The sequence below is a fragment of the Rutidosis leptorrhynchoides genome, chromosome 7 (assembly GCF_046630445.1).
Source record: "Rutidosis leptorrhynchoides isolate AG116_Rl617_1_P2 chromosome 7, CSIRO_AGI_Rlap_v1, whole genome shotgun sequence".
Lineage (NCBI taxonomy): Eukaryota > Viridiplantae > Streptophyta > Magnoliopsida > Asterales > Asteraceae > Rutidosis > Rutidosis leptorrhynchoides.
The window spans coordinates 16,309,552-16,381,640 of NC_092339.1; the positions used below are offsets into that span (position 1 = coordinate 16,309,552).

General features: G+C 33.8%; 1 protein-coding gene, 1 long non-coding RNA gene and 1 pseudogene across 4 annotated transcripts; 2 read left to right on the forward strand and 1 right to left on the reverse strand.

Moving 5' to 3' along the window:
- Positions 1-39,627: 39,627 nt before the first annotated feature.
- On the forward strand, positions 39,628-46,138 carry LOC139858112 (uncharacterized). Its single transcript, XR_011762812.1, has 6 exons — positions 39,628-40,021; positions 40,144-40,358; positions 40,815-40,963; positions 41,177-41,238; positions 44,191-44,265; positions 44,364-46,138. It is a non-coding gene; the product is annotated as an uncharacterized lncRNA (long non-coding RNA).
- A 266-nt stretch (positions 46,139-46,404) lies between these two features.
- On the forward strand, positions 46,405-47,791 carry LOC139858610 (putative F-box protein At3g23950; annotated as a pseudogene).
- Positions 47,792-48,850: 1,059 nt separating this feature from the next.
- LOC139857780 (26S proteasome non-ATPase regulatory subunit 4 homolog) lies at positions 48,851-56,123 on the reverse strand. 3 transcript variants are annotated; one of them, XM_071846617.1, is made up of 7 exons: positions 56,008-56,123; positions 54,902-55,499; positions 54,678-54,785; positions 53,895-54,003; positions 53,670-53,787; positions 53,319-53,573; positions 48,851-49,154 (listed from the first exon to the last, which is right to left on the reverse strand). In XM_071846617.1, the coding sequence occupies exons 2-7, from the start codon at positions 54,911-54,913 to the stop codon at positions 49,076-49,078; spliced, it is 681 nt and encodes a 226-aa protein (XP_071702718.1). In that variant the 5' UTR covers positions 54,914-55,499; positions 56,008-56,123; the 3' UTR covers positions 48,851-49,075. The 3 variants fall into 3 exon arrangements, with proteins under 3 accessions (XP_071702718.1, XP_071702720.1, XP_071702719.1); XM_071846619.1 differs by having other exon boundaries at positions 48,851-49,378; XM_071846618.1 differs by having other exon boundaries at positions 48,851-49,386.
- Positions 56,124-72,089: the final 15,966 nt, after the last annotated feature.

The following is a 72,089-nucleotide window of genomic DNA, read 5'->3' on the forward strand; positions in this document are numbered from 1 at the left end:
GTCCTTTGTCCTGGATTATTTAATATGTCCGTCTGGTTTTTGTCCATAACAGTCCATCAGTTATAAATATAAATTGCAAGTGTCCTTGTCAAATTATTATTATACCCGAAGTTAAATATTGCAACTAATTGGGGATTCGAATTGTAACAAGGTTTTAATACTTTGTTTAATGAATACACCAGGTTATCGACTGCGTGTAAACCAAGGTTTTACTACTTTGTTAACAATTACACCAATTACCCTTGAATGTAATTTCACCCCTGTTTTAATTATTCTAGTGGCTATTAATCCATTCCCGTGTCCGGTTAAATGAACGATTATTCGTACATATAAATACCCCGCCCATCGTGTCCGATCGAGTGTATATGGTAATTTATAGGGACGCCCAATTGTAAATCTTTATATTAACATTAACAAACTTTCATTTAGTTAAACAAATATAAAGCCCATTAATAGCCCATAGTCTAATTTCCACAAGTGTCGTTCATTTGTCCAAACCCCAATTATGGTACAAAGCCCAATTACCCAATTTTAGTAATTAGCCCAACATCATGATTACTTCGTTTTAAATAAGCATAATAATAACTTAGCTACGAGACATTAATATAAAAAGGTTGAACATAACTTACAATGATTTAAAAATAGCGTAGCGTTACACGGACAGAATTTCGACTTACACCCTTACAATATTCGCTAACATACCCTTATTATTAGAATTATAATTAAAATTAAAATTAAAATATAAATTATATATATATATATTTCGTATATATGAGAGAAGAGAGATTATAGAATATGAAATTTTGATCAGAATTCGGTTTGCTTTATAGGGATTTGTGATTTTTGGGGCTCCGCGACTCGCGGTGAATTTTGCCTTCAAACCCCGCGAGTCGCGGAGATAGAAATTACAGCTCACTCCCTCTGCCGACGGTTTTTATTATATATATAATATATATATAATTAATATAATTAATTATATATTATATTATATTTATATACATAGTTAACTTGTAATTTTTAGTCCGTTGCGTCGAGCGTTAAGAGTTGACTCTGGTCCCGGTTCCGGATTTTCGAACGTCCTCGCGTACAATTTAATATCTTGTACTTTGCGTTTTGAATCTTGTACTTTTGTAATTTCGAGACGTTTCTTATCAATAATTGGAACCTTTTTGATTGTCTTTTGTACTTTTGAGCTTTTTGGTCGTTTGCGTCTTCAATTCGTCGAATCTGTCTTTTGTCTTCACCTTTTATTATACAAACGAATATCACTTGTAAATAGAACAATTGCAACTAAAAGCTTGTCTTTCTTGAGGAATAATGCTATGAAATATATGTTCGTTTTTAGCATTATCAAATATTCCCACACTTGAGCGTTGCTTGTCCTCAAGCAATATTGTCTTGAAATACTAGAATCACTTCTTTATTCTTTACACTTTGTACATCAGTGATTTCTATACGGCGGTATAAACAATGGTAGTAATGATATGGTTTACAGTCCCACATGACTATAAAAATTTAGATCCATTAAGGAAATTGGATCTTTATGAAAACATTTGATCTTTTGAAAATTAAATCTAGTTTTTACCCTAGATAAGTTTTCCGGAATAACCCTTTACCGGTGTTTGCAAAATATTTTTGTGGGTTTGGTGGGTTTCAGATTTGAAAATTTTAGCTCAAAACTTGCGGTTTTGTGTCACCCACTTGCTAACCTTGTATTTGGAAAGCAACACGTCCAGTTTACTTGTCCCGTATATTACCTTTCGGTAAACTACCGTCCAGTTGTAAAGGAAAGCGTTGAACAAGCAACTGTTAAGGCAATGTCCCGTGACATGCTTTTGATTATGGTCTATAACGTGTCGGACGCAATTACTATCCTTGGTAGGAGCAATAGTAAAGCTCACCCTTATAATTTTTCGGTATGGCACAAGGTCCTGTCTTTGACCACTATGCAACCACCGTTCTTACGGTTGACACCCGATTTAGTTCAGGTGACCTAATGAATTCCAGGTGAATTCCTAGGATTTTACGTTCAATGGTAATGAATGCATTGAAAATAGGGTTTTCAGAAAACAAATCGGTTTGTAATTTTTGATCAAAATATTTTCTCGTTTAAGCTCGAGTTTAGATATCATCGAATTCCATGAGTTTGTAATTCTCAATCTTTAAGGTCAATCTCTAGGATTGAGTAATATCAGTCTTAAAAGCTGATTTTTAATCTTTAAGGAGATTATCCTTTCTGGGGATCTGATTCATTAGTCTTATCCAGCTAATTTGCATGGTGCCCCCCCATTGTACGAGATAAATCCTTCTCATGGTTAGGATAAATCTGACCACATGGCGACCCTGTTTAATGCTGAGGTCCGTGGATTTCCTGCTGATTTTAATGATGACTTTTCTAGATTTTTCGTCAACCTACAGCTGGTCTGGAAGACAACTTCATGACCTAAATCAAGAAGCGCGTGTCTTTTTCGGAAGACTTTACTTCCTTTTAGTGATGGAATTGATTCATCGTGTAGATCCATCTTTTCTTTTCTTTCATCGGGTAAAACAGTTTAGTTTAGTCCAAAGCAAAAGTATTTTCAGTTATTTGTTACAGATATATGTGACATATGTTTAAGATAACTTGGTAAATTTTCCCACACTTGGCTTTTATTTTCCTTTTTATCGTCCTCTATTCCATTTTAAATGAATTTTAACATTTTAGTTTGTTTCTCAATTTATGTCCTTTCCGAGGTAACAATAATTTCGGTGTTAAAACCTAGTTTTATCGTTCATAAATATGTATAAACATGATTTTGAATTCATTTAATTGAAAATTTTGAAAAATTTTACTAGAATTGGGTAGTCAGTATATAAGACTAGGGCTGTTCTTTTTTATCAGAGAGCACTAGATTCTAATACAACTACTGCTTTACTAGTATTTTTAATGGTAACCAAGTGTTTAATATAAAAATTTTAAAATCCGAAAGAATTTAACCCCTTCCCACACTTAAGATCTTGCAATGCCCTCATTTGCAAGAAATCAGTAACAATTTAAATTATTGAGGGTGATTTGTGTGAAAATGATTAAACTTTTACCAAAGTTTCCAAATATATTGGCGTTTGTTTGCTGAATGATAAATGGTGCACATCATTTGTTCATTCCGTCTTGTTGTTATTTCACATATATTTTGCATCTTGTCGTCAAAATTAGTTGCTTTTGCTGAACTTAATGCCAGTCTTTGAAAATGCGTTGTTTTACCCTGTTGTGTACATAAGATAAACTGCAAACATATATACATATTTTTGAAGTTTGGTATATTACCCCACATTCAAAAATTATTAAAGTTTAAGAATAAAAGTTAGATAATTATAAAAATGATTACAATATTAACAAAAGTATTAAACGTATCAATAATTACAAATTACAAAATAATAAAAAAATAATAAGTAAACTAAGGATGATATTGGTACCAATAGGGGTTCCAGGCATAACCATAAGTGCTATAGAATGCTTCGGCAGGGTCATACGTAGGATATGGTGGCTGCATCTCTATAGACCAAGGAGGGAAGACGGGTTTCGGTGTAGGAATATAGTTTCTACCTATATGTTGGCAATGAGCTATGATCTGGTTCTGATGAACTTGCCAATCTTCAAATGCTCTCTGTCTAGCATTTTCGTATTCCTGAGAAGCTATAAACCTATGCATTTCTTGCATCTCATTCCCCCCTCCTACATTACCTTGCTGCTGGTTTCTCTCCACCTGTGGATGTCTACCATGGTATCGTACTGCGGCGTTATTTCGCCTCTTCAAAACTTTCGCACCATGGTATACATTTAAACCTATAGTATCGCGGGGTTCTGGTTCTTCTACTAATAATCCCCCCCGACTTATATCCACACCGAGATATTCACCAATCAAAGTAATAAAAATACCACCTCCTATTATGCTATGTGGTCGCATCCCCCGAACCATAGCTGATAAATAATAACCCACACAATATGGTATACTTACAGCGCTTTGTGGGTCTCGAATACACATATGGTAAAACAAATCTTGTTCATTTATTTTTTCTTTGTTCTTACCCCTTTGTGTAATCGAATTAGCTAAAAACCTATGTATCACTCTTAATTCGGCTCTATCTATATCCAAATAAGAGTAGTTCCCCCCTTTGAAACGGTGATGGCTTGTCATTTGACTCCACACACCGTGTGTATCAAAATTCTCATCTATCTTTCTACCGTTTAGTATCAATCCTCTACAATCGGCAGACGCTAACTCCTCAGGCGTATATATACGTAAAGCCTGAGCCATGTCCAGTAAAGACATGTGGCGCATCGAACCGCCTAACAAAAATCTAATAAAAGAACGATCGGTTAAACTAGCTACCCGATCATTCAACTCTATACTACATAACAATTCTTCACACCATACTTTATATACAGGTCTGCGTATGGTGAATAAACATATCCAGTCATTAAAAGAAGAATTACCATACCTCTGTACAAGTAATTCCCTAATTGGCCCGGCCAATTCTACAGCTTCTAAGGGTCCCCATTCTATGACCCTCGGTACCTCAACAACCTTAGAGTGAAGAGTATGCAAACCCCGTTGATATTTTGGATAATCTATCCAAAGTCTGTCAAATCTCAGGTTCGGGTGCAATTCTTCCAAATGCATATCGGAAAAGGTCATGACTGGATGAGGTACATCCTGCTTGTAGTAGTTATCCACCTCCTGTTGTTCCAAATTCTCAGCAGGAGCATTGCGGGCTTGGGATGAAGATTCACCCCTTTCATTCTGCAAAACACATCAAACACAAATTTTGTGCATCCAAATATGCATTAGTGTCAGCAAAATCATCAATCAAAATAATTACAATGACATTATCAATTTATATCAAACTTAAGCTTATTTTCACATTTTTATCAAATCTACACTTTTTCAAATAAGCATATATTTTCGCCAAGTTCATAAGCATTCAACTCAAATAACATGTCAAAATAATCATTACTAGCAATTAAACAAGTCTCAAATGGCATTATCTTTTAAAAATCAAGTTCATGAATTTTAGACTTGAAAAAGTCCACTTTAATTCTCAAAATCATGTTTAGGCTCAAAGTTTGGATCATTTAACTACCTAGACATGTTACACTACTCAATTTAGCAACAATTCATGACAAAAATCGGCCATAACCTGTTTATATCAAAAAGCCCCAAATTGCTCAAGAACACAAACCCTAGATTACTCAAAATTTGAAGTTTAAGGCTTTTAATCATGTTAAACAGCATCAATCTAGGTTATACAAGCATAATACATAAACAATTTAAGCTTAATTACACTAAAAAGCATCAAAATCAAATTGGGGAAAAAAATAGCTCAAGAACACCAAATTTCGAATTAAATGGTGTTTAGGTGTAGAAATTTACCGTTTTTCTTGAGTAATTCTTAGATAGCATCCTTCTCAACATGATTTTAGCAAAAAATTTGGTGATTAACGGTTAAAAATTGGGATTTTTGGGGTGTTTTTGGGTGTATTTTCGGGGTTTTTTCGCAGTGAAATTCGCAGTGTTTTTGTGTGGGGGAGTGAACTGATCGTGCAGTTCTTTATATTTTTTTTCTGATTTTCGGTCCCTCCGCGAGTCGCGGAGGTTTTGCACTTCAAACTCCGCGAGTCGCGGAGTTTTTTTTTTTTTTTTTTTTTTTTTTTTTTTTATAATCATTAACTTTTGAAACAATTAAGTACTTAATTTTAAAATTTTGTTTCCCTTGTTATTTAGGACGAGGTCGTTTCGGATCGATGTCCTAGTCCGTCCTTCGACAAAATTTTAAAATTTGTCTTTTTGTAGCGATTGTTTTAAAAGCTAAGATTTTTGGGTTTTTTTAATGTTTTTGGCATATTTTAAATCAATAAGATTAAAAATAATGATAATAAAAGTTCTCGTCCCTCCCCCGGGTAAAGCAATTTCGGTTCAAAGACCTAGTCTTCAACTTACGACGAATTTTAAAAATCATATTCTTAACTTAATGAGATAAAGTAAATTTTTGTTTTTAAATTCACATAACTTAAATATGAAATTCAAAATTAATATTAAAAATTCACACCAAACTTAAAATTTGAAATGCATAAAATTAAAAATTAATATTTTAAAAATTAAAAATTCATACCAAACTTAATTTAAAAATTTATAAATTCATATCAAACTTATATTAATTTTTCAAATATTTACAATTTTAAATATATTGTTTTTACAAAGTTTACAATATTAATTTAAGATTTAAATATTAATTTTAAAAACATGGTAAAAATAAAATTAAAAATCTTTTTGTCTTTTTATCCCACTTTAATCAATCAAATATTATCAAAAATATGCGCCCCTCTTTTCGGTAAAGTAATTTCGGTTCCAAGACCTAATTTAACTCATGACGAATTTTTGAAATATTTTGGGTTGATTGATTAAAGATATTTATACCTTAAGAATAAACGTTAAATTTCGCAGTGATGTAATAAATTTTTGAATGATATCAATAATTTCGGTCGCCAAACCTAATTTTATTTAATACCAATTTAATACTTTTTAGCGAACAAATTAGCGTTTATTATCAAAAGGTTAAAAATAAAAATAAAAACTAAAAACTGTACAGACATACCTGTGAAATAGATTTCTTAGTTATATGATCTATTCCATTCATAAGATAGTCGGTTTAATTGGTTTTCCATGGCAACATAGGCATAACCTCGAGCATTCAGTGTCTTTTCTTCTAAACATATGAACGGTCCGTCTCTGCATAAAGTAACAAATTCGGTATTTGAATAGGTTTGATTATTTGAACATTTACCTCCATGTGACCATTTTCCGCATTTGTGACATCGTTCTAGGTGTCGTGCTCTTCTTTTTGCTGCGGATTTTGATTTTCCTTTACCAAATTGTAACTTATTATCTTCGCATCTGGATTCTTTTCTAACTCCGTCCATTCTTTCTCTGATTACTGATACTAATTCGCTCGGTAGTATGTCATTATTACGTTTAGTGATCAAAGCGTGTAGCATTAGACCATGGTTTAGTTCACAGGCAGTCTTTATTTCGTAGAAACCTAAAAAAATAAAAATTCAGAATGGGAGGAGAAGACTAGTTCTTTAGGGTCTGCTAGGGAAAGACCATACGTGTTCCATTTTCGAGAACTACACGAAAACAGACAATCTAACTCTAACAGAAATACATATTATCCTTTAAAGACTTGATTCTCCCCACACTTAGTTAGCTGTGGTGTCGAAATTGTGATTAACTTCGTTGTCGACTTCCATCGGACCATGTATGTAATGTTTAACTCTGTGACCATTAACTTTAAATTCCATCCCATTTGAATTTATTAATTCTATCGTTCCGTATGGGAAAACTCTTTTGACTATGAATGGTCCAGACCATCTTGATTTCAATTTTCCAGGAAATAGCTTGAATCGTGAATTGAAAAAAGAAGAACTCCGTCTCCTTCTTTAAATTCTTTTGAACTTCTGATTCTTTTATCATGCCATTTCTTCGTTCTTTCTTTATAGATTAATGAATTTTCATATGCTTCATGCCTTAATTCTTCTAATTCGTTTAGTTGACTTAATCGTAGACGTCCGGCTTCATGTAAATCAAGATTACATGTCTTCAAAGCCCAAAATGCTTTGTGTTCAATTTCTACTGGAAGATGACATGCTTTTCCATAAACAAGTCTAAAAGGTGTGGTTCCAATTGGAGTTTTGTAGGCTGTTCTAAAAGCCCAGAGTGCATCCTCCAATTTAATGGACCATTCCTTCGGATTTGATCCTACGGTTTTCTCTAGAATACGTTTTAAAGCTCGGTTGGTATTTTCAACTTGTCCACTTGTTTGTGGATGATATGCGGTGGAGATTTTATGAGTTACTCCATATCTTTTAAGAACTTTCTCAAGTTGATTATTACAGAAATGAGTACCCCGATCACTTATTAAAGCTTTCGGTGTTCCAAACCTTGCAAAAAGACGTTTTAAAAAGTTGACTACAACTCGTGCATCGTTAGTTGGGAGAGCTTGTGCTTCCACCCATTTAGATACATAATCAATGGCTACGAGTATATATAGATTATTATGAGATTTTGGAAATGGACCCATAAAGTCAATACCCCAAATGTCAAATACTTCACATACTTGGATGATATTTTGTGGCATTTCATCACGTTGACTTATTTTGCAAAGAAGGTGTGCGTCTTTGTAAATTGTTGGCCAATAGAATCCAGCTTCATAAACTTTTCTTGCTATTAGTTGAGGCCCATAATGCCCTCCTGTTGGTCCTGTGTGACAATGGTTTAAAATTTTACTAGCTTCATCTCCAAATACACATCGGCGTATTATTCCATCGGGACAACTTTTAAACAGATGTGGATCTTCCCAGAAATAGTGTTTTATATTGAAATGTCCCGTTCTTATTGATTAAAAACGTTCCATATTAATTGATTTCGTTGCGAGGTTTTGACCTCTATATGAGACGTTTTTCAAAGACTGCATTCATTTTTAAACAAACCATAACCTTTATTTCATCAATAAAGGTTTAAAAAGCTTTACGTAGATTATCAAATAATGATAATCTAAAATATCCTGTTTACACACGACCATTACATAATGGTTTACAATACAAATATGTTACAACAAAATAAGTTTCTTGAATGCAGTTTTTACACAATATCATACAAGCATGGACTCCAAATCTTGTCCTTATTTAAGTATGCGACAGCGGAAGCTCTTAATAATCACCTGAGAATAAACATGCTTAAAACGTCAACAAAAATGTTGGTGAGTTATAGGTTTAACCTATATATATCAAATCGTAACAATAGACCACAAGATTTCATATTTCAATACACATCCCATACATAGAGATAAAAATCATTCATATGGTGAACACCTGGTAACCGACAATAACAAGATGCATATATAAGAATATCCCCATCATTCCGGGACACCCTTCGGATATGATATAAATTTCGAAGTACTAAAGCATCCGGTACTTTGGATGGGGTTTGTTAGGCCCAATAGATCTATCTTTAGGATTCGCGTCAATTAGGGTGTCTGTTCCCTAATTCTTAGATTACCAGACTTAATAAAAAGGGGCATATTCGATTTCGATAATTCAACCATAGAATGTAGTTTCACGTACTTGTGTCTATTTTGTAAACCATTTATAAAACCTGCATGTATTCTCATCCCAAAAATATTAGATTTTAAAAGTGGGACTATAACTCACTTTCACAGATTTTTACTTCGTCGGGAAGTAAGACTTGGCCACTGGTTGATTCACGAACCTATAACAATATATACATATATATCAAAGTATGTTCAAAATATATTTACAACACTTTTAATATATTTTGATGTTTTAAGTTTATTAAGTCAGCTGTCCTCATTAGTAACCTACAACTAGTTGTCCACAGTTAGATGTACAGAAATAAATCGATAAATATTATCTTGAATCAATCCACGACCCAGTGTATACGTATCTCAGTATTGATCACAACTCAAACTATATATATTTTGGAATCAACCTCAACCCTGTATAGCTAACTCCAACATTCACATATAGAGTGTCTATGGTTGTTCCGAAATATATATAGATGTGTCGACATGATAGGTCGAAACATTGTATACGTGTCTATGGTATCTCAAGATTACATAATATATAATACAAGTTGATTAAGTTATGGTTGGAATAGATTTGTTACCAATTTTCACGTAGCTAAAATGAGAAAAATTATCCAATCTTGTTTTACCCATAACTTCTTCATTTTAAATCCGTTTTGAGTGAATCAAATTGCTATGGTTTCATATTGAACTCTATTTTATGAATATAAACAGAAAAGTATAGGTTTATAGTCGGAAAAATAAGTTACAAGTCGTTTTTGTAAAGGTAGTCATTTCAGTCGAAAGAACGACGTCTAGATGACCATTTTAGAAAACATACTTCCACTTTGATTTTAATCATAATTTTTGGATATAGTTTCATGTTCATAATAAAAATCATTTTCTCAGAATAACAACTTTAAAATCAAAGTTTATCATAGTTTTTAATTAACTAACCCAAAACAGCCCGCGGTGTTACTACGACGGCGTAAATCCGGTTTTACGGTGTTTTTTCGTGTTTCCAGGTTTTAAATCATTAAGTTAGCATATCATATAGATATAGAACATGTGTGTAGTTAATTTTAAAAGTCAAGTTAGAAGGATTAACTTTTGTTTGCGAACAAGTTTAGAATTAACTAAACTATGTTCTAGTGATTACGAGTTTAAACCTTCGAATAAGATAGCTTTATATGTATGAATCGAATGATGTTATGAACATCATTACTACCTTAAGTTCCTTGGATGAACCTACTGGAAAAGAGAAAAATGGATCTAGCTTCAATGGATCCTTGGATGGCTCAAAGTTCTTGAAGCAAAATCATGACACGAAAACAAGTTCAAGTAAGATCATCACTTGAAATAAGATTGTTATAGTTATAGAAATTGAACCAAAGTTTGAATATGATTATTACCTTGTATTAGAATGATAACCTACTGTAAGAAATAAAGATTTCTTGAGGTTGGATGATCACCTTACAAGATTGGAAGTGAGCTAGCAAACTTGAAAGTATTCTTGATTTTATGAAACTAGAACTTTTGGAATTTATGAAGAACACTTAGAACTTGAAGATAGAACTTGAGAGAGTTCAATTAGATGAAGAAAATTGAAGAATGAAAGTGTTTGTAGGTGTTTTTGGTCGTTGGTGTATGGATTAGATATAAAGGATATGTAATTTTGTTTTCATGTAAATAAGTCATGAATGATTACTCATATTTTTGTAATCTTATGAGATATTTCATGCTAGTTGCCAAATGATGGTTCCCACATGTGTTAGGTGACTCACATGGGCTGCTAAGAGCTGATCATTGGAGTGTATATACCAATAGTACATACATCTAAAAGCTGTGTATTGTACGAGTACGAATACGGGTGCATACGAGTAGAATTGTTGATGAAACTGAACGAGAATGTAATTGTAAGCATTTTTGTTAAGTAGAAGTATTTTGATAAGTGTATTGAAGTCTTTCAAAAGTGTATAAATACATATTAAAACACTACATGTATATACATTTTAACTGAGTCGTTAAGTCATCGTTAGTCGTTACATGTAAGTGTTGTTTTGAAACCTTTAGGTTAACGATCTTGTTAAATGTTGTTAACCCAATGTTTATAATATCAAAAGAGATTTTAAATTATTATATTATCATGATATTATGATGTACGAATATCTCTTAATATGATATATATACATTAAATGTCGTTACAACGATAAACGTTACATATATGTCTCGTTTCAAAATCATTAAGTTAGTAGTCTTGTTTTTACATATGTAGTTCATTGTTAATATAATTAATGATATGTTTACTTATCATAATATCATGTTAACTATATATATAACCATATATATGTCATCATATAGTTTTTTTACAAGTTTTAACGTTCGTGAATCACCGGTCAACTTGGGTGGTCAATTGTCTATATGAAACCTATTTCAATTAATCAAGTCTTAACAAGTTTGATTGCTTAACATGTTGGAAACATTTAATCATGTAAATATCAATCTCAATTAATATATATAAACATGGAAAAGTTCGGGTCACTACAGTACCTACCCGTTAAATAAATTTCGTCCCGAAATTTTAACCTGTTGAAGGTGTTGACGAATCTTCTGGAAATAGATGCGGGTATTTCTTCTTCATCTGATCTTCACGCTCCCAAGTGAACTCGGGTCCTCTGCGAGCATTCCATCGAACCTTAACAATTGGTATCTTGTTTTGCTTAAGTCTTTTAACCTCACGATCCATTATTTCGACGGGTTCTTCGATGAATTGAAGTTTTTCGTTGATTTGGATTTCATCTAACGGAATAGTGAGATCTTCTTTAGCAAAACATTTCTTCAAATTCGAGACGTGGAAAGTGTTATGTACAGCCGCGAGTTGTTGAGGTAACTCAAGTCGGTAAGCTACTGGTCCGACACGATCAATAATCTTGAATGGTCCAATATACCTTGGATTTAATTTCCCTCGTTTACCAAATCGAACAACGCCTTTCCAAGGTGCAACTTTAAGCATGACCATCTCTCCAATTTCAAATTCTATATCTTTTCTTTTAATGTCAGCGTAGCTCTTTTGTCGACTTTGGGCAGTTTTCAACCGTTGTTGAATTTGGATGATCTTCTCGGTAGTTTCTTGTATAATCTCCGGACCCGTAATCTGTCTATCCCCCACTTCACTCCAACAAATCGGAGACCTGCACTTTCTACCATAAAGTGCTTCAAACGGCGCCATCTCAATGCTTGAATGGTAGCTGTTGTTGTAGGAAAATTCTGCTAACGGTAGATGTCGATCCCAACTGTTTCCGAAATCAATAACACATGCTCGTAGCATGTCTTCAAGCGTTTGTATCGTCCTTTCACTCTGCCCATCAGTTTGTGGATGATAGGCAGTACTCATGTCTAGACGAGTTCCTAATGCTTGCTGTAATGTCTGCCAGAATCTTGAAATAAATCTACCATCCCTATCAGAGATAATAGAGATTGGTATTCCATGTCTGGAGACGACTTCCTTCAAATACAGTCGTGCTAACTTCTCCATCTTGTCATCTTCTCTTATTGGCAGGAAGTGTGCTGATTTGGTGAGACGATCAACTATTACCCAAATAGTATCAAAACCACTTGCAGTCCTTGGCAATTTAGTGATGAAATCCATGGTAATGTTTTCCCATTTCCATTCCGGGATTTCGGGTTGTTGAAGTAGACCTGATGGTTTCTGATGCTCAGCTTTGACCTTAGAACACGTCAAACATTCTCCTACGTATTTAGCAACATCGGCTTTCATACCCGGCCACCAAAAATGTTTCTTGAGATCCTTGTACATCTTCCCCGTTCCAGGATGTATTGAGTATCTGGTTTTATGAGCTTCTCTAAGTACCATTTCTCTCATATCTCCAAATTTTGGTACCCAAATCCTTTCAGCCCTATACCGGGTTCCGTCTTCCCGAATATTAAGATGCTTCTCCGATCCTTTGGGTATTTCATCCTTTAAATTTTCCTCTTTTAAAACTCCTTGTTGCGCCTCCTTTATTTGAGTAGTAAGGTTATTATGAATCATTATATTCATAGATTTTACTCGAATGGGTTCTCTGTCCTTCCTGCTCAAGGCATCGGCTACCACATTTGCCTTCCCCGGGTGGTAACGAATCTCAAAATCGTAATCATTCAATAATTCAATCCACCTACGCTGCCTCATATTCAGTTGTTTCTGATTAAATATGTGTTGAAGACTTTTGTGGTCGGTATATATAATACTTTTGACCCCATATAAGTAGTGCCTCCAAGTCTTTAATGCAAAAACAACCACGCCTAATTCTAAATCATGCGTCGTATAATTTTGTTCGTGAATCTTCAATTGTCTAGACGCATAAGCAATCACCTTCGTTCGTTGCATTAATACACAACCGAGACCTTGCTTTGATGCGTCACAATAAATCACAAAATCATCATTCCCTTCAGGCAATGACAATATAGGTGCCGTAGTTAGCTTTTTCTTCAATAACTGAAACGCTTTCTCTTGTTCATCATTCCATTCAAATTTCTTCCCTTTATGCGTTAATGCAGTCAAGGGTTTTGCTATTCTGGAAAAGTCTTGGATGAACCTTCTGTAGTAACCAGCTAGTCCTAAAAACTGGCGTATGTGTTTCGGAGTTTTCGGGGTTTCCCACTTTTCAACAGTTTCTATCTTTGCCGGATCCACCTTAATACCTTCTTTGTTCACTATGTGACCGAGGAATTGAACTTCTTCCAACCAAAATGCACACTTTGAAAACTTAGCATACAATTCTTCCTTCCTCAATACTTCTAACACTTTTCTCAAATGTTCACCGTGTTCTTGGTCATTCTTTGAGTAAATAAGTATGTCATCAATGAAAACAATGACAAACTTGTCAAGGTATGGTCCACACACTCGGTTCATAAGGTCCATGAACACAGCTGGTGCATTAGTTAAACCAAACGGCATGACCATAAACTCGTAATGACCGTAACGTGTTCTGAAAGCAGTCTTTGGAATATCATCTTCTTTCACCCGCATTTGATGATACCCGGAACGTAAGTCAATCTTTGAATAAATAGACGAGCCTTGTAGTTGATCAAATAAGTCGTCGATTCTCGGTAGTGGGTAGCGGTTCTTGATGGTAAGTTTGTTCAACTCTCGGTAGTCGATACACAACCTGAATGTACCATCTTTCTTCTTGACAAACAAAACAGGAGCTCCCCACGGTGATGTGCTTGGTCGAATGAAACCACGCTCTAAAAGTTCTTGTAATTGGCTTTGCAGTTCTTTCATCTCGCTGGGTGCGAGTCTGTAAGGAGCACGAGCTATTGGTGCAGCTCCTGGTACAAGATCTATTTGAAATTCAACGGATCGATGTGGGGGTAATCCCGGTAATTCTTTCGGAAATACATCGGGAAATTCTTTTGCAATGGGAACATCATTGATGCTCTTTTCTTCAGTTTGTACTTTCTCGACGTGTGCTAGAACAGCATAGCAACCTTTTCTTATTAGTTTTTGTGCCTTCAAATTACTAATAAGATGTAGCTTCGTGTTGCTCTTTTCTCCGTACACCATTAAGGGTTTTCCTTTTTCTCGTATAATGCGAATTGCATTTTTGTAACAAACGATCTCCGCTTTCACTTCTTTCAACCAGTCCATACCGATTATCACATCAAAACTCCCTAACTCTACTGGTATCAAATCAATCTTAAATGTTTCGCTAACCAGTTTAATTTCTCGATTCCGACATATATTATCTGCTGAAATTAATTTACCATTTGCTAATTCGAGTAAAAATTTACTATCCAAAGGCGTCAATGGACAACTTAATTTAGCACAAAAATCTCTACTCATATAGCTTCTATCCGCACCCGAATCAAATAAAACGTAAGCAGATTTATTGTCAATAAGAAACGTACCCGTAACAAGCTCCGGGTCTTCCTGTGCCTCTACCGCATTAATATTGAAAACTCTTCCACGGCCTTGTCCATTCGTGTTCTCCTGGTTCGGGCAATTTCTAATAATGTGGCCTGGTTTTCCACATTTATAACAAACTACATTGGCATAACTTGCTCCGACACTACTTGCTCCGCCATTACTCGTTCCGACACCATTTGTTCCTTTCGTTCTATTAACCCCTGGTCCGTAGACCTCACACTTCGCCGCGCTATGACCATTTCTTTTACACTTGTTGCAAAATTTGGTGCAGAACCCCGAGTGATACTTTTCACACCTTTGGCATAGCTGCTTCTGATTGTTGTTGTTGCGGTTATTATTGTTGTTGGGATGATTGTTGTAGTTGCTGTTGCTGTTGTTGTTGTTGTTATTGTTGGGCCGTTTGTTGTAGTTGCGATTGATGTTGCGATTGTTGGGATAATTGTTGTAATTGCTGCTGTTGTTGTATTGGTGATTCTTATCACCGTTTTCCTCCCACTTTCTTTTGACTTGCTTCACATTGTCCTCTTCAGCAGTCTGTTCTTTAATTCTTTCTTCAATCTGGTTCACTAGTTTGTGAGCCATTCTACATGCCTGTTGTATAGAGGCGGGCTCGTGTGAACTTATATCTTCTTGGATTCTTTCCGGTAATCCTTTCACAAATGCGTCGATCTTCTCTTCCTCATCTTCGAATGCTCCCGGACACAATAGGCACAATTCTGTGAATCGTCTTTCGTACGTGGTAATATCAAATCCTTGGGTTCGTAACCCTCTAAGTTCTGTCTTGAGCTTATTGACCTCGGTTCTGGGACGGTACTTCTCGTTCATCAAGTGCTTGAATGCTGACCACGGTAGTGCGTACGCATCATCTTGTCCCACTTGCTCTAGATAGGTATTCCACCATGTTAACGCAGAACCTGTGAAGGTATGCGTAGCGTACTTCACTTTGTCCTCTTCAGTACACTTACTTATGGCAAACACCGATTCAACCTTCTCGGTCCACCGTTTCAATCCGATCGGTCCTTCGGTTCCATCAAATTCCAAAGGTTTGCAGGCAGTGAATTCTTTGTAGGTGCATCCTACACGATTTCCTGTACTGCTAGATCCAAGGTTATTGTTGGTATGTAACGCAGCCTGTACTGCGGCTATGTTTGAAGCTAGAAAAGTACGGAATTCCTCTTCATTCATATTCACGGTGTGTCGAGTAGTCGGTGCCATTTCCTTCAAAATAGTCAAATGGAACAAGTTAATCATACAGAATATTAAGAGTAGTTAATAGTATTTCGTAGCATAATATGAACTCATTTATAAAAGCTTTTTCTTCATATTAGCGTTTTATAAGTTTAAATTCGGGTAGTACCTACCCGTTAAGTTCATACTTAGTAGCTAATATACAATTCAACTACTACAATTCTATATGAAAAACTGATTATAATAATATTTCGCGTTCAAACTTTTATACAATATTTTACAAACTTACAATACCGCTTATTTTACATAAAGCATGAAATATAGCACACAATAACTTTGATACAAGATAGTTGTGAAGACAATTCTAGCTAGTACACAAGTCGTTCAGCAAAGGCAATAAAGACACGTAATTCATACGTCCAGAAACAAGTCATGCATTCTGGTTTTACTAGGACTACTTCCCATCCTTGGTCTTGTGCAACATAACCGTTATGGCCGTTGACAAGACAGCGTGTTGTAACGTCATCAAAGGGACGAGGGTTACGTAATGTCCAACAGTCCCGTAATAATCTAAAAACCTCATTTCTTACCCCAATTACCGACTCCGTCACTTGTGGAAACGTTTTGTTTAATAGTTGTAGCCCGATGTTCTTGTTCTCACTTTGGTGAGAAGCGAACATTACTAATCCGTAAGCATAACATGCTTCTTTATGTTGCATGTTAGCCGCTTTTTCTAAATCACGAAGTCCAATATTCGGATATATTGAGTCAAAATAATTTCTTAACCCGTTGCGTAAAATAGCATTTGGGTTCCCCGCAATATATGCGTCAAAGTAAACACATCGTAACTTATGGGTTTCCCAATGTGATATCCCCCATCTTTCAAACGAAAGTCTCTTATAAACCAAGACATTCTTGGAACGTTCTTCGAATGTCTTACAAACTGATCTCGCCTTAAATAGTTGTGCCGAAGAATTCTGGCCGACTCTAGACAAGATTTCATCAATCATGTCTCCGGGTAGGTCTCTTAAAATATTGGGTTGTCTATCCATTTTGTGTTTTTAAACTGTAAAATAGACAAGAGTTAGATTCATAAAAAAAATACTTATTAATACAAGCAATTTTTACATATATCATAAAGCATAAGAACACTATATTCCATATATTACACCACACGAATACAACTATCTTATTCTGACTCGCTCGTTTCTTCTTCTTCGGTTTTGGTTCGTTTTGCCAAGTTTCTAGGGATATATGATGTTCCCCTAATACGAGCCGTCGTTGTCCACATTGGTTTAGAAAAACCTGGTGGTTTAGAGGTTCCCGGGTCATTGTTACAACTTAAGGACTTCGGGGGTTGACGATACATATAAAGTTCATCGGGGTTGGAATTAGATTTCTCTATTTTTATGCCCTTTCCCTTATTATTTTCTTTTGCCTTTTTAAATTCAGTTGGGGTAATTTCTATAACATCATCGGAATTCTCGTCGGAATCCGATTCATCGGAGAATTGGTAATCCTCCCAATATTTTGCTTCCTTGGCGGAAACACCATTGACCATAATTAACTTTGGTCGGTTGGTTGAGGATTTTCTTTTACTTAACCGTTTTATTATTTCCCCCACTGGTTCTATTTCTTCATCCGGTTCCGATTCTTCTTCCGGTTCCGATTCTTCTTCCGGTTCCGACTCTTCTTCCGGTTCCTCTTCGGGAACTTGTGAATCAGTCCACAAATCATTCCAATTTACATTTGACTCTTCATTATTATTAGGTGAGTCAATGGGACTTGTTCTAGAGGTAGACATCTATCACATAATATCAAACACGTTAAGAGATTAATATATCACATAATATTCATATGTTAAAAATATATAGTTTCCAACAAAAATGTTAAGCAATCATTTTTAAAGAAAACACGGTCGAAGTCCAGACTCACTAATGCATCCTAACAAACTCGATAAGACACACTAATGTAAATTTTCTGGTTCTCTAAGACCAACGCTCGGATACCAACTGAAATGTCCCGTTCTTATTGATTAAAAACGTTCCATATTAATTGATTTCGTTGCGAGGTTTTGACCTCTATATGAGACGTTTTTCAAAGACTGCATTCATTTTTAAACAAACCATAACCTTTATTTCATCAATAAAGGTTTAAAAAGCTTTACGTAGATTATCAAATAATGATAATCTAAAATATCCTGTTTACACACGACCATTACATAATGGTTTACAATACAAATATGTTACAACAAAATAAGTTTCTTGAATGCAGTTTTTACACAATATCATACAAGAATGGACTCCAAATCTTGTCCTTATTTAAGTATGCGACAGCGGAAGCTCTTAATAATCACCTGAGAATAAACATGCTTAAAACGTCAACAAAAATGTTGGTGAGTTATAGGTTTAACCTATATATATCAAATCGTAACAATAGACCACAAGATTTCATATTTCAATACACATCCCATACATAGAGATAAAAATCATTTATATGGTGAACACCTGGTAACCGACAATAACAAGATGCATATATAAGAATATCCCCATCATTCCGGGACACCCTTCGGATATGATATAAATTTCGAAGTACTAAAGCATCCGGTACTTTGGATGGGGTTTGTTAGGCCCAATAGATCTATCTTTAGGATTCGCGTCAATTAGGGTGTCTGTTCCCTAATTCTTAGATTACCAGACTTAATAAAAAGGGGCATATTCGATTTCGATAATTCAACCATAGAATGTAGTTTCACGTACTTGTGTCTATTTTGTAAATCATTTATAAAACCTGCATGTATTCTCATCCCAAAAATATTAGATTTTAAAAGTGGGACTATAACTCACTTTCACAGATTTTTACTTCGTCGGGAAGTAAGACTTGGCCACTGGTTGATTCACGAACCTATAACAATATATACATATATATCAAAGTATGTTCAAAATATATTTACAACACTTTTAATATATTTTGATGTTTTAAGTTTATTAAGTCAGCTGTCCTCGTTAGTAACCTACAACTAGTTGTCCACAGTTAGATGTACAGAAATAAATCGATAAATATTATCTTGAATCAATCCACGACCCAGTGTATACGTATCTCAGTATTGATCACAACTCAAACTATATATATTTTGGAATCAACCTCAACCCTGTATAGCTAACTCCAACATTCACATATAGAGTGTCTATGGTTGTTCCGAAATATATATAGATGTGTCGACATGATAGGTCGAAACATTGTATACGTGTCTATGGTATCTCAAGATTACATAATATATAATACAAGTTGATTAAGTTATGGTTGGAATAGATTTGTTACCAATTTTCACGTAGCTAAAATGAGAAAAATTATCCAATCTTGTTTTACCCATAACTTCTTCATTTTAAATCCGTTTTGAGTGAATCAAATTGCTATGGTTTCATATTGAACTCTATTTTATGAATCTAAACAGAAAAGTATAGGTTTATAGTCGGAAAAATAAGTTACAAGTCGTTTTTGTAAAGGTAGTCATTTCAGTCGAAAGAACGACGTCTAGATGACCATTTTAGAAAACATACTTCCACTTTGATTTTAATCATAATTTTTGGATATAGTTTCATGTTCATAATAAAAATCATTTTCTCAGAATAACAACTTTAAAATCAAAGTTTATCATAGTTTTTAATTAACTAACCCAAAACAGCCCGCGGTGTTACTACGACGGCGTAAATCCGGTTTTACGGTGTTTTTTCGTGTTTCCAGGTTTTAAATCATTAAGTTAGCATATCATATAGATATAGAACATGTGTGTAGTTAATTTTAAAAGTCAAGTTAGAAGGATTAACTTTTGTTTGCGAACAAGTTTAGAATTAACTAAACTATGTTCTAGTGATTACGAGTTTAAACCTTCGAATAAGATAGCTTTATATGTATGAATCGAATGATGTTATGAACATCATTACTACCTTAAGTTCCTTGGATGAACCTACTGGAAAAGAGAAAAATGGATCTAGCTTCAATGGATCCTTGGATGGCTCAAAGTTCTTGAAGCAAAATCATGACACGAAAACAAGTTCAAGTAAGATCATCACTTGAAATAAGATTGTTATAGTTATAGAAATTGAACCAAAGTTTGAATATGATTATTACCTTGTATTAGAATGATAACCTACTGTAAGAAATAAAGATTTCTTGAGGTTGGATGATCACCTTACAAGATTGGAAGTGAGCTAGCAAACTTGAAAGTATTCTTGATTTTATGAAACTAGAACTTTTGGAATTTATGAAGAACACTTAGAACTTGAAGATAGAACTTGAGAGAGTTCAATTAGATGAAGAAAATTGAAGAATGAAAGTGTTTGTAGGTGTTTTTGGTCGTTGGTGTATGGATTAGATATAAAGGATATGTAATTTTGTTTTCATGTAAATAAGTCATGAATGATTACTCATATTTTTGTAATCTTATGAGATATTTCATGCTAGTTGCCAAATGATGGTTCCCACATGTGTTAGGTGACTCACATGGGCTGCTAAGAGCTGATCATTGGAGTGTATATACCAATAGTACATACATCTAAAAGCTGTGTATTGTACGAGTACGAATACGGGTGCATACGAGTAGAATTGTTGATGAAACTGAACGAGAATGTAATTGTAAGCATTTTTGTTAAGTAGAAGTATTTTGATAAGTGTATTGAAGTCTTTCAAAAGTGTATAAATACATATTAAAACACTACATGTATATACATTTTAACTGAGTCGTTAAGTCATCGTTAGTCGTTACATGTAAGTGTTGTTTTGAAACCTTTAGGTTAACGATCTTGTTAAATGTTGTTAACCCAATGTTTATAATATCAAAAGAGATTTTAAATTATTATATTATCATGATATTATGATGTACGAATATCTCTTAATATGATATATATACATTAAATGTCGTTACAACGATAAACGTTACATATATGTCTCGTTTCAAAATCATTAAGTTAGTAGTCTTGTTTTTACATATGTAGTTCATTGTTAATATAATTAATGATATGTTTACTTATCATAATATCATGTTAACTATATATATAACCATATATATGTCATCATATAGTTTTTTTACAAGTTTTAACGTTCGTGAATCACCGGTCAACTTGGGTGGTCAATTGTCTATATGAAACCTATTTCAATTAATCAAGTCTTAACAAGTTTGATTGCTTAACATGTTGGAAACATTTAATCATGTAAATATCAATCTCAATTAATATATATAAACATGGAAAAGTTCGGGTCACTACATATATCACTGAAGAATTTCTTTCGTCTTTGGTACGATAATCCTTTTTCAAGGAATCCACAAACTAAGTAGTTTGCATAGTCTGCAAACCATGGGATTTCTTTATAATCTATCTTCAATAGATATTCATCAGGAAAGTTGTCTTGTATGGCCGATTCATTTAGAACTTCTAATTCGGGATTTTCAAGACGAGAAAGATGATCAGCGGCGAGATTTTCTGCTCCTCTTTTATCTCGGATTTCAATATCAAACTCTTGTAAGAGTAATATCCAACGGATTAATCTTGGTTTAGCATCTTGTTTTGAAAATAGGTATCTAAGAGCAGAATGGTCGGTATAGACCACCGTTTTTGCTAGAACGAGATATGATCGAAATTTGTCAAAAGCAAAGACAATAGCAAGGAGTTCTTTTTCAGTAGTTGTATAGTTCGTTTGTGCTCCTTGTAATGTCTTACTAGCATAATATATAGGTTGAAATCGTTTTTCAATCCTTTGTCCTAAAACGGCTCCCATTGCAAAATCACTTGCATCGCACATTAGTTCAAATGGTAGATTCCAATTTGGTGTTATCATGATCGGCGCATTAGTGAGTTTTTCTTTAAGAATATTAAAAGATTTGATACACTCATCTGAAAAGATGAATGGCGCATCCTTTTCTAGGAGTTTATTCATAGGAGTGGCAATTTTAGAAAAATCTTTTATAAAACGTCGGTAAAAACCGGCATGCCCTAGAAAACTCCTAACTCCTCTAACATTGGTGGGATGTGGAAGTTTAGCAATTACATCTACTTTAGCTCTATCCACTTCAATTCCTTCTTTTGAAATTTTATGTCCAAGAACGATGCCTTCTTTAACCATGAAATGGCATTTTTCCCAATTAAGTACTAGATTTGATTTTTCGCATCTAATTAGCATTCGTTCCAGATTAACTAGACATGATTCAAATGTATCACCGAAGACTGAAAAGTCATCCATGAAAACTTCCATGCATTCTTCTATTATGTCATGAAAAATCGCCATCATACACCTTTGAAAGGTTGCAGGGCCGTTACAAAGTCCAAATGGCATGCGTTTGTAAGCAAAAGTACCATAAGGGCACGTGAATGTGGTTTTCTCTTGATCTTCGGGTGCTATTGGAATTTGAAAATATCCGGAAAATCCATCTAGAAAACAATAGTAACTATTTCCGGCTAATCTTTCCAACATTTGATCTATGAAAGGTAAGGGAAAGTGATCTTTTCTGGTGGCGTCATTTAATTTTCTATAATCAATACATACACGCCATCCTGTTACAGTCCTAGTAGGAATAAGCTCATTTTTCTCATTTGTAATGACAGTCATACCACCCTTCTTAGGCACGCATTGAACTGGGCTTACCCATGGACTATCAGAGATTGGATATATCAAACCTGCATCTAGCAGTTTAATAATCTCTTTCTTAACTACATCTTGCATATTAGGATTTAGTCTTCGTTGGCGTTGCACATACGTTTTATGACCTTCTTCCATAAGGATTTTATGTGTGCAATACGAAGGACTTATTCCTTTAATATCATGAATCTTCCATGCAATGGCTGGTTTATGAGCTTTCAACATAGAAATGAGTTGTGATTTCTCATTTTCAGTAAGAGAAGACGATATTATTACAGGTAATTCAGATTCACCATGTAAATAAGCGTATTCCAAATGGTTTGGAAGTGGCTTTAATTCTAATTTCGGAGGTTCTTCTATCGATGATTTATATCGATATCTGTCTTCTTCTTTTAGCATTTGAATTTCTTCTGTTGTTGGTTCATATCCATTAGCTATAAGTGTATCTAACATTTCAGCTTCATCAATTGGTTCATTACCTTCTCCTAAAGAACATTCTCCTGTTCCTTGTAATTCTGGAAATTCTTCTAATAATTCTGCATGTGCATCTATAGTTTGAATATAATAACATGTATCATCTGCAGATTGTGGTTGTTGCATTGCTCTATCAACTGAAAAGGTAACACTCTCATCCTCTATACTTAGGGTCAGTTTCTTACCGAACACGTCTATCATTGCTTTAGCCGTGTTTAAGAATGGTCTTCCTAATATGAGAGGAACTTGAGAATCTTCTTCCATGTCCAAAACAACAAAATCTACTGGAAATACTAAATTACCAACTTTAACTAGCATATTCTCCATTATCCCTCTAGGATATTTTACTGATCGGTCGGCTAGTTGTATACTTATTCTGGTTGGTTTCAATTCTCCAAGGTCTAGTTTAGTGTATAGTGAATACGGCATTAGATTTATACTAGCACCTAAGTCTGCCAATGCTTCTATTGAACTAAGACTACCCAGAAAACATGGAATTGTGAAACTTCCTGGATCAGATAGTTTTTCTGGTATCTTATTCAACAACACTGCTGAACAATTAGCATTCATAGTGACAGCTGAGAGTTCTTCCATTTTCTTTCTATTCGTGATTAGATCTTTCAAGAATTTAGCATACCTTGGCATTCCTGAAATTACATCAATGAAAGGAAGATTTACATTTATCTGTTTAAACATATCCAAGAATTTGGATTGCTCGGCTTCAAGTTTTTCTTTCTTCATTTTACTCGGATAAGGAAGTGGTGGTTGGTATGGTTTAACATAAGGTTTATCCTTAACTGTGTTATCTTCATTAACCTTTTCAACTACCGGTTCTTTTTCCTTATCTTGATCAGGTTGTGGTTCTTGTGGAGTAGGAATAGTTTCATCAGAAGTTACAGGTATTTCAGGTGGTTTAAGTGTTGTACCACTTCTTGTGGTAATGGCTTTAGCTGTTTCATTCCGGGGGTTAGCATTTGTATCACTAGGTAGACTTCCCGGTTTTCTTTCACCTATTAACCTTGCTAGGTTACTTACTTCTTGTTCCAGATTTTGAATAGAAGCTTGTTGATTTCTAAATGCTTGAGCATTTTGTTCATTTATTTGTTTCTGAGATGTGAAAAACTGTGTTTGAGTTTCAACTAGCTTCGTCATCATATCTTCTAAATTCGGCTTTTTATCATCGGTTTGTTGTGTTGGTTTGTTTTGAAAATTAGGTCTTTGCTGATTGCAAGTATTATTGGATACTTGTTGATTGCTAGGACCTTGTTGGTTGTTGTATGGAATATTTCGGTTATAATTCTGGTTTTGATTGTAAATCGGTCTTGGCGGTTGATAATTATTCTGATAATTATTTCCAGGCCTTTGGTTTATGTATGAAATATTCTCTCTTTGTTCCATTGTTAATTCAATACTGAGACAATCTTTTGTCAAATGTGGTCCTCCACACTGCTCACAACTAATTCGTATTGAGTGAATATCTTTAGTCATCTTTTCCATTCGTCTCTCCACAGCATCTATCTTTGCGGAAATGGAATCTAAGTCATGGCTATAATCGGCTCTAGCTGCTTTAGATGATCTAACGATATCTTTTTCTTGGTGCCACTCATGTGAGTGGGAAGCAGTGTTATCAATAATTTTGTAAGCATCAGTTTCGGTTTTCTTCATAATAGAACCACCAGCTGCTATATCTATATCTTTCCTTGTAGTGATGTCGCATCCTCGGTAGAATATTTGTACTATTTGACAGGTGTCTAAACCATGTTGCGGACATCCTCTTAACAACTTTCCATATCTTGTCCACGCCTCATATAGAGTTTCATTTGGTTTCTTTGTGAACGTAACAATTTCTGCTTGAAGTCTTACGGCTTTAGATGCAGGAAAGAATTGCTTAAGAAATTTGTCAATTAAAACATCCCATGTATCAATCGCCCCTTCAGGTAACGATTCCAACCAATCTTTGGCTTCTCCCTTTAAAGTCCAGGGAAATAACATGAGATATATCTGTTCATCCTCCACTTCTCGGATTTTAAATAGTGTGCAGATCCTATTAAAGGTACGTAGATGTTCATTTGGATCTTCCTTCGGCGCACCACTAAATTGGCATTGATTAGTCACCATGTGTAGAATTTGTCCTTTGATTTCATAATCTGGCGCATTAATGTCTGGATGAGTAATTGCGTGACCTTGGCCAGTGCGTTTAGCTCTCATTCGGTCTTCCATACTTAAAGGTTCCAGATTCTCCATAATTGAATTTGTTGAATCGGTATCACTAGATGATTCTGATTTAATGGTTCGTTCCTCAACAATCTCTGTTTGAATGATTGGTGGTTCCGGAGGAAAGTTTAATGGTTCAGGATCTATGAACCGTTCCTGAATATTTTCTGGATTCTCAATTGTGAGGTTGGGTTCAAAAAATGGATTATCGGAAATTTGAACTGAAGTACTTGGTTGACTGGATGACGATTCTAAAGAAAAATCAACGGCGGTTATATTTGCTAAATGTCTTGATCTAGTTACAGGTGGTGAACGTACAAAAGGTGATGAACGTCTTGCTCGGTGCATTCACTGAATATCCTATTAGTTTTAAAAAGGAAAGAAAAATTATAATAAGTTATCCAACCAATAGACTTTTCTGATTTTGCCCACGTTTCGAATAGCCAAAAGATGCAGCAGAGGGGCAGGATTCGTTTGGTCTCAATATAATTGAGGACTGTTTGGCTCCAATAACCCAGTCCACGTACAAATCCAACTATTACTACGAACCAGAAAATTTTGATGTCTATCAATTTAACCACTTAAAATAAATTTTCGTAATTTTAAGAAATTTAGATAAGAAGTAGAATAAAAATCTATGTCCTAAAACTAGAATAGCGAGAAATAAGAGAGAAAAAGAGTTCGTCGAAAAAGGTTGAAAAAGAAAAAATGGTTAAAAATAAAAGGTGACAGAAAAATAAAAGAAGATCTCACTATTCCGTTAGATGAAATCCAAATCAACGAAAAAACTTCAATTCATCGAAGAACCCGTCGAAATAATGGATCGTGAGGTTAAAAGACTTAAGCAAAACAAGATACCAATTGTTAAGGTTCGATGGAATGCTCGTAGAGGACCCGAGTTCACCTGGGAGCGTGAAGATCAGATGAAGAAGAAATACCCGCATCTATTTCCAGAAGATTCGTCAACACCTTCAACAGCTTAAAATTTCGGGACGAAATTTATTTAACGGGTAGGTACTGTAGTGACCCGAACTTTTCCATGTTTATATATATTAATTGAGATTGATATTTACATGATTAAATGTTTCCAACATGTTAAGCAATCAAACTTGTTAAGACTTGATTAATTGAAATATGTTTCATATAGACAATTGACCACCCAAGTTGACCGGTGATTCACGAACATTAAAACTTGTAAAAACTATATGATGACATATATATGGATATATATATATATATATATATATATTTAACATGATACTATGATAAGTAAACATATCATTAAGTATATTAACAATGAACTACATATGTAAAAACAAGACTACTAACTTAATGATTTTTAAACGAGACATATATGTAACGATTATCGTTGTAAAGACATTTAATGGATATATATCATATTAAGAGATATTCATACATGATAATATCATGATAATATAATAATTTAAAATCTCATTTGATATTATAAACATTGGGTTAACAACATTTAACAAGATCGTTAACCTAAAGGTTTCAAAACAACACTTACATGTAACGACTAACGATGACTTAACGACTCAGTTAAAATGTATATACATGTAGTGTTTTAATATGTATTTATATACTTTTGAAAGACTTCAATACACTTATCAAAATACTTCTACTTAACAAAAATACTTACAATTACATCCTCGTTCAGTTTCATCAACAATTCTACTCGTATGCACCCGTATTTGTACTCGTACAATACACAGCTTTTAGATGTATGTACTATTGGTATATACACTCCAATGATTAGCTCTTAGCAGCCCATGTGAGTCACCTAACACATGTGGGAACCATTGATGTTATGCGAGGTGTATATAAAATAGTTATTAATTTTAGCAGGAAATACTATTAAATACGATACAATTTTACACAAGATATTTATTTATTTATAGAATGGATATACTTAAACCTTGCTACAACACTTATAGGCAGTGTACCTAATCGTACAGTAGTGTAGTTTTTAGTAAGTCCGGTTCGTTCCACAGGGAAATCTTTAAACAAAGCTCAACGCTATATTAGTTTACTTTTATAAAAATACAAATATATATATAAGTAATATTATTATTATAAAGGGGAGTTTTTACCGTTTAATGACCGGTTTGTCGATTTTAAGACTTTAGTCGCAGTTAAAACCTAATGTAAAATATAAAATAAATACAAGACTTAAATTAAAGCGTAAAGTAAATAACGATAATGAAATTTCGAATAATAAAAGTGCGATAAAATAAACTTACGATAATTAAAAAGTACGATAATTAAAAGTGCGAATAAATAAAAATAAATAAAAGTGCGATAATTAGAAGTGCAATTAAATATAAAATAAAGGAAATTAAATATGAAATAAAAGAATTATGCTTATTTAAACTTCCGTAATCATGATGTTTGACGTGTTGATTTTAGTTTTATGCCCATGGGTTAATTGTCCTTTGTCCTGGATTATTTAATATGTCCGTCTGGTTTTTGTCCATAACAGTCCATCAGTCATAAATATAAATTGCAAGTGTCCTTGTCAAATTATTATTATACCCGAAGTTAAATATTCCAACTAATTGGGGATTCGAATTGTAACAAGGTTTTAATACTTTGTTTAATGAATACACCAGGTTATCGACTGCGTGTAAACCAAGGTTTTACTACTTTGTTAACAATTACACCAATTACCCTTGAATGTAATTTCACCCCTGTTTTAATTATTCTAGTGGCTATTAATCCATTCCCGTGTCCGGTTAAATGAACGATTATTCGTACATATAAATACCCCGCCCATCGTGTCCGATCGAGTGTATATGGTAATTTATAGGGACGCCCAATTGTAAATCTTTATATTAACATTAACAAACTTTCATTTAGTTAAACAAATATAAAGCCCATTAATAGCCCATAGTTTAATTTCCACAAGTGTCGTTCTTTTGTCCAAACCCCAATTATGGTACAAAGCCCAATTACCCAATTTTAGTAATTAGCCCAACATCATGATTACTTCGTTTTAAATAAGCATAATAATAACTTAGCTACGAGACATTAATATAAAAAGGTTGAACATAACTTACAATGATTTAAAAATAGCGTAGCGTTACACGGACAGAATTTCGACTTACACCCTTACAATATTCGCTAACATACCCTTATTATTAGAATTATAATTAAAATTAAAATTAAAATATAAATTATATATATATATATATATATATATATTTCGTATATATGAGAGAAGAGAGATTATAGAATATGAAATTTTGATCAGAATTCGGTTTGCTTTATAGGGATTTGTGATTTTTGGGGCTCCGCGACTCGCGGTGAATTTTGCCTTCAAACCCCGCGAGTCGCGGAGATAGAAATTACAGCTCACTCCCTCTGCCGACGGTTTTTATTATATATATAATATATATATAATTAATATAATTAATTATATATTATATTATATTTATATACATAGTTAACTTGTAATTTTTAGTCCGTTGCGTCGAGCGTTAAGAGTTGACTCTGGTCCCGGTTCCGGATTTTCGAACGTCCTCGCGTACAATTTAATATCTTGTACTTTGCGTTTTGAATCTTGTACTTTTGTAATTTCGAGACGTTTCTTATCAATAATTGGAACCTTTTTTATTGTCTTTTGTACTTTTGAGCTTTTTGGTCGTTTGCGTCTTCAATTCGTCGAATCTGTCTTTTGTCTTCACCTTTTATTATACAAACGAATATCACTTGTAAATAGAACAATTGCAACTAAAAGCTTGTCTTTCTTGAGGAATAATGCTATGAAATATATGTTCGTTTTTAGCATTATCAACCATCATTTGGCAACTAGCATGAAATATCTCATAAAATTATAAAAATATGAGTAATCATTCATGACTTATTTACATGAAAACAAAATTACATATCCTTTATATCTAATCCATACACCAACGACCAAAAACACCTACAAACACTTTCATTCTTCAATTTTATTCATCTAATTGATCTCTCTCAAGTTCTATCTTCAAGTTCTAAGTGTTCTTCATATATTCTACAAGTTCTAGTTATATAAAATCAAGAATACTTTCAAGTTTGCTATCTCACTTCCAATCTTGTAAGGTGATCATCCAATCTCAAGAAATCTTTGTTTCTTACAGTAGGTTATCATTCTAATACAAGGTAATAATCATATTCAAACTTTGGTTCAATTTCTATAACTATAACAATATTATTTCAAGTGATGATCTTACTTGAACTTGTTTTCGTGTCATGATTCTGCTTCAAGAACTTCGAGCCATCCAAGGATCCGTTGAAGCTAGATCCATTTTTCTCTTTTCCAGTAGGTTTATCCAAGGAACTTAAGGTAGTAATGATGTTCATAACATCATTCGATTCATACATATAAAGCTATCTTATTCGAAGGTTTAAACTTGTAATCACTAGAACAAAGTTTAGTTAATTCTAAACTTGTTCGCAAATAAAAGTTAATCCTTCTAACTTGACTTTTAAAATCAACTAAACACATGTTCTATATCTATATGATACGCTAACTTAATGATTTAAAGCCTGGAAACACGAAAAACACCGTAAAACCGGATTTACGCCGTCGTAGTAACACCGCGGGCTGTTTTGGGTTAGTTAATTAAAAACTATGATAAACTTTGATTTAAAAGTTGTTATTCTGAGAAAATGATTTTTATTATGAACATGAAACTATATCCAAAAATTATGGTTAAACTCAAAGTGGAAGTATGTTTTCTAAAATGGTCATCTAGACGTCGTTCTTTCGACTAAAATGACTACCTTTACAAAAACGACTTGTAACTTATTTTTCCGACTATAAACCTATACTTTTTCTGTTTAGATTCATAAAATAGAGTTCAATATGAAACCATAGCAATTTGATTCACTCAAAACGGATTTAAAATGAAGAAGTTATGGGTAAAACAAGTTTGGATAATTTTTCTCATTTTAGCTACGTGAAAATTGGTAACAAATCTATTCCAACCATAACTTAATCAACTTGTATTGTATATTATGTAATCTTGAGATACCATAGACACGTATACAATGTTTCGACCTATCATGTCGACACATCTATATATATTTCGGAACAACCATAGACACTCTATATGTGAATGTTGGAGTTAGCTATACAGGGTTGAGGTTGATTCCAAAATATATATAGTTTGAGTTGTGATCAATACTGAGATACGTATAAACTAGGTCATGGATTGATTCAAGATAATATTTATCGATTTATTTCTATACATCTAACTGTGGACAACTAGTTGTAGGTTACTAACGAGGACAGTTGACTTAATAAACTTAAAACATCAAAATATATTAAAAGTGTTGTAAATATATTTTGAAAATACTTTGATATATATGTATATATTATTATAGGTTCGTGAATCAACCAGTGGCCAAGTCTTACTTCCCGACGAAGTAAAAATCTGTGAAAGTGAGTTATAGTCCCACTTTTAAAATCTAATATTTTTGGGATGAGAATACATGCAGGTTTTATAAATGATTTACAAAATAGACACAAGTACGTGAAACTACATTCTATGGTTGAATTATCGAAATCGAATATGCCCCTTTTTATTAAGTCTGGTAATCTAAGAATTAGGGAACAGACACCCTAATTGACGCGAATCCTAAAGATAGATCTATCGGGCCCAACAAGCCCCATCCAAAGTACCGGATGCTTTAGTACTTCGAAATTTATATCATATCCGAAGGGTGTCCCGGAATGATGGGGATATTCTTATATATGCATCTTGTTAATGTCGGTTACCAGGTGTTCACCATATGAATGATTTTTATCTCTATGTATGGGATGTGTATTGAAATATGAAATCTTGTGGTCTATTATTATGATTTGATATATATAGGTTAAACCTATAACTCACCAACATTTTTGTTGACGTTTTAAGCATGATTATTCTCAGGTGATTATTAAGAGCTTCCGCTGTTACATACTTAAATAAGGACGAGATTTGGAGTCCATGCTTGTTTGATATTGTGTAAAAACTGCATTCAAGAAACTTATTTTGTTGTAACATATTTGTATTGTAAACCGTTATGTAATGGTCGTGTGTAAACAGGATATTTTAGATTATCATTATTTGATAATCTACGTAAAGCTTTTTAAAACCTTTATCTATGAAATAAAGGTTATGGTTTGTTTTAAAAATGAATGCAGTCTTTGAAAAACGTCTCATATAGAGGTCAAAACCTCGTAACGAAATCAATTAATATGGAACGTTTTTAATCAATAAGAACGGGACATTTCACTAGCAACACGTCAATGCCCCCGAAAATATACAAGTGTTTGTTTCAGCTAACCGAACTATCATTATTATTAAAAATGATTTAATGATTGAGTATCTATTGTCCCTTTATTACCAATACCGAGTTGACATAAGACATGGATCTAGTCATTCTCATTTGTCAACCAATTCTGTTTCTCGATATAGAAAATTTGAATGCGATCACCAAGTTAAAAATTGATCGTCAATCAATATAGCTTGGACACGGCCGTGTAAATATCCATTCATTTTCATCGAGGGGCCCAGTGGTATCATACTCTCACAAAGAGGAATAAATTCCATTTTGATTATATGCGTTCGTCATGTACTTCATATCGTACCCAATGATGGCCTTTATAACTACCTTGTTCAGGATAGCGTTTAACCATATCAAAGTATAATATGTCATACAATCAAAAACCAACATATACATCTCAGGTCTAAGGACACAAAGACATAACCATTATGAGATTCACTATTGAAGACGATCCATGTAGTGACATCTCATGATTGGGTCATTCCAATATTCATCATCAATGAATACATATGAATTTTGGCCTCAACTAGTTAACTATTCACCGTCAGTGAATAAAACCAAATTTCATAATAATCTTAATTCATGTTACTCCCATAACATGACCGATTATGGAGATTTAGAATAATCAACAATTATTCAAGGATTAAACATGCTAATATAGAACACAGTATTATAAATGAAAACGACCATACCGGGTATCTCAATTCATTAAGATAAAACTGCTTAATGTTCCAGAAATATCCAAATACTAAATTACAAATGAAAAAGATTAGTAGCTTAACGAAGTCTAATATTACTAGCATGATCGTCATGCTTGTTGTCATGGGCTTCGTTAACGGGTCAGCCACATTATCATCTGTATGAACCTTAAGAATACCGATAGCATTCCTCTTAATGACCTCATAAATGTAGTCAACATTTGAAGAATGTGTCGGATACCCTTCGATACATGTGATTCTTTCGAAAGTATATAACACTCGAACTATCACAGTACATATTTTATAGAAGATTAAATGTTAGGAACTACTCTAAGTTCAACAGTAAACTTCTTAATCCAGACAGCTTCCCGAGCAGCTTCTCAGGCAACAATGTATTCTGCTTTTGTTGTAGATTGTTCAACCGTGCTCTTCTTAGAGCTCTTCCAATCAACTATCTTGCCCATCATGACAAAGAAACAATGTGACTGAACCGAGAATCATCTTGATCAGTTTGGAATTAGCATCAATATAAAACTTAATACTCAACTCTTCTTCCAAACCAACGTAAACCAAAAACATATCTATAGTACTTTGCAAATACTTAAGAATGTTCTTAACAACAATCCAAGGTTCATCACTTGAATTTTGTTGAAATGACTCGTAAAACTCAAAACTAACGAGACATCATTTCAGTACATAACATGGCATACATAATGGATCCTATAGCCGAAGCATATGAGATACATTTCATTTTTCTTATCTCATCATGTTTGATAAGACTTTGAGACTTGCTCAAAGATATGCCATTTTTCACAGGCAATGCTCCAAGGTTGGAGTAATGCATGCTAAATCTCTACAAGATAAGATATGTACATTAATTCAATTCAATAAGCCATTTGAATCTATTTCTATAGATCATGATTCCAAGTATGTAAGTAGCTTCTTTAAGATCATTTATGGAAAAACATTTTTCAAGCCAAGACTTGACATCTTGCAAGTTGAAATGTTATTTTCAATAAGCAGTATGTCATCAACATACAAGATCAAGAAGACTACTTTGCTCCCACTAGATTTAATGTAAACACATAACTCATATTGTTTTTGAGAAAAACCAAAACCTTTGATATTCTCATCAAACTAAAGATTCTAGCTCCTGAATGCTTGCTTTAATCCATAAATGGATTTTAGAAGCTTGCATACTTTATTAGGATGCTTAGGATATACAAACCCTTTCGGCTGAACCATATATGCGTCCTCGCTTAGGTCGCCATTTAGGAAAGAGGTTTGATATCCATTTACCATACTTCCATGAAAAGTAGCTATGGCAACAAGTATCCTAATTTATAAAGCTCGCGATCAGTGAAAAAGTTTCATCATAACCTTTTGCCACGAATAGAGCTTTAAAAGTGTTTACATTTCTATCCATGCAAGTCTTCTCTATGAAGACTCATTTACACCCCATTGTATTACAATTGGGTGGAAGGTCAATCAAGTCACATACTTGATTGTCTTTAATGGACTGCATCCTTGCATTCATAACATCTCTTCATTTGACAGATAAATCTGATAAGACCTCACGATAGATAGAGGGTTCATCATAATCCCCTAGATGAGGTTCATCTGAATTAATCAGAAGATTATACATCAGGTCGATGAGGTGTTCTACCAGATCTATGAAGTGCAGGTGCAACACATTCTGGCTCACCAACAATGTGCTCAGATTCAGCGTGTGGATTGCTAGTGTTTAGAGAAGGTATGTTACTTTGTGGTTCTTGAATTTCTTCAAGATCTACTTTACTCCCACTAAATTCTTGTAAGAGAAAATCTCTTTAAAAGAACTCAGCAGACCGAGTAGAAAACACGTTGTTTTCAGCTTGGTAGTAAAAGTAGTAACCCATTATTTTCTTTGAGTATCCCACAAGGTGGTGTCTTTTATACCTTCTTGGTTGGAACCATAATGAGTATGCATATAGCAGACTCAAATTCATATCCCAAAAAGACTGTGATAAAGTAGTCAGACTCATCATAGATCAAAACCATATTAAATAAAGTTCGATCTCTCCACACAAACGCACCATTGTGTTGTGATGTCTAAGGTGGAGTGAATTGTAAGACAGTCCCACAATTCTTCATGTGGTCTAAAAACTCTTGACTCATAAACTCGCATCCTCCATTAGAGTGAAGTGATTTAATGGTCTTTCCAAGCTGACTCTTTACTTCATTTTGGAAGACTTTTGAACATTTCAAAAACTTCACGTTTATGTTTCAGCAAGTAAAACAAAACCATATCTACTATAACCATCAGTTATTGTAACGAAGTAAGTTTCACCATCTAGACATTGTTCTAAAAGGGCCACATACATCAGTATGTATTAGTCCTAAAAGATTTATAACTCTTTCACCTAAATCGGAGAAATGAGCCTTTGTCATCCTTTCACATAAACATTACTCACATACATCAAATACTCAAAGTCAGTTGATTCCAAAAATCCATTAGAATGGAGTTTTGAAATGCCTTGTTTATATGACCAAGACGACAATGTCATAGAGAGGTTTTATTTAAGTCTTACTTGAATTGTTTGGCGGTACAGGTATACACATAATTTATCAATTGAAATCACACCATGTTTATCAATTTCAAAAATACCATCACGTGGATAGGCATTAAGATAGAAATACTATCCTTAGAAACTGAAAAATCAAAGTGCGTAAATGCAAGTTCAAAACCAGCATCTTTCAAACTATATTGCACCTAATACTAGGAGCATAATCACATTGTTCCAAGAAAACAATAATACCACTTGGAAGAGTAAGCTCATAGTGACTAATGGCTTCAACCGAAGCTTGATTCCCATTGCCCACTCGCAAATCCAGTGTGTCTTTCTTCAGTCTATTACTTCTTCTCATTCCCTTTATATTGTTACAGGTGTGAAGGCCACAACCAGTTAACAAAGATCCAAGAATCACTATAAGAAGTATATAACTGTATATGAAATATACCTGAGTATGCTATTCTTACTAGCATTGTCTTTACTCAGCTCAGATTGGTGGATAGGACAACTTCCTTATCCAATTGTCAACCTTTCCAGAATGGAAACATTCGGCGTCTTTTGTTGGGCTTTCCTTATTGTAAGGTGGAATAATTTTTCTGGCAAATGATTTATCATTTCCTTCCACAAAGTGTTCGGCTTATTCTTTTTTTCACCCTTTAATCCTACTTCTCTTACTCATCGAACAACTTTCGATAAGCATTTACTGAGCAGCAGTAGCTGCGCAAACAAGAGGATTGAATAAGGGTTCTAATTTTGTTCAACTTCCATTTATGATTGAGAACAGTTCTTAGATTGCAGTGCCTGTCTAAGAAGTTGAACATTGAGTGTATCCTTCTTCAACAAAGAAGGAAGTGTGTTTTGGTTTACGTTTTGATTAGTTGACATCTACAACAGATATAAGATTCAATTTAGTATTTTCGATATTGAGCTTTAATAAATTAACTACCCATGTTTTTATAATTTTAAAAACAATTAATTTACGAAAGCCTAAGATCCACATAGAGGTTCCATAGCCACATCTGTTGATCAGCTAGCAGTTATGGAGTCTATTGGTAGGTAGCGGGTACCAATTGCATTACAAGTGCAACTCTTAGATCTTTATGAGACCTAGAGATATATGTAGTCCAACAAACCACTATTATCTACTGGCATGTTTGTCTCATCCTTGCCTCGAACTCAGGTCTCACCGTGAATGCGATTAAGTCGTCCAATTTGGAAACAGTGGAAATTCACGCTAGTCTCACTAGATCGAAAAATCCACCTCGTGGCTATAATTCAGCCTAGTCTCACTAGATCAGAAAAATAACGAGGAGTGTTTGCAAGCTCATTGGATGGCATGACTTAAATTTGACGGGTATTTTAAAAAGTTTTTGTCAACGAATAATGCATGCACACAAGATTCGCTACATTATTAGTTAAAAAAATATTTTAACCAATTATATATGTCGATTTTGTTTGTGCGTCTAATTTGTTATTTAATTTATAGCATATAAAAATAACAAATACACAAACGTGTATCGTTTTAAAATAATATTAAAAGATGTCAACCATATATATTATTTGAGTTTTAAAATCATCAATTTTAAACTCGTTAGAGTTTAACTTTTAAAATCAACAAATTTTAATCTTTAAACTCATTACGTATTTTATTTAATGTTTCCATCAAAAACATTTAGCATATACTATAATCAACAATTATATATATAAATGCGAATATAAAACACAATCATGCATCACACACATACATAGCCTAGCCCAAAATCCTATGCTTGATCCCATGAGCCGACATGGGATCAAGAGGTCAAACTAAGGACAATATCATAGCTCCCACTTGATTCAAGAACCAAGTGAAAACTTGTCAAACGCCATTGTTGTTAACTTGATCTGTGCACAATCTTCTAAGCCAAACTCTATGCCGTATCTTTATCTTCAATCTTCATCTTTTTACATTTATATAAAATGGAAAAGTACAACTAATCTAATACCTTTACAATTTTAGATAAACCTAATTACAAAACTATGAAATTGAAAATAAATACAATACAACTTCGGCTTCATGGCCTCTGAATAAATCAAATAACCGACATGGCTTAAAACTGTCATGATCAACAATCACAACATACAATCACACAAACCAAACACATAGGTCGGGGCATCATGGGCTATGTATGCAAACTACATTTTTAATAACTACATTATTAAAACTTACATATGGCTTGTCCATGGTTACAATGCATGTGTATAACCATGGAATAAAACAATCAACAATTATAATAATTATTCAAGCCATAACAATTAAATCTACAATTTAAAATAGTGATATTCTTTCAATCTTATTTGTGCGTCATGAGGTTAAGTCTAAATCAACCGAGTTGACTTTAAAAACCAAAAAGGTTTTAACTTTCACCAATACACCACAAAGCTAGATCTAAAGAACGATCACGCGACAATTAAAACGGTGTAAAAGCGGCTCTGATTACCACTGATGAAAAACCGTGTGTACTTTTAAAATTATAAACGCAACGGAACGATAAAAATAAATGTCAATTATTTTATTAAATAAAAACTTTCAATTAAACATTCACACGATTAACGGTTCCCAACAAGATCCAATTACACCACTAATAATTGTCAAATAAATAAATCACAAAGTGGAGTTTAGATATACCTTAAGCAAGCGATGCAAGAATGGTAGAAACAATTGTCCACGTTTAGGTTGAAACAAATATTCAAAGTGTATGAATATCTCTATGGTTGATCCACAAGCACGTCAAACAACACCAATCGAATGCTATTCCATATATATAACCCGAATACAACAAGATACAAAATCCAATTTTGTTCTTGTTATTAATGTCGAACCAAAACTTAACCAAAAGCAAATTGATTCTTACGCAACAAAAAGGTTTCTATCTCTTTCTTTTGTATTGGTACATCAAAAGAAATATTAATAAAACTCTTTTTCTTTCTTTGCTATGCGTTAATCATCCAAAAACAATAACAACTTTTCTTATTTTTTTTCGGCTAAAAACAATAATCACAAAAAACCACTTTTCTTTTCATTCCCTTTTGCCGTATGAAAAACAAAAGTGAAACCCCCTTTTTTTTTTTATTGTATTTCGGCTACCACCCACCAAGGTCAACTAACCTTTAATTTATATTAATTTATATTTAGATTTATGTAACTTTTCAGTGGATAACGAGTTTAACCATTAGGCCCATAATTTTCTTTTATTATCTTTAAATAATAATAAGCCCACATAATATATAATGGTTCAATGGTCCATTGAATATTGTATATTTAATTAAATCATATTTAATTAAATTATACTTTTCGAACTATAGGTTATAATTATATATCAACAATATATTATAATCGGTGTCTAAGTGCTTATAGTGTGTGACCCCATAGGCTTGTACATATGCGGTAGTATAGATTTGTGTTATGACGTGCACACTGAACCAACATTTCTCTCTACGTGTTTTAGGGTTTTGATCATCATCTTGTTTTGCTGTATACTGTGAGTGATTGATAAGTTCAATTCTGTTGAACTTATCTTGTGAGAATCATAATGTGTGAACTGGTTTTGAGGTTTACAATTGTTTTTGATTGTGAATCTATTTTAGTCAATTTTGGCTTCCTGTGATTGGAAGGTTGTCTTCCCGTGATTGGAAGATTATTTCCGTGTTCAACAATGAAGACTATCCCGAGTTCAATTCATAGTTGATGTTAATTACCTTGACATGCAGAAAGGTCTACGCGATCTTAATTGGTTCGGACACTCCATCCATTGTTTCGACTAAGCTTAAAAAACCGCGAAAGAGGAGGCTGATTCTAGAAGAGGATGTAAAGAATTTCACGAAATTGTGAACGATATTGATTGAGCTTACTGTGGTTGTCTTGTTTGTTTTAGCGTGGTAAGCTCGAAGATGGTTCTCAATCTTGCGTTGTCGTTTTGACCCGTCTCCCTCTTTTGCCTCTTTTGTTTGATGTCTTTATTTTGTTGGTTGTTTTGTCATTTTGCTAGATAGTGACATTTAGGTAATTACGTTATTTTGTGTTTTTAGGTCGAGTTCGAACGATTGCTATCTTATCGTTGTTGTATTGGAGTTTCATTCTTTTAATTATTTTTAATGAGTGTTTCTGATTTGTTATTTATATATGTTTTTTGTTAAAAAAAAAAAAAAAAAAAATTTACTTTCGGATAGATATAAATTAGGAAGTTGAATAATATGGAAAATGCAGCATCTTTTATCTTGATAAATCACAGGCATAAAACAGACACGTGTCATCACAGTATGCATCCTCACACAATACCTTTTTGTCAGAATTTTGGATTAAAAAAATCAGAAAAATCCTCATACTGACGCGTGTCCTGCTAATCCGTATTTGAAATAATAACTGCATAGCCCGCTTTATCCTCTTCAATACTTCTTTTTAGGGGTTCAATTGCTGCCTAATTAGGGTTTCTAATTCATTCATCATTTTATTGACCGACTCAACAAAATCACACACATACTCAAGCGACTTACTCAGATTCATCTACTCATCTATTCATCGTCATCTAATAGCGATATATGGATCTGATTTCTATCTTTTTCACCCGTCGCCATTAATGGTATGAGTCAAGCGTTTTTTGTTTTTATACAATCAGTCGATTTCTTCTTCTTTTAGTGTTTATTTGTTTGAATTTATCGATTGTTGTTTTGTTTTTGGTGGGTATTATACAATCAGTCGATTTCTTCTTCACTTGATCGATTACTGTTTTATTTTTGTTGGGTAGTAAAAACTGTAATTGCAGATTAGATTATTTCGCCCATTCAATATGTCAATTGTGGCTGCTATGAACACCGAACAATGTCCACCCTATCTGATTCCGGTAAGCTTCGTTTTTTTTTTCTTTTCGATTTTTGTTGCTGATATTTTGATTTCAAGGTTGACTTGATCATTTATTTATTACGTATATATTTATTTTTCACGTTGAAACATCGGAATTTCAAGTCAATATGGAGTGCGTGTACATACAAATCGGGACTCACGTGTAACCGGTAGCCTCAAGAATTTAATATTATAATCGGTTGATTTTTCTTATAAAGGAGTATTATTTCAGACATGTCGATTGTGAATTCAGAATCAAATAGGCACAGAGTTGGCAAATAGCGATCCAATGCTTTGAAGCTGCCATTGAAAGAAGAGTGTCTGATTGTAAACACCAAGTGAGATACACTATCTTTACCACAATCATTGGGTTTAGTTTATGAGTAGTTGTATTTTCAACAGTTCTTTCATCGACATACAATAACCATTACTATATTGTGGGCTCAAGTTGTGAATAAAATGCTTAGTTTTATTTTAATTACATTATTTTGTATGACTACACTATCCTCATGTTATTGTGTGAAACTTAATTCTTCATGACTGCAGGTTAACCTAATGGACAGTAGCAATTTAGTTGGTAGTATCAAACTGATTATATGACTCCCAAATAGACCAACACAAACTATTATTGCTACTTGAAGTTACAATGTTCTTTGTCAAGTAGTTGTCTTGATTGCACCCAGTTCCATTTGGGCGGGTTGGGTTTCTACGGGCTGCTGACTGTGTTGATTTTTATTAGTGTTTCGTTTCATAAAGTATGTCCAATTTACTTGGTTGTATGTTAATATCTGTAGTAGATAACCGAAGATGAGAAGTGTCATGAGAAAATATGGTACTCGAAGAAGAATGCTACAATAATCGAAGATGGCGAGGAGGAAGGAATTAACTGAATAAAAGAAACTATCCGACTTTCATATACCTAATACCTCATGAAATCATATAAGTAAGTATATATTGCTAAAACAAACTAAAATTGTGTGCAAAACACAAGCATGCACATTATGTTAAAACATGAAATCATACAAGTATGTACTGCTAAAACAAACTAAAAATGTGTGCAACAGTAGCTTAGATCAACAACAACCTTCAATATTGAAATCAATACTAGCCTTTTTTTAACTACGTATATTTGTTTTATATTGTATTTATGCTGAAGGTTTGGAATTAATGGCACCTATGCAACTTCAATGATTGTTGAAGCCAATGTTGCAATAACAGGTAAAGAACATACTTCGTATCAGGTTCTATCTATGGAACCTTGACGAGGTAATACATCATCAGCTCAACAATTCAATAGAACCGCATCTTAGAATATCAAGGTCTATTATTATTAAGGGATCTGCTTTCACGTAACAGATTTGGGGGTTTTTGGTAACCCTAAATTGAGTAACAATTCAACAATTCAAGATGGGGAAAACGTCAGGAGGGAAGAAGAAAAAGAAGGTGCAAACTTTTTCTTGGGTTTTGAGGAATAGGCAAATAGGGTTAGATGATGAACATGAAGGAAGATCCTTCGATCAATCTACTGGATCTAATCAATCGCCTAGATTGGATACGGTTGCACATGAAGACGGTAATTCTTCGTGTCATATGGATGATCAGATGAGCATACACGCGTCATCAGAATCTTCTGGCAAGGAGGATGAAGGTGTGACTGGTAAATTGGCTGATGTTGGGACTAAAGTAACAAGTGATGGATCTATGCAGGACCCAACCAAGCAGAGATCATACTTAATTACTACTGGTGGCTCAAATGATAATCATGATTCAGAGGGGATGGTTCTGAAAACCTATAGTGCTAGAAAGAGGAAGGGTAAAGTGAACCAGCTGATTGATGTTGGGGATGGTCCTTCTAAAGAAAAGAAGAGTGCTCAATTTGTTCTTTATGCTGGTGATTCTTCTATTCCTGTTAATGAAAAAATACTCCCTGAAGTAATTAAAAAACGCAAGGGTAACAGGAAGAAAGGTGGGTATGGTAAGAATTCTGCTATAACTGATCATTCTATTGATGATATTGTAGTTAATAATGATGATATTATTGCTAAATCTATTGGTGAAACAATTGCTGTTGCTAAGCCGACTGTTTCTGCTAGTCCTGTTGTATTCTTTAAGAGTTCAACAGATGGTAGTTATAATGAGGTTGATGTAAACCTAGTGGCTGCTGCTGAGAATGCTGTTAAGTTATTTAAGAATGATGGTTTTAGAGAGTCAATTATTGTTCCTGATGATTTCTCCCAATTTACATTGGGTGGCGATGTAACATTAATGAATATGCAGGATAATAATAGTGGTGATAATGATAATGTTGTTCCTGGGATTAAATCTGTAACAAAGGAGGGAGTTGAGACTAGTGATGGGCAAGGCAATACAGATAATAAAACCCCAAGAGCATGGGTAAATCCAAACGTCACTTTTGCTGACTTCTTAAAACAAAACAAAGATGAAGAGGAATTAAAAATGGAATTCATTCCACCTGTTTTAATGTCTAATGGTCAAAAGAGAGTTGTTTTCTCCGCTGAGGAGGTTAAGAAGGGCGGTAGTGCATTTTCTCTTCAATTATATGGGTATTTTATCGGAACTTCTATGGATTATAGGGTTGTTAATGCCCATCTAAGGAGAATGTGGTGGAGGTATGACCTTAAAGAAATCGTGAAAACAGCTGCAGGATTTTATTTATGCAAATTTAAAAGTGAAAAGGGTATGAAGGAGGTGCTTGAGAGTGGTCCATGGTTAGTTAATAATGTTCCTTTTTTTGTGAATCAGTGGGAACCTGGGGTTTGGCTTGAAAAAATTGAACCTGAAAAAGTCCCAATTTGGATTTGTATTCACAATATTCCAATTGAACTATGGAGTGGCAGAAGTATAGGTAAACTTGTTAGTGGTATTGGTAGGCCTATGTTGATGGACAAAGTTACTTCAGAGAGATGTTTGAGTAAAAGTGGAAGACTAGGGTTTGCTAGAGTTTTGACTGAAGTCAATGCAAATGATGACCTTCCTAGCTTTGTCGAATTTTCCTATCCTGTGATTGGTTCTTTTCCAGCCAAAGTGGGTAAACTTGAGGTGACCTATCAATGGAAACCGCCTTCATGCACTCATTGCAAAGTGTTTGGCCATTCTTTTAATACTTGTAAAATTAGGCCTAAAACAGAAGATGAAGTATCGGCACAAGTGTTAAAAGACGCTTTGAAAATCAACAATGATGGTGAAACAGTTGATTTAAATAACCAGTGTGTTGAGGACGGCTTTAAAGTTGTTGGTAAGAAAGGAAGGGTTTTTCAGAAGTTGAATTTTGATAATAATAAAAGTCAAAGGCAGTCAACCGAAGCAAAAGGTATCAAGCAAAATGCAGTTAAGAATAATTATGGTATTAAAGACAATATTGATGTGGAGGAAACAGATTGGAATGTGGAGTCCCAGAAAAGTCAAAATCATAATGTTTTGAGGAAAGGAGATAAAGGGAAGGGCATTGATGGTGAAGGTAATAATAAGACATATTCTAAAGATAGAATTGAAACAAACAATCCTTTTTATGTATTAGTAGATGATGAGGGTAATACTGATGGTAATACTGATGAGATTATAATTGAAGAATCTATAAATGATAAATTTGATGATAGGTGGAACTTACGGAATTCAGAAAAAAAGAAACTAAAAAGTTATTTGGATAAACATAATCCTCCAGGAAAAGAAGTAATCGATCAATGGCAACCACACGAGTTCAAGTATTTTAGGACTCAATGGATTGCTGCTGGATTTGGTAACTTTGATAAAGATGGCATGGTTATTGGCGATTGATGTTAAGTTTGATAATAATGCTCCGAAATTAGGGTATTCATCTTGTTAGTTTCTTACTTTATGTCTAGTATAGGTCCTCGAGTTTCACTCAAATTAGTGTTACTCGTATTGTAATCCTCTTTGTATCATTTCCTTATCAATAAAATTAGCTTGCTTTTCAAAAAAAAACAGGTAAAGAACATACTAAGATTTCGTACAATTGAATTATGTAGTTATTTCACCATTTTTTTTCCATCTTCTACCATGCTCATTGTGTTTGTGATTTTTGTTTCATAAATTCTCGGTGGGTATTATTTAATTCCCATGCTTGATCAAATGCTTGGTGAGTATTATTTAATTTTAATATCTGCATTGCTAACATAAAGTGGCTCACAGGCCATTAGGCGAAGATTTGACAAGCGAATTTACATTCCTCTACCAGATGTGAAGACAAGGCAGCACATGTTTAAGGTAAATGAATCAAAATTCTCACATTAAGCTTTAAAGAACAATATATTGGTCATTCATACAACTTAAGTTAATTATGACCACAAATTTGATGCAAGTAGGTACACCTTGGTGATAAACCTCATAGCCTAAATGATCGTGACTTTGAGCAATTGGGTTACAAAACTGAAGGGTTTTATGGTTCAGATATTGCAGTTTGTGTGAGTGTTAATGGTCCCTTGAAATAATTTGTTTTATGACTGTTTTTGTTTCAAAGTTTTATTGAAGATTGATATGGCTCAAACCCCTTTATGTGCATCTTTGTTTTATTGAAGTTTCTTATTTATGTCGTCTAAATCGAATATCTGAAGTTGCTCAGAAAGGCACGGGGTTATCTTCCTAGCAAATTTTCTGAGATAGTAGTAACCCTCTGTAGAAAAGACCTCAACAAGGTTAGTTTTTAAATTCGAGATTTTTTTCAGTCGTCTTCATTAGTTATGTTTTCTTTTTTCCCATTTTCGTCAACCGAAGGTTTTCATGTTATTTTTTACATTCATTTCACCCCCTTTAGGATCTCTAATTTTTGTGTCATGACGTGAAACACCTTGGACTTTATAAATTCGATTGTGTTACACTCCTTACATTCTTTGCATATAATGGTCATAATGAATGAATTTGGGCTGCGAGACGGTTCGAGTGCATGTAAACAACAATGAAAGATGAAGTGGTAACAATGAAAATCCTTTCTCCAATTTTGCTGTTGAATGATTTATTGTCATTGAATATTTTATGATTAACGTGGAAGATAATTAAATTAGAAAGTAAACTTGAAAGACAATGGAGTCTTCATTTTTATTGAAGTGGCTTCATTTATTTTGAAGTGGCACCTATTAAATTGCGAGAAGTAAGTTTCTTGGTTAATATTTATGGAATTTATCATTGTTTTGTTTGAAAGTTCAATTATATTATCTTTTACTTATGTGTTACATTTTGGAGGTAGCTAATCAAATTGGATTGATAATTGGGTTGATATTACCAATGTACACATACACATCGTTTTTCTATTGAGTACCATACAATGTCCTTTTAAATGAATAATGTTATCCTTCTTTATTGAGTTCCATATAAAGTATTGTATCTGTGGAGTTAATGAAATTATAATTGGGGTATTTGTCTTCAACAGTATCATTGTCATGTGGTTTAGTTGAGAACTGGGAAATGGTAATGGAAAATTAGGGTGATCGCATTTTATTGTTTGACACTCTACTTGAATTTCATCTAGACCATCACAACATCAAGTTAGAGATGTTTGTAACGGGAGCATATGCATGTAGGTAAATACTCTCTGCAAATCTTCAAATTAGATATAAATATTGACCTGAATGCAGTACAATTTCTTTTTGCTATGCATGCCAATTTGCTTGGGTTTTGGTGTTTATATAACATAACGTGATGGAATAATGGTTGATTAATATTTGGGTTTAGTTAAGACAATGTCATATCCTTTTTTCTTTTTCTTCCTATCTTACATTTGGTATGTTTAACATATCTTTTTTTTTTTTTCTATTTATTTGCATATATGTTGAACAACAAATTGAGTAATGCATAATCTAATAGGTTTGTATGATGAATTTACTGTTAGGTTGAGCAACTAAACATGATATTCAAGTTAAGTGGTTCACTTGGAGGACTATTGGAAGAGGTTATCTTTGTCAAAAGTCACTTTGTTTATGCCACGCCAACCTTCAGTCCATATTAGGAGATTTCTGTTGTCACAAAACAGTTTAATTATAATGACTTGATCGGACCAGTTCAATTTTATTAGTGATTAGTTTCGCAATTGTAATTGTGTAATACAGGTTTGGTGCCAATAGTAACGCATTCAAATACTATTCTATAAGCTCTCGTGCAACGTACGAGCTTTTAAATGTATATTTGGTTGTGAAAAAAAATAATGTTTTTACTATATCGTTAATTAATTAATTATTTATATATATATATATATATATATATATATATATATATATATATATATATATATATATATATATATAAAGGAGAGACTAGGAAGTTGTTATTGTATATGCAAAATCGTTTGTGCGATTTCCCCCAATCTAATTTCGTTGAAAACGCCAGTTCCAGGCGGTGGTGACTGGTGGTAGTATGGCGGAATCAGGTGTACTGTTTAACAATCATCATTCAATTAGTAAACAAAAATTAATCAAATCAGTAATCTTATCATCGTCACTATTCGATAAGCTCGCTGATGAGCTATTAATCGAAATCCTAATTCGTCTCCCAATTAAACCAGTCAATCTCTGTAAGTGCGTTTCATCTCGCTTTCGTTCGTTAATTTCAAATTCACATTTCATCAAATGTTACATTAATCATCATCTTCATTATAACCAGAATCATCAATATCCTTTCAACAATCCTTTTGCTCTATATTATCAGTCAAGACCTGCGTATTTTAACTTGAGCCGTCATTATCTCATGGATATCGATTTGATATTCGAATCCCCCATTTTCGAGTCTCCTTGTTTTACCTTATCTTTTGTTGCTTCTAATAATCATGAATTAGAGCAACACGCTTTGCAATACTTAGCTTCGAATAACGGATTAGTGTTGTGTTGCACAACTTTAAGTACTCCCATGGTGTATTTCGTTTGTAATCCGTTAACGAAACAGTATGTTAGGTTGCCTTCGCCTCCTAGTAATGTTATAAGTGTTTATATCGGGTTTATCTGTTATCCGCAATATGATTATGATGATGGAAGGGATACCAGATTTAAGGTGGTTAGAATTTTAGTTGTTAACTCTCATTCAGCCAGGGACTTAACAAAGATATTGAAATTGGAAGTATTTTGTTCAGTGTCAGGAAGATGGAGTGAAGAGTACTATATGTCGAGATCTATTTCTTCTGATGATTATCATGAATTTTTTTTTTTTTGGATGGGATTACATGTGTCATAGTGCTGTGGCGTGGAACGGGTTGTTACTTTGGGATACACTTTCAACTCTTGGTATTTTTACTTACAATCCTCACAATGGTGAATATAAAACCATTGAGCGTCCACATGAGATAAGTGACCCATTACAATTCTTAGGGGTGTCAAATGGTTTGCTCAGGTATTCTTGTTTATTTTGGGAAGATATGAGTTATCAAGTGTGGGAGCTAAAGGATTATGATAATGGTGGGGAATGGTGGTTGTTGCATTATTTTCGTTTGGATGAAATGGAATCTATGGCTCTAAACGTTAACAAGAAATCTATGCGCTTGCTTTTACCACATCCACTTAATCATGATATTGTTTTCTTCTGGTGCCGGTCGTCGCGTATAGTTGTGGAGTATAATATGCAGAATAACCTTTTGAAGTTACCATGTTTTATTCGAGGTCTTCAGATGATCGGTGTTTTGAGCCCTATGTTCTTCCCCTTTGTACTTCCTTCCTGGCCTACTGCAGTTCCTCCCATCCCATTAATTTAATGTTCTGTATCAACATTACTTTCCTATTGTCTAATTTATGCAAGTAATGACTTCATCACACTGTTGACATCAAATATATGGTCTAGTTGAGTTGAGCTTATTCTTTGCCTTTTTGTTACTGTTAATTAGTAACACATTCTTTCCTATTGTCTAATTTATGCAAGTAAAGATGATTTTTTGACAAAATGTGTTTTGGGTCAACCCAAGCAACCCACTATTCCTATAGTAAAATAAGGTTAACATTAAAATAACGTTGGAAGGGAAACAATTATTTTTTACCTTGATATAGAGGCGTGTGGGTTAGTTGTAACCGTTTTTGATCCCTTTGATTTGTCTTCTAGTTAATTAATCACTATTTGTGAATAATCAAAGAGGTGTCAAAAAAAAGCAGGACTGAAACTCGAGGAAGAAATGTCAAGTGGCAAATAAAAAATAAAGAATACAATATATAAAAGCTTCTTTATGTTCAATTTCCCAAATAACAAAATTCCTGCAAAAACAGTTTTTCTTCCATAATTATAGTAGTAACAGATAAGGTGATGTTTATTACCTGTGAAAAACAGAGAATGTATTTAGAAGCCCAGATTCCACAAGTGGCAGTTTTTACCCTATCGATGGTCGGAAAAATGATTCTAATAGTTGATCTGTACGTTTGTGTAGTAGATCCGTACGTATGTAGGTACATCCATACGTACGAGTGATAACAATGTATGGGTCAGGTGTAATTTTGACCTGAGTGTCAAATTGAATGTGTTTAGCTTGTTTACTATAACGCCCTTAAACCCATAATAGGGAACGACAATTTTTTTTTACAAGGTATAATGGTGCGGCACTAAAGAGCAATAACGACACACCACAAAGCTAAATTTTCATTTTTCCAAGTCAGTAGCTTTTCCACATTATGGTGTGGGGCACCTGACCTGATACTTCAGGTTTCTGCCTTGTTAAACACTTTTTACCCACACCTGAAAACCCATTTTGACAGATGCTGACTAAACCAATATATCAACCATTTTAACACTCAAAATCATTATAACTTCACTTCAAACTTAATCTTGACAAAACTGTATGATCTTATCTTTCCACATAATCATTCCAATACTTAACGTATTTCATATGCTATAACACTCAAATCATCATAACATAAACTCATGACAATTTCATTCATCTTGACATACAATTTTGACACTATACGGCGTCTATAGAAAACGACAATCAAAAACATCATAAAAGAGACTTGCATACCGATTACTAAATACTAATGCTTTCACACGTCGCCGGAGCGACCCCCCTTACCTTCAAGGTGCTTGCTTGAACCTATAAGGGAGCTTGCTAGGACCAAATTCTTCACTTCACACAATGCATAAGTGCAAGTCCGCCAATTAATCTTTCATTTCTTCCCAAGTACTTACAAACATGACACCAGCTAATAGAGAGTAAGCGTATGCTTAGTGAGCAACATAGTAGTTAGAAATTATTAACTAAAACATGTTAAACTTTAAGTAACAATAATTCTCATCCACATCCCGCTTCCTCGGTAGCTTATATCGTTTGAAACTATGGAAGATCTTTGTTCGGTCATCTAGTAATGGAAGATCTTTGTTGAACTGATGGAAGATCTTTGTTGAAATTATGGATCGAGTATGTTACCTAAACATCTAGTAATGGTATGAGTTGAAACATTATCATTCCCTAAAGAGAGATGATTTCATATATCTAGTTTAGTATAATAGGTAGATTCAATGGGCCATGTTGTGTCATCGGGGATTTTGAACCGGTTTGACACCAAGATGAAAGACTGAGGAATTTGGTTAGTGAATAACATTACCAACTTCAATGACTTTATTTCAAGTTTCAAGGCACACCATCCCATATACATGGTCATATACCTATGTTGTGACAATTTCAACCAACCCTCCAATCTGTTTCTTGTAATTTTTTATACCCAATATCTTCTTAGCTTCGCCCAACTCCATTCAAATTCTGAATTTAAAATCTTATTGGTATGCTCAATTTCTAACTTGTCGTGACATGCTATCAACACATCATCTACATACAACAATAAATATAGATATTTTCTAATAAGATGTCCAATAGCAAGCAGGTCTAGCTATTTCACATTGATGTAAACCCATACATTAAATTTCTTACATACCTTTCTTTGTATCCAATATATCATAATTAGACACATGGATAATATATGAGGAAATTCAGTTTGTTCGACCCAATCATTTTTTCAATGGGTCAATTTTCTTAAATCACATAACGGATCAAACAAGTCAAATATATATTTTCAGCAAATATGGGAACATGCGAAAATATCGGAAGTCAACCCATATTTGTAATCACTACTAAACACAACCACCTGTTAGGTAACAAATATAAGGTCACATGTGTTTATTACCTGGATAAAACGGTCCTAAAAAGACTTGAAAGTTTTCGTAACGACATTTTACCCATTTTATTGTATGTTGTTTTTCAAATGTTAAAAGTAGAAACAACTCTTCCTATTTTGAACCAAAATACATAAGAATTAACAAATCAATAATAAGAACAGGGACATAAAAATATTCATTGAATCATTAACAATGACTGTAGTTAAGATTAAGATCTATAGTAAATTAATAAGTCAACACCCTTAATCTTCTAGCAAAAATACTAATTAAGGTGTTGTTTTGTTTTCTTTGAGCTGTTGATTGCCTCTGCTCCTCCTTGTTCTTAATCTGTTTTATACTTAAGTTTTACTTCCATGATAAATTTCTCAATCTCTCTTATAACCTCTGCGGCTTTTTCTTTCACCTGTTTCGCTTTTTGATTCTTCACTTTTTTCCCCTGCGCCTATTTTTTCAGTTTGTAATCTTCGAATTTTGAAATTGCTTCTAATAATTCTTTATTTGCTACAACTTGTAAGGTACAGTCGAGCCCTTCAAGCCTACTCCTTTTTTGAACTTGTTTCCACATTTTCAATTTCAAAGTATTCAATTGGATCACTACATGTTACTCGTTGCCTTTCTACATAAGCTTTTAGCTCTCCGGTGACGCGATCCATTGAGACGGCCTCAGGTAAATCGATGGAACTGATTCCATCCGCTAATATATTCTCGATACAGCATTCATTTTCTAGACTCCAATTGTCAGCTTTGGGTTTTTTGGTATAACTAGTCATCCAGTTTCCAATTTTTTTCATGAGCACTTTAGCCCCATTATAAGGTTCTGGTGTTTCATTTCGATCAGTTAGCAAATTGGAGAAGGTTCCTACTTTGTTTACCAGGCTTTCCAGTTCTTCTAATACCCCTTAATCCAGGGTTTTGTTACAAGTAACCCTAGTAGAGACAATTAATTGATAAGGACAAAGAAAACTGCAACATAAGAACAATATTTAGGGGGGAAAAACAGCACTATTAAAATTTATGCACAAAAGAAAAAGAAAAAAACAGCAGATGTCAACTTAAAAGCCGAGAGGTGCTCAAAAGCGTTCCTAAAACCTAAATTTTGACCCAATTGACAGAAAAAACTCGTTCTCTGTTGCCATATAGTTTGATGAGGGAATCAGACTCACTAGCACATGTTTTAGGCAACAAAGAACGAGTTTCTTCTGTCCATTGGGTCAAAATTCGAGGATTACAAACTGAAAAAAGAGGTGCAGAGGAAAAAGCGACGAATCAAAAAACGAAACACGTGAAAGAAAAAGCTGCAGAGGCTATAAGAGAGTTTGAAAAATTTATCCTGGAAGTAGAACTTATGTATAAAACAGATGAAAAACAAGGAAGAGCAGAGGCAATCAACAGCTCAAAAAAAGAAAAAAAAAAAGAGAACAACAACAACAACCAACAACCCTTAATTAGTATTTTGCTAGAAGATTAGGGGTGTTGTGGTAATTATAATTTAGTATTTTGCTAGAAGATTAAGGGTGTTGACTTATTGATTTACTATAGACCTTAATCTTAACTACAGTCATTGTTAATGGTTCAATGAATATTTTTATGTCCCTGTTATTATTATTGATTTGTTAATTCTTATGTATTTTGATTCAAAATAGGAAGAGTATGTTTCTACTCTTAACATTTGAAAAACAACATACAATAAAATGGGTAAAATGTTGTTACGAAAACTTCCAAGTCTTTCTAGGACCATTTTATGTAGGTAATAAACACATCTGATAGGCTGCAAAAATGCGGACTGACTGTCGATTTTGTGTTATAAAAGTTTCATACTTTCTTAGCTAAAAGCAACATCTTTTTATCAGGACAGTCCCACACCTGAGTTTTTAAGCTATCATGACAAGCCTTACAGAAAGGGCGATGATGCTTCGGGCCTTACACTTGGTTTTAGTACGTTTGTAAACTGAACATGTGACCTTATATTTGCTACCTAACAAGTGGTTGTGTTTAGTAGTGATTACAAATATGGGTCGGCTTATGATATTTTGGCATGTTCCCATATTTGCTGAAATATATATATATATATATATATATATATATATATATATATATATATATATATATATATATATATATTTGACTTGTTTGATCCGTTATGTGATTTAAGAAAACCTACCGAAATCGACCCATTGAGAAAATGATTGGGTCGAACAAACTGAATTTCCTCATATATTATCAATGTGTCTAATTCTGATATATTGGATACAAAGAAGGGTATATAACAAATTTAATGTATGTGTTTATATCAATGTGAAATAGCCAGACATGTTTGCTATCGGACATCTTATTAGAACAAAAACGAATTTCCTCAGAGGATCAAACATATCTATATTTACTGTTGTACGTAGATGATGTGTTGATGTACGTAGATGATGTGTTGATAGCATGTCACGACAAGTTAGAAATTGAGCATACCAATAAGATTTTAAATTCAGAATTTGAATGAAGGAGTTGGGTGAAGCTAAGAAGATATTGGGTATAATAATTACAAGAAACAGATGTATATGACCATGTATATGGGATGGTGTGCCTTATGTTGAGGTTGTTGGTAGCCTAATGTATGTAAAAATACATTCAATAAATATAAAAAATTGGGGTAGGTACAAGCATCAGTCATAACAATATTTTTCATAAGTACTACATATTGTTGGATTATAGGCCCCCTTGAATTATGGACCCAAAGGGATCTAATGTATTCCCGGGTTATATCAGTTTTGAAAGTTCATACCGATGATAATTCAGCATATATATGCTTACTAAATCGTTGCCTGGATCAAAGTTCAAGCTATGTTTAAATGCTAAAAAATTGGATCAAAATTGGCACATCAAGGTGGATATTGTGGAAGTACGAGGGTGTCATGTGCAATTCTTCTAAAGTTACAAGTACAGGGACCAGTTTGGTAATTACACGAAGATATGAATGTGGCCATTATTTTTCTGTTACACGCTCCAGTCCAGTCAATTTTGAATTTCGTTGAGTTCGCCAAATCAATATATATCAAGTTAATTAGTTTTATCAAACTAATCGGCCTCATATTTATATCAAACTTATCGGCCTCATATATTAGTTTTTCTGTTAAACGCTCCAGTCCCAATTTTCACACACACACACACATATATTGATTATTGATTGATGATAAAAACCTAACCTGGATATGACGTCAATAGTTTTAGTCCGAATGCCAGGTTGAATGTGTATAATGTGGTTGTTATTATTTTTAACAGCAGCAACAAATGCATTAATATCCCTCTTCCAAACACCGCTCTGTTTCCCAATCCTCCAACGATACTCCACAATGTTCCAATCCTTTAGACAGAAGTTGACAACATCAACACCTATACCCTCTTGTTTTAACTTCTCTGCGTACCACTTTCCAGATACTTGCACATTGTATATTGGAGGACTAACAGGCAATTAAGAACAAACATATATAACTTATATATAAGTAGTAAAGTTGAAACATTAGTTAAGAATAATAATTAAAAATATAAATACATACCCTCCAGTAAAGATAAGTATCCTTTTTTGGTTACTTGGATAATCACGCTCAAATATCAACAAGGAAGTATCAATCGCTTCTAAAATGTCCAACAAAGCAGCACCGGAGATCCTTATAGCTGAGAAACAACAAAGTAACTTTTTATTGATAAATAATCCTACCCTACTATTGGTGATTGGTGATTGGTGATATAATATAAAAAACAAGACTAGGTAGGAAGCTAACAATGAAGGTGACGCAGGATTTTATCAAGATCACTAGTAGGTTTGAGCAGCTTACAGACACCACATCCAATACCCATTGTCACAATGCCTATAGCATTTTCTGGATTAGACTATTAGAAAAAGAAAAAAAAAAGTTTCCAACATTAATTTGGTGATATGTCAGCAGCACAAGGAGCATTAAATTATAATATAAATAATAATAATAATAATGGAAACATACAAAGATACAGAAAGGTTTTATGTATGAAAATAAGAGCAACCTTATTATTATTATAACTTACTGTATATATAATAATGGCTAACCTGACCTGATAAACCCATTGGATCTGGATGGAATTAATTTAATTAATTAGGGATCTCTAGAGTATTTGGTTTGATTTTAAACAACTAAAAGGATCATATTTTAATAATCATTTTCATACTAGATACTAAATACTAAATCAATATTAAAAGGTCGTTTCTTTTATCAAACGATCATCTTCGTTGAATGAGATATGCATCTTCAAACATACTCATATACAGTAAATCAACATATCAATATAAATATATCAACACAAGTCACATAACCGCCAATATAAATGATTCAGATTGGATAATTCAATGTAGAGCATCGAGTATAATTTGAACAAAAACAAAAAATATTGTAAGGTCATTCATTGATCTTCTTCGTGGACTGTGATATGAACATCATTAAATTAGATATATTCATTCGTTCAATCAATTTATATTATAGTTATCAACAAAATTAGTTGTTGAGCTAAACTAACAAAACAAAACAAAATACCTTGAGTTTAGCTCGACAATACGATCGAACACACTTAAGTTGAAGCCCATAGTTATAATGATTGCGGTTCATCCATTCAGAATTGTCCATACAAATGATAATAGCCTCCTAGGATATCAACCCAACCAAGTTTGATTAGATCAATCTATATAGATAGATAACATAGATAAATAAATAATAAAAGAAAATAAAAAAGAAAAGAACAGAAAAGAAGATAACGATACCTTCCGCCCCATGGTTTTAATTGGGGATAAAACTGATCAACTCTTCCACCAGATTATGAACCCTAAATCGACCGATTTATTGAACTTCGAATCAAAATAAAATTTGGCCCGTCCCCTTTTTATGTATATCCGCAAGTAGTTCTAACTAGGTTGAGAGGCCGCGCTCCGCTGCGGGTTTTGAGCAACCATAACACTAACATCCGAAAATACGACTTCTTTTTATACATTAGTCGTTATGTCAATGAGATTTCGAGTACACAACATGTTACATGATACGAATAAGCATGGATTCACATGATACAGTCTAAAAACAAATTCCACTTCTTCTGTCAAACAAAAAAACCTCACATGGTTAGTTATGTAATACATACAGCTGAATGTCCATCAAATGTATTTCACATTACCATAACATAACAGAAAGTGTTACATGTAAATGTCTTCTTATTAACAACCATAATCATTTAGAAGTTAAGGCTTTACCTTCCCTTCACCTTCTTTTGAGAAGCAGATTAATCATTTTTTAACAAAATGAGTAAACAATTCTGTTCTGTCTGCTGCACTAAAAACCTTCAACTTCCCCTGTCCCTTGCTATTCTTTCTGTAAATATAAAATAACAGACAATTATAAATTGAACGAAATGCACATTAACGCACTAATTGGAGTAAATTAGCTTATAGTGAATTCATAATTAAGTTCAACATTAAATTAGCAAAATTATATTGATCTATACTATATACAACATGACAACACTTACACAACCTTTTGGATATAAAGTCTTTTGTAAATCGCATGACTACTGATTGCAAGTAGACGTACATGACTAATTATTTATGAAATTGACGTAATTTTAAAGAAACTTAACGGATTAAAACCGTTTTGCAGATCTACCTTGAGTAAACAATGGATATGTGTCAAGTATCAACAAAGATACCGAAAAATTAATGAATAGCGAAATTAGGTTGCTCAGAATAACTGAAATAAACGAATCTGTAGCGATTAGTTTAGCGAGCAACAACTAATTTTTTATTTTTATTTTTACAGTGCGAAACACTAATTGGAGAAAAATGAAGAATAGCCCATTGAAGAAGCGTAAAGGAAGACTGACCTTCATTTATTTGTGATTTTTAGCACTCTTTTGAAGAAGATCAGGAGGATATGTAACTAAGCTGCAAAATTAGGGTTTAAGATAGAAGAATTTCAGTAGGGGATTTAGGGTTTAAAACAGTGACGGCGGTGAGTAATCTAGAAGAGAGTGACAAATGGAAGGTAGGTTTAAAAGTGTGTGTCCAGTTCAAAAGTTAGGGGTATTTTCGTCATATTAAGAGGTTTTATGAGTAGTGGCAATTTGCTACTGGTTGTCAAAAATAAAAGGTTATAAAAAATTTGAGAAAGACATTTCAGGACAATTTGAATAGTACGTACGAAGGTTTCAAAATTCGCTATTTGGAGATTAATCGGTCGGGATTTTGAAGTATTAATCGATAATTCGGGGATTAATCGGAGATTAATCGGAGATTAATCAGATTATACTGTATACATTTAAATATTAAATTTTAAAAATTATATGTGTAACTATAAAAAAATTCATAAATATAAAGATAATTTTTAACATAATTGTCTAAAATTGTTCATTCTACTTCAGAACTATAAAATTCAAGTTTAAATTCATGTTAAAATGTTAACCATTTTTTATTCTGACTGACTTTGATTACCAAATTGGATTTTGATCCATCAATTGACGCTAACCATTTAATTAAACGGATTTTTTGAAATCGAAACGGATTGCTCCAAAAAATGATTAATCGGGGGATAATCGGCGAGTAATTGGGTTTTTTACAACACTGGTGCCACTACCAGTGTTGCAAAAGTCAGCCGACTTGGCCGACGCGTCGTTTGTAAGGCATGGCCGATGCGTCGTTGCTAAAAAGTCGGTCAAAGGTAAAAAGTCGATCAAAGTCGGTCAAAGTCAGAAAAAGTCGGTCAAATTCGGAAAAAGTCGGTCAAAGTCAGTCAAAGTCGGTCAATTTTTTTTTTTTTTTTTGTAATATTGTTATTTGTCCATGTTTATTGTAAATATAGTTTATATTTTAAGATTCGATCTATATAATATTATATGTAAATATATATTTAATAAATCTATTTCAAAAAGTCAACGTTAGTTAACGCCCGTTGCATCCCCGTTACGTCGTCGTTGCGTTCAACGCGTCGTTTTTTAGACATGGCCGTTGCGTTCCCGACTCGCGTCTTTTACAACCTTGGCCACTACTAGCTTTAGTGTATTTCCTCCTCCTTAAAAACTGAGAATTACAAAACAGCCCCTAAGCTTATCAAATTTTTATTTATATGTTCATATATGGCTAGAAATATTTTATTACTCCGTAGTAACTAAATTTAACGATTGTCCATCCATAATTAAAGTAAACATTTTAGTCTTCGCTTTAATAGATGTGGTGCCCTACTTAGACTACTTGCATCGAAGCATCAAGATGCACTCCGTCAATTGAGTTGGTGAAATTTGACTCCATTAACAGTTAGTCGGAAGTTGACGAAATCAAGATGATATCAACCGAAACCAACAACAATCGCACAATCATTCACTCAACTAGAAACTCTAAATTATGTTACTTAAAATCAGTAAAATTACAAAGTATATATAATTATATCTATTATTATTATTATTACCTTTTATAATACTAATTGCCAAACCAATTTTCGTCACACGCTTGCCAAATTCATTCAAAACCGCAACAACAAAATAAAAAACATTTTCACCCCTCCAAAAATTAACAAACATACAATTCCTCTCCCAAATAAGGGGCGCAAAATGTAGAATCATTATTTTATTAAAAAAAACACCTAAATTTTTAACCGGCCGTATCTTCCCGCTCGCCGTGAGTTAAATTTCTACGACGTCACCGTCCAACTCGAAATAATTTTACGAACACAACGCAACTAACCATACGCGAAACGGACGTTTTTTATAAAACGCTAAATATTTCAGACTATCGTTCATACATATATATGCACGTATAATAAACAACTCAAACTAACTATATCATATCGATGGTTCAGTCCCTTTTTTTACGCGATTTTTCCAGCGCTAAAAACGTGCAGGCCATTAGGTATCCAAACATACCGCATCAATACATTTTTAATTGTTTAAACATTTACGTTAAATATGAATATGCAATTCGAAAGGCCTCGCAGCATCGCGCGAGCCAATCATGCTAGTTATATACTAAATAGGTGCGTAAGTTTGTGTCGTATTATAAAGCAAAACGACACACCTTAACTAAATATATCTTACCTACTAACTCATTGGAGTGAGTTAACTTCATTATCGCATTATAGACAGAAGATTTTATCAAAACAATTATTTTTTTAATAAACATTAGATAAAAGTATAATGACTTTTAATTATGAATTATTACTCAATCTAGTTTTTTTGAGTTTTCCTAAATTAAATGTGCACTTCGCACATTATTTGTTCTAACACAGGCAAAGTCGTTCTAACATCAAAAAAGATGACCTGGCCTAGAAAATTCCAATGAGTTCAAACAATATACACTGAATTCGAACAAAATGTTGTTCAAACCCCACTTCGAACAACATACACTGAATTCCAACAAAATGTTGTTCGAACATCAGTTCGACCACGGTACCACTGTGTTCCTACAAGCTTTTGTTCAAATACTTAAATATTCTGTAGTTCAAACTATTTTATATTAATTTAATTCATACCTCAATCTTTTTTATGATTTTTTTTTCAAAATTTTCTTTATTCTTTCTTTACATATTTTTTTCCCCACATTATTAATTAACGGATGTACTCAAATAACGTGCGTTTAATTAGTTGAATTATTAAAGATCAAATTATATGTATTTGGTATGATTTAACAAATTATTGCCTTTTTATTATGTTAAACTCATTATCCTTAAAATACTTCAATTGAAAACATATAGTTATATATAACAAAAAGCTTCTTGCACGCAGCGGAGCGTGTTGACCCGTACTTGATATATTCAAAAGACAAGATTTTATTCCTCGTCCCTGAACTTTACATCAACTTTGACTCCCTGTCCTTTTTCTTTTCTTTGTGCATCCCTCGTCCCTAATGTATCAGAAATCTATATCCCTCATCCCCCCGTCTATTTTCTGTCTATTTTGCCGTTACTCTCCTATCACGTGCAGAGCATGTGAGGGTAACAAGGTCATTAAACTACAAGGATGAGGAGCGTAATTATGTCTTCTTCTCAATTTGACCAAAATCCAACCCTTTTTTATATTCATTGTCAGCATCAGAACCATGAATATGTATAAATTGAACAAGCAATGTGTTTTCAAAAGCAATAGAAATTCTTAAAGAAGGAACAAGAAGAACCTTATAAGCACTATGAACTAAATAAGCTAAATCAGCAAGTAGAGCTTTTTGAGATTTAGGTCTACCATGTAAAGCAGTTAAAGGATGAAACTCGCCACGTGGTAGCACCCCATCACCTGATAAAGCAGACATGTAGTCAACCGCTCCAGCACTTAAATCAATTCACAAGTAGCGGTTTTTTCAAGTCTAGATAGTTCCAGAACATTTGGTTACACCGAGTGATGATTCACCTGTATCAGTGTATCTATACCTTTAGGGTTTCGATTGCGCACCTAAATTGAGTAAATAAATGTAAACATGATTGTTCTCAATCTTACTATTAGGTATTTCCTTTTCGTAATCATGTTTAATTATAGAGTCAATTGACTCGTACGAGATTGAAATTAGGTTAGATCTGAGCGACTACGGAGTAGTAGCGATTTCCGATTTGATTTTATTCGATAGAGATGAGGAAAGCGAGGGTTGTGAGATTGAGATATCGAAGGAAGGAGAGTGAGTGAGTGAGAGACGGTGGTGATTGTCTGAGAGGAGAGGAGTGAGGACGTGGAAGTGATCGGAGGTGACGGTGGCGGAGAGGAAAGAGTGGAGGAGGGTGGCGGAGGAGGAAGGAAAAGATGTGGGTCCGACGAGTTTAGTGGTGATTGGGACGGTGATTTTGAGGGATGAAAGGGAGGAGGTGTGTGACGACCCAAAAATTTCTGACCAAATTTAAAACTTAATCTTTATATGATTTTGACTAGATAAGTGAAATGTCCCGTTCATATTGATTATAAACGTTCCATATTAATTGATTTCGTCGCGAGGTTTTGACCTCTATATGAGACGTTTTTCAAAGACTGCATTCATTTTTAAAACAACCATAACCTTTATTTTATCGATAAAGGTTTAAAAAGCATTACGTAGATTATCAAATAATGATAATCTAAAATATACCGTTTACACACGACCATTACATAATGGTTTACAATAAGAATATATTACATCAAAAATAAGTTTCTTGAATGCAGTTTTTACATAATATCATACAAGAATGGACTCCAAATCTTGTCCTTATTTTAGTATGCAACAGCGGAAGCTCTTAATAATCACCTGAGAATAAACATGCTTAAAATGTCAACAAAAATGTTGGTGAGTTATAGGTTTAACCTATATATTATCAAATCATAATAATAGACCACAAGATTTCATATTTCGATATACATCCCATACATAGAGATAAAATTCATTCATATGGTGAACACCTGGTAACCGACATTAACAAGATGCATATAAAAATATCCCCTATCATTCCGGGAAATCCTTTGGACAAGATAAAAACGAATTTGAAGTACTAAAGCATCCGGTACTTTGGATGGGATTCGTTAGGCCCAATAGATCTATCTTTAGGATTCGCGTCAATTAGTAGATCGGTTTACTAATTCTTAGGTTACCAAGCAAAAAGGGCATATTCGGCTTCGATCATTCACCCATATAATGTAGTTTCAATTACTTGTGTCTATTTCGTAAAACATTTATAAAACTGCATGTATTCTCATCCCAAAATATTAGATTTTAAAAGTGGGACTATAACTCACTTTCACATATTTTTACTTCGTCGGTAAGTAAGACTTGGCCACTGGTCGATTCACGAACCTATAACAAATATGTACATATATATCAAAGTATGTTCAAAATATATTTACAACATTTTTAATACGTTTTACTGTTTTAAGTTTATTAAGTCAGCTGTCCTCGTTAGTAACCTACAACTAGTTGTCCACAGTTAGATGTACAGAAATAAATCGATATATATATTATCTTGAATCAATCCACGACCCAGTGTATACACGTCTCAGGCTAGATCACAACTCAAAGTATATATATTTTTGGAATCAACCTCAACCCTGTATAGCTAACTCCAACATTACTGCATATAGAGTGTATATGGTTGTTCCAAATAATATATATACATGGGTCGATATGATATGTCAAAACATTTGCATACGTCTATGGTATCCCAATATTACATAATATATTATAATACATGTATAATACAATATAAGTTAGCTAGGATATGATTAATATAAATTTGTTACCAATTTTCACGTAGCTACAACAAGCAAAAATACCCAATCTTGTTTTACCCATAACTTCTTCGTTTTAAATCCGTTTTGAGTGTTTCAAGTTGCTATGGTTTCATATTGAACTTAAGTTTATTAATCTAAACAGAAAAAGTATAGGTTTATAGTCGGAAATACAGGTTACAAGTCGTTTTTGTAAAGGTAGTCATTTCAGTCGAAAGAAAGACGTCTAGATGACCATTTTGGAAAACATACTTCCACTTTGAGTTTAACCATGATTTTTGGATATAGTTTCATGTTCATAAGAAAAATCATTTTCTCAAAAGAACAACTTTTAAATCAAAGTTTATCATAGTTTTTAATTAACTAACCCAAAACAGCCCGCGGTGTTACTACGACGGCGTATATCCGGTTTTACGGTGTTTTTCGTGTTTTTCGATTTTAAATCATTAAGTTAGCATATCATATAGATATAGAACATGTGTTTAGTTGATTTTAAAAGTCAAGTTAGAAGGATTAACTTTTTTTTGCGAACAAGTTTAGAATTAACTAAACTATGTTCTAGTGATTACATGTTCAAATCTCCGAATAAGATAGTTTTATATGTATGAATCGAATGATGTTATGAATATCATTACTACCTCAAGTTTAGTAGATAAACCTACTGGAAGTGACAAGAAATGATATAGCTTCAAAGGATCTTGGATGGCTTGAAAGTTCTTGAAGTAGAATCATGACACGAAAACAAGTTCAAGTAAGATTATCACTCGAATTAAGATAGTTATAGTTACAGGAATTGAATTAAAGTTTGTATATGAGTATTACCTTGATTTAGAATGATATCTTCCTGTAAACAACAAGGATTTCTTGAGGTTGGATGATCACTTTACAAGATTGGAAGTGAGCTAGTAAACTTGGAAGTATTCTTGATTTAATGAAACTAGAACTTGTAGAATTTATGAAGAACACTTAGAACTTGAAGATGGAACTTGAAAGAGATCAATTAGATGAAGAAAATTGAAGAATGAAAGTGTTTGTAGGTGTTTTTGTTCGTTGGTATATGGATTAGATATAAAGGATATGTAATTTTGTTTTCATGTAAATAAGTCATGAATGATTACTAATATTTTTGTAATTTTATGAGATATTTCATGCTAGTTGCCAAATGATGGTTCTCACATGTGTTAGGTGACTCACATGGGCTGCTAAGAGCTGATCATTGAAGTGTATATACCAATAGTACATACATTTAGAAGCTGTGTATTGTACGAGTACGAATACGGGTGCATACGAGTAGAATTGTTGATGAAACTGAACGAGGATGTAATTGTAAGCATTTTTATTAAGTAGAAGTATTTTGATAAGTGTCCTGAAGTCTTTCAAAAGTGTATGAATACATATTAAAACACTACATGTATATACATTTTAACTGAGTCGTTAAGTCATCGTTAGTCGTTACATGTAAATGTTGTTTTGAAACCTTTAGGTTAACGATCTTGTTAAATGTTGTTAACCCATTGTTTATTATATATAAAGAGATGTTAAATTATTACATTATCATGATATTATGATATATTAATATATCATAGTATAATATATATACAGTTAAATGTTGTTACAATGATAATCGTTACATATATGTCTCGTTTTGAAATTCTTAAGTTAGTAGTCTTGTTTTACATATGTAGTTCATTGTTAACACACTTAATGATATACTTAATTATCATTTTATCATGTTAAACATAGTGTATCAATATCTTAATATAATTCATATGTATTTAGTAAGACGTTGTTATAACGATAATCGTTATATATATCGTTTCGAGTTTCTTAATTCAATAAATTCAATTTTATGTATATAACTCATTGTTAAAATACCTAATGAGATACTTACTTATCACAATATCATGTTAAGTATATATATAATCATATATATATCATCATATAGTTTTTACAAGTTTTAACGTTCGTGAATCACCGATCAACTTGGGTGGTCAATTGTCTATATGAAACATATTTCAATTAATCAAGTCTTAACAAGTTTGATTTCTTAACATGTTGGAAACATTTAATCATGCAAATATAATTTCCAATTAATATATAATCATGGAAAATTTCGGGTCACTACAATACCTACCCGTTAAATAAATTTCGTCCCGAAATTTTAAGCAGTTGGAGGTGTTGACGTATCTTCTGGAAATAAGTGCGGGTATTTCTTTTTCATATGATCTTCTCGTTCCCAGGTGAACTCGGTTCCTCTACGAGTATTCCATCGAACCTTAACAATTGGTATCTTGTTTTGTTTAAGTCTTTTAACCTCACGATCCATTATTTCAACGGGTCCTTCGATGAATTGAAGTTTTTCGTTGATTTGGATTTCGTCTAACGGAATAGTGAGATCTTCTTTAGCAAAACTATTCTTCAAATTCGAGACGTGGAAAGTGTTATGTACAGCCGCGAGTTGTTGAGGTAACTCAAGTCGGTAAGCTATTGGTCTGACACGATCAATAATCTTGAATGGTCCAATATACCTTGGATTTAATTTCCCTCGTTTACCAAATTGGAGAACGTCTTTCCAAGGTGCAACCTTAAGCATGACCATCTCTCCAATTTCAAATTCTACATCTTTTCTTTTAATATCGGCGTAGCTCTTTTGTCGACTTTGGGCGGTTTTCAACCGTTGTTGAATTTGGATGATCTTCTCGGTAGTTTCTTGTATTATTTCCGGACCCGTAATCTGTCTATCCCCCACTTCACTCCAACAAATCGGAGACCTGCACTTTCTACCATAAAGTGCTTCAAACAGCGCCATCTCAATCAGTGGCGGAAATAGCATGGGGCAAGGGGGGGTAGATGCCCCCAGTCGATTTGCAATTTTTAGTGTAAAAATTTTGGGTTTTTCGACTTTGCCCCCGGTGGAATTTTTTTTTTGCCCCAAAACCTCCATATTTTGCCTCAAAACCTCCGTATTTTGCCCCAAAACCTTCATATTTTGCCTAAAAACCTCCACATTTTGCTCAAAAATCACCATATTTTTCTCAAAAACCTCCATATTTTACCAAAAAAAGTTGATACGCTTTAAAAAAAATTTCGCCCCGGGTAAAAAAAATTCATGTTTTCGCCACTGATCTCAATGCTTGAATGGTAGCTGTTGTTGTAGTAAAATTCTGCTAATGGTAGATGTCGATCCCAACTGTTTCCGAAATCAATAACACATGCTCGTAGCATGTCTTCAAGTGTTTGTATCGTCCTTTCGCTCTGCCCATCATTTTGTGAATGATAGGCAGTACTTATGTCTAGACGAGTTCCTAATGCTTGCTGTAATATCTGCCAGAATCTTGAAATAAATCTGCCATCCCTATCAGAGATAATAGAGATTGGTATTCCATGTCTGGAGACGACTTCCTTCAAATACAGTCGTGCTAACTTCTCCATCTTGTCATCTTCTCTTATTGGCAGGAAGTGTGTTGATTTGGTGAGACGATCAACTATTACCTAAATAGTATCAAAACCACTTGCAGTCCTTGGCAATTTAGTGATGAAATCCATGGTAATGTTTTCCCATTTTCATTCCGGGATTTCGGGTTGTTGAAGTAGACCTGATGGTTTCTGATGCTCCGCTTTGACCTTAGAACACGTCAAACATTCCCCTACGTATTTAGCAACATCGGCTTTCATACTCGGCCACCAAAAATGTTTCTTGAGATCCTTGTACATCTTCCCCATTCCAGGAAGTATTGAGTATCTGGTTTTATGAGCTTCTCTAAGTACCATTTCTCTCATATCTCCAAATTTTGGTACCCAAATTCTTTCAGCCCTATACCAGGTTCCGTCTTCCCGAATATTAAGATGCTTCTCCGATCCTTTGGGTATTTCATCCTTTAAATTTCTCTCTTTTAAAACTCCTTGTTGCGCCTCCTTTATTTGAGTAGTAAGGTTAGTGTGAATCATTATATTCATAGCTTTTACTCGAATGGGTTCTTTGTCCTTTCTGCTCAAGGCGTCAGCTACCACATTTGCCTTCCCCGGGTGGTAACGAATCTCAAAGTCGTAATCATTCAACAATTCAATCCACCTACGCTGCCTCATATTCAGTTGTTTCTGATTAAATATGTGTTGAAGACTTTTGTGGTCGGTATATATAATACTTTTGACCCCATATAAGTAGTGCCTCCAAGTCTTTAATGCAAAAACAACTGCACCTCATTCCAAATCATGCATCGTATAATTCTGTTCGTGAATCTTCAATTGTCTAGACGCATAAGCAATTACTTTCGTTCGTTGCATTAATACACAACTGAGACCTTGCTTTGAGGCGTTACAATATATCACAAAATCATCATTCTCTTCAGGTAATGACAATATAGGTGCCGTAGTTAACTTTTTCTTCAACAATTGAAACGCTTTCTCCTGCTCATCCTTCCATTCAAATTTCTTCCCTTTATGCGTTAATGCAGTCAAGGGTTTTGCTATTTTGAAAAAATCTTGGATGAACCTTCTGTAGTAACTAGCCAGTCCTAAAAATTGGCGTATATGCTTCGGAGTTTTCGGGGTTTTCCACTTTTCAACGGTTTCAATCTTTGCCGGATCCACTTGAATACCTTCTTTGTTCACTATGTGACCGAGGAATTGAACTTCTTCCAACCAAAATGCACACTTTGAAAACTTAGCGTACAGTTTTTCTTTCCTCAACAACTCTAGCACTTTTCTCAAATGTTCTTCGTGCTCTTGATCATTCTTTGAGTAAATAAGTATGTCATCGATGAAAACAATGAAAACTTGTCAAGGTATGGTCCACACACTCAGTTTATGAGGTCCATGAACACAGCCGGTGCGTTAGTCAATCCAAACGGCATAACCATAAACTCGTAATGACCGTAACGCGTCCTAAAAGCAGTCTTTGGAATATCATCCTCCTTCACCCGCATTTGATGATATCCAGAACATAAATCGATCTTCGAATAAACAGACGAGCCTTATAGTTGATCAAATAAATCGTCGATTCTCGGTAGTGGGTAGCGGATCTTGATGGTAAGTTTGTGCAACTCTCGGTAGTCGATACACAACCTGAGTGTACCATCTTTCTTCTTGACAAACAAAACAGGAGCTCCCCATGGTGATGTGCTTGGTCGAATGAAACCACGCTCTAAAAGTTCCTGTAACTGACTTTGTAATTCTTTCATTTTGCTAGGTGCGAGTCTGTTTGGAGCACGAGCTATTGGTGCAGCTCCTGGTACAAGGTCTATTTGAAATTCAACGGATCGATGTGGGGTAATCCCGGTAATTCTTTCGGAAATACATCGGGAAATTCTTTTACAACGGGAACATCACTGATGTTCTTTTCTTCAGGTTTAACTTCCTTGATGTGTGCTAGAATGATGTAACAACCTTTTCTTATTAGTTTTTGCGCCTTCAAACTACTAAAAAGATTTAATTTCGCGTTGTTCTTTTCTCCGTACACCATTAAAGGTTTTCCTTTTTCACGCATAATGCGAATCGTATTTTTGTAACAAACGACCTCTGCTCTCACCTTTTTCAACCAGTCCATGCCAATTATTACATCAAAACTCCCTAACTCGACTGGTATTAAATCAATTTTAAACGTTTCATCCCCCAATTTAATTTCTCTCTCCCGACATATATTATCTGCTGAAATTAATTTATCGTTTGCTAATTCGAGTAAAAATTTACTATCTAAAGGCGTCAATGGGCAACTTAATTTAGCACAAAATTCTCTACTCATATAGCTTCTATCCGCACCCGAATCAAATAAAACATAAGCAGATTTATCGTCAATAAGAAACGCACCCGTAACAAGCTCCGGGTCTTCCTGTGCTTCAGCAACATTAATATTGAAAACTCTTCCACGGCCCTGCCCATTAGTATTCCCATGATTCGGGCAATTTCTAATAATGTGGCCTGGTTTTCCACATTTATAACAAACAACGTTGGTATTACTTGCTCCGACACTATTCGTTTCGGCATTACTTGTTCCGGCATTATTTGTTCCTTTAGTTCTGTTAAACTTTGGTCCGTAGACCTCACAATTTGTCGCGCTATGACCATTTCTTTTACACCTGTTGCAAAATGTCGTGCAAAACCCCTGATGATTTTCTTCACACCCATGACATGGCTGTTTTTGGTTTTTGTTGCCGTTGTTGTTATTGAGGTTGTTGTTGGGATTGTTATTGTTGTTGAAACGGTTGTTGTAGTTGTTGTTGTTGTTGTTGGGATGTTTGTTGTAGTTATTGTTAGGATTGCGGTTATTGTTACGATTGTTGTTGCGGTTGTTGGGATAGTTGTTGCGATTGTGGTTGTAATTGTTGTTGTTGTTGTACTGGTGACTCTTGTCACCGTTTTCCTCCCACTTCCTCTTGAGTTGTTTTGTGTTGGCTTCTTCGGCCGCCTGCTCTTTAATTCTTCCCTCAATCTGATTTATGAGTTTATGAGCCATTCGACTTGCCTTCTGTATAGAAGCGGGCTCGTGTGAACTCACATCTTCTTGAATCCTTACTGGTAACCCTTTTACAAACGCGTCGATCTTCTCTTCTTCATCTTCGAATTCTCCCGGACACAATAGGTGCAACTCTGTAAATCGTCGTTCATATGTGGTAACGTCCAACCCTTGTGTTCGTAACTCTTTAAGTTCTGCCTTGAGTTTATTGACTTCGTTTCTAGGACGGTACTGCTCGTTCATCAATTGCTTGAATGCCGACCACGGTAGTGCGTAAGCAGCATTTTGTCCTACCTGTTCAAGATAGGTGTTCCACCACGTTAACGCAGTACCTGTAAAGGTATGCGTAGCGTACTTAACTTTGTCCTCTTCAGTACACTTACTTATGACAAACACCGATTCGACTTTCTCGGTCCACCGTTTCAATCCAATTGGTCCTTCGGTTCCATCAAATTCCAATGGTTTGCAAGCAGTGAATTCTTTGTAGAAGCATCCTACACGATTTCTTGCACCGTTAGCTGCATTGCTAGATTCAGAGTTATTGTTGGTATGTAGCGCAACCTGTACTGCGGCTATGTTTGCAGCAAGAAAGGTACGAAATTCCTCTTCGCTCATATTCATGGTGTGTCGAGTAGTCGGTGCCATTTCCTTCAAAATAGCCAACTGAATCGAGTTAATCATACAGAATATTAAGAGTAGTCAATAGTATTTCGTAGCATAATATGAACTCATTTATAAAAACTTTTTCTTCATATTAGCGTTTTATAAGTTTAAATTTGGGTACTACCTACCAGTTAAGTTCATACTTAGTAGCTAATATACAATTCAACTACTATAATTCCATATGAAAAACTGATTATAATAATATATCACATACAAATATTCTTCAAACTTACAACTTCGCTATATTACATATAACATGAAATATAGTACACTATGATACAGGACAGTTTTGAAGATAAATCTAGTTAATACTCAAGTTGTTCAGCAAAGGAAATAAAGACACGTAATTCATAAGTCCAGAAACAAGTCATGTATTCTGGTTTTACTAAGACGACTTCCCATCCTTGGTCTTGTGGAAAATAACCGTTATGACCATTGGCTAGGCAGCATGTTGTAATGTCGTCAAAAGGACGAGGGTTTCGTAATGTCCAACAGCCCCGTAATAATCTAAAAACCTTGTTTCTCACTCCAACTACTGAATCCATTACTTGTGGGAAGGTTTTATTTAAAAGTTGCAATCCGATGTTCTTTTTCTCACGTTGGTAAGAAGCGAATATCACTAACCCATAAGCATAACATGCTTCTTTATGTTGCATGTTAGAAGCTCTTTCTAATTCACGAAATCCTATGTTGGGATATGTTGAGTCAAAATAGGTTCTTAACCCGTAGCGTAAAATTGCATTTGGGTTCCCCGTATTTAATGCTTTAAAGAAAATACGGCGTAACTTACGCTCTCCCCAATGTGATATGCCCCACCTATCAAAGGAAAGCCTTTTATAAACTAAGGCATTTCTGAAAAGTCTTTCAAATGTTTGACAAGTTAATTTCGCCATAACTAAATGTGCTGATGAATTCTGACAGACTCTAGACAAGATTTCCTCAATCATATCCTCTGGCAGGTCTTCTAAAATATTCGGTTGTCTACCATTAACGTCCATTTTGTTTTTATACTGTAAAATAGACAAGGATTAGATTCATAAAAGATAATTAACAAACAATGCAAGCAGTTTTTTTTACATAGAACATAAAAGTACAAGCACGCTACAATACATATAATACACAACATGATTATAACCCTCTAATCTGAATCACTGGTTTCTTCTTCTTCGGACTTGGTTCGTTTTCCTAATTTTCTAGGAATATATGGTGTTCCTCTGATACGAGCCGTCGTTTTCCATAATGGTTTAGAAAAACTTGGTGGTTTAGAGGTTCCCGGGTCATTGTTACATTTTAGGAAATACGGATGTTGTCGATACATATAAAGTTCATCGGGATTGGAATCGGGTTTCTCTATTTTTATACCTTTTCCCTTATTATTTTCTTTCGCTTTATTAAATTGGGTCGAGGTAATTTCTATAACATCATCAGAATCCTCATCGGGATCCGATTCATCGGAAAATTGGTAATCTTCCCAATATTTTGCTTCCTCGGCGGAAACACCATTGACCATTATTAACTTTGGTCCGTTGGTTGAGGATTTTCTTTTATTTAATCGATTTACTATAGGTATCAATATTTCTTCCTCCGGAACCTCTTATTCTTCTGGTTCCTCTTCTTCCGATTCCTCCTCTTCTGGTTCCTCTTCTTCCGGTTCCTCCTCTTCAGGTTCCTCTTCGGAAATTTGTGAATCTTCCCAAAATATTTTCGAATGTTCATTATTATTAGGTGAATCAATGGGATTTGTACTAGAGGTAGACATGTATCACATAATATCAAACATATTAAGAGGTTAATATATCACATAATATTTACATGTTATTAATATATAGTTTCCAACAAAAGTGTTAAGCAATCGTTTTTAAAGAAAACACGGTCGAAGTCCAGACTCACTAATGTATCATAGCAAACTCGATAAGACACACTAATGAAAATTTCTTATTCTCTAAGACCAACGTTCGGATACCGACTGAAATGTCCCGTTCATATTGATTATAAACGTTCCATATTAATTGATTTCGTCGCGAGGTTTTGACCTCTATATGAGACGTTTTTCAAAGACTGCATTCATTTTTAAAACAACCATAACCTTTATTTTATCGATAAAGGTTTAAAAAGCATTACGTAGATTATCAAATAATGATAATCTAAAATATACCGTTTACACACGACCATTACATAATGGTTTACAGTAAGAATATATTACATCAAAAATAAGTTTCTTGAATGCAGTTTTTACATAATATCATACAAGCATGGACTCCAAATCTTGTCCTTATTTTAGTATGCAACAACGGAAGCTCTTAATAATCACCTGAGAATAAACATGCTTAAAACGTCAACAAAAATGTTGGTGAGTTATAGGTTTAACCTATATATTATCAAATCATAATAATAGACCACAAGATTTCATATTTCAATATACATCCTATACATAGAGATAAAATTCATTCATATGGTGAACACCTGGTAACCGACATTAACAAGATGCATATAAGAATATCCCCTATCATTCCGGGAAATCCTTCGGACATGATAACGAATTCGAAGTACTAAAGCATCCAGTACTTTGGATGAGATTCGTTAGGCCCAATAGATATATCTTTAGGATTCGCGTCAATTAGTAGATCGGTTTACTAATTCTTAGGTTACCAAGCAAAAGGGGCATATTCGGCTTCGATCATTCACCCATATAATGTAGTTTCAATTACTTGTGTCTATTTCATAAAACATTTATAAAACTGCATGTATTCTCATCCCAAAATATTAGATTTTAAAAGTGGGACTATAACTCACTTTCACAGATTTTTACTTCGTCGGAAAGTAAGACTTGGCCACTGGTCGATTCACGAACCTATAACAAATATGTACATATATATCAAAGTATGTTCAAAATATATTTACAACATTTTTAATACGTTTTACTGTTTTATGTTTATTAAGTCAGCTGTCCTCGTTAGTAACCTACAACTAGTTGTCCACAGTTAGATGTACAGAAATAAATCGATATATATATTATCTTGAATTAATCCACGACTCAGTGTATACACGTCTCAGGCTAGATCACAACTCAAAGTATATATATTTTTGGAATCAACCTCAACCCTGTAAAGCTAACTCCAACATTACTGCATATAGAGTGTCTATGGTTGTTCCAAATAATATATATACATTGATCGATATGATATGTCAAAACATTTGCATACGTGTCTATGGTATCCCAAGATTACATAATATATTATAATACATGTATAATACAATATAAGTTAGCTAGGATATGATTAATATAAATTTGTTACCAATTTTCACGTAGCTACAACAAGCAAAAATACCCAATCTTGTTTTACCCATAACTTCTTCGTTTTAAATCTGTTTTGAGTGTTTCAAGTTGATATGGTTTCATATTGAACTTAAGTTTATGAATCTAAACAGAAAAATTATAAGTTTATAGTCGGAAATACAGGTTACAAGTCGTTTTTGTAAAGGTAGTCATTTTAGTCGAAAGAACGACGTCTAGATGACCATTTTGGAAAACATACTTCCACTTTGAGTTTAACCATGATTTTTGTATATAGTTTAATGTTCATAAGAAAAATCATTTTCCCATAAGAACAACTTTTAAATCAAATTT

Coding starts and splice junctions, on each gene's coding strand:
- LOC139857780 (XM_071846617.1), bottom strand. Junction 53,574..53,669: donor ATACTTATCTTTACTGGAGG/GTATGTATTTAT, acceptor ATTGCCTGTTAG/TCCTCCAATATACAATGTGC. Junction 49,155..53,318: donor ACTATTGACGTCATATCCAG/GTTAGGTTTTTA, acceptor ACTCTCTATTAG/CTGGTGTCATGTTTGTAAGT.